This window comes from Peromyscus eremicus, chromosome 2 (assembly GCF_949786415.1).
Source record: "Peromyscus eremicus chromosome 2, PerEre_H2_v1, whole genome shotgun sequence".
In the NCBI taxonomy this organism is placed as follows: Eukaryota; Metazoa; Chordata; class Mammalia; order Rodentia; family Cricetidae; genus Peromyscus; species Peromyscus eremicus.
In genome coordinates this window covers 104,517,529-104,589,617 of record NC_081417.1, presented here as the reverse complement: position 1 = coordinate 104,589,617, position 72,089 = coordinate 104,517,529, and the positions used below count along the sequence as shown (strand labels likewise).

The 72,089-nt window shown below is 41.6% G+C and overlaps 1 protein-coding gene and 1 long non-coding RNA gene across 4 annotated transcripts; one reads left to right on the top strand and one right to left on the bottom strand.

Annotated features, from left to right (window-relative positions):
• Positions 1–36,420: 36,420 nt before the first annotated feature.
• On the bottom strand, positions 36,421–61,568 carry LOC131905020 (uncharacterized). Its single transcript, XR_009377828.1, has 4 exons — positions 61,356–61,568; positions 59,813–60,120; positions 38,034–38,176; positions 36,421–36,928 (listed from the first exon to the last, which is right to left on the bottom strand). It is a non-coding gene; the product is annotated as an uncharacterized LOC131905020 (long non-coding RNA).
• A 164-nt stretch (positions 61,569–61,732) lies between these two features.
• On the top strand, positions 61,733–67,873 carry LOC131903762 (cyclin-dependent kinase 4 inhibitor B). 3 transcript variants are annotated; one of them, XM_059254521.1, is made up of 3 exons: positions 61,733–62,868; positions 63,216–63,380; positions 66,297–66,405. In XM_059254521.1, exons 1-2 carry the CDS (start codon positions 62,380–62,382, stop codon positions 63,372–63,374), a joined length of 648 nt encoding a protein of 215 aa, XP_059110504.1. In that variant the 5' UTR covers positions 61,733–62,379; the 3' UTR covers positions 63,375–63,380; positions 66,297–66,405. The 3 variants fall into 3 exon arrangements, with proteins under 3 accessions (XP_059110504.1, XP_059110505.1, XP_059110503.1); XM_059254522.1 differs by lacking the exon at positions 66,297–66,405 and adding an exon at positions 63,676–65,130; XM_059254520.1 differs by lacking the exon at positions 63,216–63,380 and having other exon boundaries at positions 66,297–67,873.
• The last annotated feature ends 4,216 nt before the right edge of the window (positions 67,874–72,089 follow it).

The following is a 72,089-nucleotide window of genomic DNA, read 5'->3' as shown; positions in this document are numbered from 1 at the left end:
CCTACCCAATGGCCAATCAGTGATTTATTTACTGACCAATCAGCAACACACTTGACATACAGACCATCCCACAGCAGACTAAGAAAGCCTCAGCTAAGATTTTAAAGGCTCTCAGGACAGGCTTACAGAGAAGGAGAATGCACATTCACCTCACAGGAAGAAAACTGTGCAAGAAGAATTTATTACAAGAAAGAAAGTATGTGGAATACACTGAATCGGTAACTTAAAATATAGGGCAGCACAACTGAGAGAGAACCAGCCCCCAAACTGTGACCATGGGAGAGCTGTCCTTATTACCCATCTGTCTCATGGCAACATGGGTGGGGGAGAAGTGCTCCATCCCCGCCCCACTCCCCACCTCCTATCCCCACCCACCCATCAACACCTGAAGCAGGCAAAAGAGCTGGCCATGGAGTCATATAAATGGGAGAGCTGTCTCTGACCCCCACCAGCTACAACACTTGGGAGAGCATGCCCTGCACCTCAACAGAGTGGCACAGTAGAGCCAACCCTGTTAGTGCAAGTGTGGGTGAGCCAGCCCCGAAGACGTGAGCACGGGAGAGCTGTCCCCATTTTTCATCTGTCTTATGGTGGCATAGGCAGGGGCAAGAAGCCCATCCCCATTAATGACTGGGGCAGGTGAGAGAGCTGGCCTTGTGGTCTTAAGAGTGGGAGAGCTATCCCCAATCCCCACCAGCTGCCACACTCAGGAGAGCAGGCCCTGCACCCTGCCAGGGCATCACAATTGAGCCAAGACTATTAGTGCATGTGTAGGTAAGCCAGCCCCGAAATCGTGAATATGGGACAGCTGTCCCCATTAACCATCTGCCTTGTGACAGCATGGGCAGAGGAAAGTTGCCTACCCCCTGCCCCATCAACGCCTGAGGCAGATGGGAGAGCTGGCCTTGTGGTCATAAGTGTAGGAGAGCCACCCCTGACCCCCACCAGCTGCAAGAATCAGGAGAGCAGGTCCTGTACCTTGCCAGGGCAACACAATTGAGCCAACACTGTTAATGCAGGTGTGGGAGAGCCAGCCCATGGAAGAGCTGCTGTTCCCATTTCCCATCTGGAGGACCAACGCTATAGCTGCCCAGGCCCAGACCTAGGGTTATGACTGGTAGATGCCCCAACATCCACCTCATCTATGATCTGCTGGAGCACGTGAAAAGATCTGACCCACAGACCCAAAGATACAGGATCTCTACAACACAAGGCACCAGTGGGATGTCCAAGAAGAGTCCTAGTAAGGGCCCAGCATTGAACATGTAGTGGAGACCAGGGGCCTCGAACTAGACCAACGACTCTTTGCAATGAACACTTGTAAATAGGGATGTATGAACAAAGAGGTATACAACATGACTTGTTGGATCGCACTGTAGCTTCCATGATGAGATTTTTCATCCCCTCCCTGTTTTCATTTTTCTCATTTTATTTTCTTCATTTTTTCTTTTGAATATTGTTTTATTTGGGGGGGGGGTGGGATGCAGGGATGGAGGGTGGATGCGAAGGGATGGGGAATGAACGGGGAAAATATATATAATCTACTAGGGCTGGAGAGATGACTCAGCAGTCAAAAGCACTGGCTGCTCTTCTAGAGGACCTGGGTTTGATGTCCAGCCCCTCCATGACTGTTCACAGTTGTCTGTAACTCAAGTTCCAGGAGGTCCAGTGTCCTTTCCTGCCACCAGGCACAGATGTGATCTACACACAGACACATAGGCAAAACATCCATACATGTAAAAAAAAAATACAATAGTAAAATAATTTTTAAACATATATATATAATCTACAAGGACTTACTAGAAATGGAAAGCCCTGGACTTTCTTCCGAACTGACTGAGTTTTCACAAGACCTGCTATTTGCTGGATTTTGAGACACACCCCCAGATTCTTCAAACCCCTTTATCTCCCCTGCCCCAAATGAATGTGATACAGCTTTAACTGCCATACCAGCTAAGGACAGGCTTAACGGCTTCAAATAGTATCAAGTGGGGAAGAGCTTTTTGATGTTATTTTTTTTAAGTGAGGCAAAATTATGGTTTTGTTTTGGTTTTGGTTTTTTTTGTTTTTTTTTGTTTGTTTGTTTTTTGTTTTTAAGTGAGGCGAAACTACTCACACATGTCTAGGAAGAGGCGAAATGGGGATTTTCAGTTACTGATAGATTTGATATGAGTAAAATGACTGTAGTGGGTAGCCATTCCCGCTTTGATCTGGAAGTTCCAGCCCCCATTGAGGCTTCGGTAACTGTCACGACTACAAGGCAGGGCCAAGAGAGGACCCTGGAGACCCGAGATCTGGATGCATCGGCTCTCTTGGTTCCTGGACCCTGGACGCTGGAGGTAGACCAAGCAGAATTCTCCAGAGAACACCACCGAACTGCGCTACACCTTTCCCAGACCCTGTAAACTATCCCTTCACTTGTAGGTTACCCCGCAAAATAAACCTCCCTTTTAACTACATGGAGTGGCCTTAATAATTTCACCAATAAATGACTAACAGCTAATAAACACTGGGAAGAAAAAAAAGACACAAAACTTGAAAGCAAGAAAATTACCTAAGTTAGTGATGACATCAAGAGAAGCATCAGGTCAGTCAAGGGCTGTATCTAATAGCAATCTAAGATGCCACAATTAAGGGAAACGCGTACAAATAAGAACATGGCACATATAGAGGGGCCAGAATATTGATTTGTAGGCAAACATTTAAGTCTCATTGAACAAGTTGCTTGAGACCCATTCAAGGTCTAGAAATTCATTGTTTAGAGGTTCCAGTGGATCTTCTACAAGACCCAACAGGGCAAGAAACAAAACATCAGATAGCTAATTAGTAGTGGGGCATGTAATAGGTTAAACCTGCTTTATACCTATTCCCAGAGCTTCACAACCCAGCTCCCTATGAAATCCCCGCCTCATAAACATCTCAGAGGAAAAGGGCTAAGAATGATGAAAAAATGATCTTGACTCTTTTCCTCTATTTTCGTAGACAAATTCAGTTGCAATGAAGGCATCCTACTGGAACCACGGCTAAGAGAAGTGAGAAATAGAAATTTTGTTTTCATTTAACCTAATTATTTATATTAAACTGAGGTTCAGTTACTGAAAAAACTTTAGGTATGTTGAAAATAATTTGAATACATGAACCCCCTTTTTCAGGTAAAAGGGTTTTTTTTAAGTTTTTTTGTAACTTTTTGTAAAAGTTACAAAACCCTAAAAGAATTTGCTATTTCTAATAGCAATCTGATGTTTTGACATGAACTATAAGTGGACAGTGTAGTCCAGATATTAAATATGTATGTGCAAAGAATGCAAAACATTTCAACATTTTTATCTCTACTATGTGTTAAATTGGTAATTTAAAAATATTGATATAAGTGAAATATATTAAAAGTAGACTAAATTAAATCAGCCTGACAAAAAGGGGTATTACATAATTTCATTTATATGGGAAAATATAAAAATTTTATTTCGACCTCTCTCTACAAAAGTGGAAATATTTCTATAGATAGAGAAAATGGTTATAGGCAAAGTGAGAGACAGAAATGGAGCAATGTGGGTCAAAAGAAACAAATCAGTATATCTAAAAACAACAACTCTAAAGTCTAACATATAGTATGAGGGCAACTGCCATCAGTAGTGTATCATATTCAGGGTTTCTATTAAATAAGCTAATTATTGTTCTTGCCACTGGCAGAAAAAAAAGGGTAGCTGTGTGAGATGTTAACTTGTTTTACACTGTTACCCATTTTACTACATCCATGAATCTCATAATATCATGGCGTATATCTTAAATATGCACAATAACTTTTATGAACATGAGTGTTTCTGTGCATAAGGAAGCCATGGAGCAACCTTAGGTATCATCTTCAGGAACATCATCAACCTTCATTGAGACAGGGTCTCTCATTGGCCTGGAACTCATCAAGTAGGCTAGACTGCTTGGCCAGTGAACCTCAGGACCCCCCTATCTTTGCCTCCCCAGTGTGGGAACTATAAATATACACCACACATGGCTGTTATGTGGGTGATCGGACCAAACTCAGGTCACACCACTTGCAAGACAAGTATGTACCAAGTAAGCTATTCCTTCATGCCCACAATAACATTTTTTGTTGTTGTTTGTTTTTTCGAGACAGGGTTCCTTTGTGTAGCCCTGGCTGTACTGGAACTCACTTTGTAGACCAGACTGGCCTCAAACTCACAGAGATCTGCCTGCCTCTGCCTCCCAAGTGCTGGGATTAAAGGCATGTGCCACCACCACCCAGCCACAATAACATTTTTAATTAAATGAGCTTATCTATTTCTTCTTAACTTTGTAGCATGTCTATATTTTTAATTATGCAGGTGCCTTATGTTATATTTCCTTTAGACAGTCCTGCTCTGTGCTATTCTGAAAGAGTCTATTATTTTATTTCTTTGCTTATGGTAAACAAAGGAACAGAGAGTCCTTCAATGGGGGGGGGGTAACTAGTATTTAGCTTTTCTATCAAGTATACCTAGGTTAAGAAAGACACAAACTCTCAGAAAACAGCAAGACTGCTATTTCTCTCTACCTTACCCATTCCCCAGGTACTGTAAAGGTGGAGCAGAGCCCTATTCATATAAACACATAAATACCCTGCTCTTTAACACTTCCCAACTATACAATGGGAGCGTTTCAAGAACGTATTCTACGAAGAGAAATTCCCATCTCTTTCTGCTCCTTTGCTTGAGGTGAGTAGAGGTTCCTCAGCTGTTCCTTCTCCTTTGCTGCTGCTGACTGCCAGTGAAAAAGGCAGGTCATAGAAGAACTCCCTCAGCCTGTTCCTCCCTGCCTGCCTTCCAGAAGCTACATGCACTGGCAAGCCTATTTCAGTACCAACATCACAGCTGGTTCTTCTCACCCTCTCCCTACCTAATGAAGACCCAAAGCTCACAGCGTGGGTTTCTGGTTTTTGGACCATGTCAACACTGACCAGCTTCTGTTCATGCTCCCAAACACTGCTAAAAATTCCTCCTTACAGGAAACCTTCCAAAAGACCCACTGCTGACCCTCAAGATTATTTTCTCTACCCTTGTCCTATCCAGTAAATTTCCAGGAAAGCAGAATAGTCCAAAAAACTCATTCGCTTCTCCAGTGTTCTGCCAGCTTCCACTTCACCATAATGGCATCTGTAATAAAAGCATACCTACATCAATCATTAGCAGGGACAAAGATATTTAACAGGTGGTGCACACCAGTCATCCCAGCTCTGAGAAGCTAAGACAGAAATATCTCAGGTTGGAGGTTAGCCTGGGCTACACAGGGAGACCTTGAAAAGAGAGGGGTGGAAGAGAGGAGGAGGAAAAAGAGACAAAGAAAAAAGAGGGAGTGGAGGGGGGAAAGAAAGGGAGAGAAAGAAGGAGAAGCAGGCCACAGTGAACTGGAAGTCAAAGGAAACAAACTGTGCTACAATCCCAGGGTGTCCATGTGACCCTGAGATGTTCCGCTGTACATATTCCTCCTCAGGGCTTAGGTTAGGAATAGTTCTGAAATTTTCTTTGAAGTCAGTTTCTTCATATAAGACAAATCCAGCTTGGCTTTTTCTTCTAAATTTGTTTTATTTGGGACTGCCACTTAGCAGTGTGATATAGGTGCTCATTGACCATGCACACAAAATGAAACAAAACATCTTCCTTTATAAGTATGATCTTAAAATTCTAAGACTCCACTATTAAAATCCCCCCAGCTGTATGCAATGACTGTAGTCCTGTCCTACACTGCATTTTCACTTGCATGGTCTTATTTCAACCAGTTCGTAAACAGAACAGCCACATGAACATGGGTTTTCAAAACAATTTAAAGTAGACATAGACTTTTGTTTAATATATCCATTGGTGTTTATGCATCTAAGATGGTAAATAGAAAGTTTCTGGCAGTTAAATGGGCAAACGGTTTTTTCACATCAAATAAAACTAATGATGTTACAAACAGGTCATTCTGGAGGCTTTCTAAGAATTGCCAATCACTTTCAGTTAACAGAAAATTACACCAGTATATTCTTAGAATCACTATGTTCTTTCCTCACTGCACCGTGCTGGGGTGGAGGGAGCAGTGTTCTTTGAGGTGGTGCATATCAAATACACATGGCTTGCTGTGGAAATGAGAGGGGATTTTTGCTAACTACATAGTTTCCCAGAAAAGGCACACAAATTCTCACAAAAAAAGAAATATTTTTGCAGAGGTATGTAACGGGTTTACAATGTCCAGATAATTTTTGTATAAATTATTTACTTTTTGAGATTATAATAAAATTATATCATCTCTTCCTTCCTTTTCCTTCCCAAACTGTCCCGTTTGTCCTCCTTACTCTTTTCCAAATTCATGGTTTCTTTTTTCACTAGTTGTTGTTACATACATATATGTATACATATATATTTCCTAAATACGCAAGTGTAACCTGCTCAGTCTGTATAATGTTACTTAGAGTATTACTTGTATACGTGTTTTCAGGGCTGAACTGCTTCCTGAAGACTAGCTTTCATGGTATCAGAAGGCACTATGCAAGCTTCTAAAGAAGGGAAGCAACCAATCGTCTTACCCAGCTATGACACCTATGAACCACAATGTCCAACATGGCACAATAAGCCTAAGGGTGCAGTAGTGGAACTCATATGTTGGCAGTAACCAACAGCTCTCTAACAAGACTTCAGACATGCCCAACAAGAGGAAAACCATGGTTGGTACTAGAAACCTAGCCAGCTACATTAGGCTAGTGAAGTCATGGATCTTGGAGGAGAAACTACAACTACTACTTTACTAAACCAGTATAATTGCTAACTACATTCTAAATATCTGTCCTCATATTCACAGATAAGTGTGGTCCTCACCCCTCATCAAGGAAACTTCTGTTTGCAATAGACCATTACAAAAAAACACAACCAATCATAATGCAGGGTTGTGAAGCCCAGTCCCAGTGGATAAATGCATAGTACAACTCCTGTACCTAAGGCTGGAGGAATATTGTGGAAAGATTGTTCAGAGCCTGAGGAACAGGGAGTTTGCTGTAAGAGTGTGTCTCCTAGGAATGTCAAAAGTCATACCCATAAAGTCTTATATAACTTTTTTGAATTATAAGAACATTGTCTTAAAAATTAACTAAAGGGAAAGGATCATTTCCTTGGTAAGAAAAAATAACTGAAGCTGACTCTCTGTTTTTAATAGTGAAGTTATTTTTTTTCTTATTCCCTTATCTGACTATCAGACAGATACTGCTTCCTCATGTCCTGTACAAAATTTAAAGACAGGCTTAGCCTCATAAAACTTATTAAAAAGAGAAAACAGGGTTTTAAGAGAGATATTCAAAATAATTTATACTGTATATAAAAAGAATGGTCTGTGACAACACTACCTTTCAATGCCAATTATATCATATTGGCATTGATTTTTACACTTAAGTTTTTAACTCTCCTGAAGATTTTCACACTTGATATATCCTATCACTGCCTATAAACTAAGATAATGATGTTATCTCCAACTTTACCATAAGGAAATACAAGTCTAAAGAGTTAAATGATGTCTCCAATCACACAGAGTAATATATTAGTTACCCAGTGACAAAACCTGACACATCACCTTCTGTACAAGAAAGATTATAAATCCATAGTACCTCTTCATGCTGCCTATCAACTTTGCAAGTTAGAATGTCCTACAATCTGGACGCTTTGGTTCTTTGTACCTAACATGCCATGTGACCACAGTACAAAGGGAATTTTACTTTACAACAGAGCATCTGTTGTCTAATAATATTAACTTAAGTTGTGCTAGAAGTTATCCCTGAGTGGGGCAATCCTTGGATGGAGATACCACTATTCTCATGTTACTAATAGAAAAAAAAAATTAAGTTGTGGAGACCTAAAGTTGTCTGTGTTACCCTAAATAACAATGACCAGAAAGGAAGTTGAGCCTTGGCTCTCTAACTGCAGAGTTCACATCTAAACTAAACTTTCTCAGGACTTTTCAAGCAACAGAACAACTTGAAGGTCAATAGAATATGAAGCAGGCCAGAGCTGCTCTCCACACAACCAGAGAATTACCTTGTTAATGAAAATTAATTAAAAATTAAAGGCTTACAATCTCTTTCATAATCAATAACTATGAGGGACAGAATGCCTCTTAGGACAGTTACATATTCAATAGTCAATTCTGTACTCCCCTACTATGTCTCTCTTAGTTTATAAGATTACTGAGCTGTTAGATGTGATAGAGCACACATAAAACTCCAGAACCGGGGAGGTAAAAGCAGGAAGGTTGTAAGCTGAAGGCCAGCCTGACCCATATAAAGTGTTTAAGCCAAGCGTGGACTACTTAACAAGATGTTGTCTCCAAAGGAGAATAGATGAACTGTTCTGAGGAAGCCTAACACCTCCCTGTTCACCAGAGGCAAATGTTGTTACTCCGTGACTCCCATGCTGGAAGTTTGACACTAACCCAGTATCTCAGATCTGCCAGATTATAGTTCCATTATATGTTGTGTGTCGCATGTCTCTTGCCTTTGTGTAGGAGGTCTATATCCTTCCTTTCCACTTTAGAAAATGCTGGCCTATTGGCCCAAGTATCGCACCCCTTGGAAATCTCCTCGATTACAGTCTTCCTCTCTAATCAAATGATTGCTCATTTGATTTAGACCTTCCCACCTGTCTTGGCTGGATGCCCTGTCATATAATGTGGCATTAATTTGCTTATGTGCCTTCTCGCAGAGACTACTGGCATTTGCAGAGCAAGAACCTTGGGATCTTTGTGTCTCCATGGCCAAATACAGCATCTGGAATGGAAGCCATGTAATAAACTTAAATGAATCAAACAATCAGCTAGCCCATGAATTCCAGTTCCTCCTAACAAGAACATTATTCTTCTAATCTTTTAGCCTAAAGCACAACTAAAAATAATGTATCTCCTTCTTATATCCTACTCTACGTGCCTGACAAGAACAGATTTACTTTCTTATATTTCCATAGAACAGAATGATCAAGCTTTCTAAATCATTGTCAGGACAAGTCAATTCTAGTTCTCACTATTTAGATGTGAGTATACAACCTACAGTAACTACAGATACAAAGAAAATAAAAAGGGACTGTGTTGGGGGAGGGGCAGAAACTCTAGAGAAGGGTGGGAAGAAGGAACAAGGATAAACAACACAAAGGATGTTTTTTAAAGCCATATGGAATTATATTACTTTATGTGTACTGGAAATTACCTACAATTTATATGAGTGTATGTGTATACATGCATATATAAAATTTAATTGAAGTTACACCAGTTGAGATGACATTCCCCGAAAAAAACTATAGACTTCATAACAAAAATACCAGCACTAGGCATGGGAAACCTCCTTTACAGTTGTTGGTCAGGGAAGTATAAGAGCCTAACACCTCTAACTCCCAAAGCCATATAGGCTATTGCCATTTCCCTAGGGTGTATTCCAGAAAATAAAAGTAAAACCCTATTGCTGAAGAGACCACACACTTTAGACACAGGACTTGGAGAAACAGAGACAGACCTGACCTGGAAGCCTCCCCCACTAAAGACTAGCTTTCATAGGACCAGAAGGTACTATGAAAGTCCAAGGGGCAAAAAGCAATCAATAGTCCTATCCAGCTGTAACAGCTATAAACCACAACAATGGCCACAATGACAAACTATCCCAAAAGGTGCAATAGTGGCACTAAATACTGTGGGTAGCAAATAGCCACCTAATTGGACTTAAGGCCTGCTCTATAAAAGGGACCTCATGCCTCGTACTATAAACTTATCCAATTGTGTATGGCTGGTGAGGCCATGGAGCCTACAGAAAAACCTACTACTGCCACCTTCATCAACCAGAATAATTTCTAACCACATTTGAAACATTTATCCTTATACCCACAGATAAGTGTATTTCTCACCCGTCGTCAAAAGAAGCTTCTTTTTGCAGCAGGCATAAAGCAACAGCTGGTCAAAATGCAAAGAACAACTGACTGTGGGGTACCCATCCCGAACTGGTACATCTACAGCACATCCCTTACACCTAAGGTTCAGGGAACACTGGGGAAGATGGGGTGGAAAGACTGTGAGGGCCAGAATATCAGGACATCTGCTGTGAGATAGTATCTTCTATACAAGACAGAGAAGCTGCACCCATGAAATCTCAAACAACATGCCTGCCCAAACAAAACCTGAAAAATGACAATACCAGTGGTGATACAGGAAATCTCACAAGGTCCCGTTCCTAGATTAAGAGCTACAAGCAATTAATCAATGGCTGCTTAAAGGGAGAGAATTAGTTTTCCCAAGGGACAAGGCCCCCGATAGGTTATCCAGTCCCAAAGTGGTCAGCCTTAAACACATACACATACAAGCAACACTAAATGTATTCAGCTAGTTGTATTTATAAATATATACGTGTGTGTACCATTAATAAGTAATATGAGGCCATGAAGTTAAGAAGGAGCGAGGACGCAGGAGCTAGAGCAAAAAGGGGAAATAGAAATAAGGCCGATGCAGTACTCATATATGGAATTCTCAAAAAATAAAGTGTTTATTTGGTTTACAGAAAGTAAATGAGAACCCATCAGCATTGAACCTGAGGCACCAGAACATTAGAGTGGTGCCTCCCATTATCCACATAGCCACGTGCATCTCAGACAATCACTGCCCTAGGAGTTCTCTGATGAGAAAACCAGGGTGGATTATATACAGTTAATGGGGTTTTTTTGAGTGCATAATTTGTACCACTAAAAGACATTTCCCACCTGGAAGGGGCAATTTGGCCAAAAAGAAAACGGTATGTGCTTCAAGAGTTAGATATGTAATTATAGTATTCCTTCTATTCCTCCACTACCCAGAGACTTCTCAGAGGCTGTTCTGCCGGGGGGAACAGGGGGAAGAAAACAGTGCTACAGGACAAGGGCTCCGCGGGGGTTTGCCACTTTATATGTCCCACATGTCTCTTACCTCATTATCTTTTTTTTTTCATTTTTCTTTATTAAGAAATTTTCTACTCACTCCACATGCTATCCACAGACCCCCCCCCTCCTCCCTCCTCTTTAAACAAGGAAAACAGAATCTAAAAGAGCCTAAAAGGCCTAGAAAAGAAAAGTAGTGAATGACGAGGAAAGAGAACCTTGCACTGCCCTTGCTTTGGGTTCAGTGGTGTGCATCTGATGACATCTACCACCCACAAGAAAGATCTCCTAACACACTGGTTCCTGGAATGAAGTCACTGTAGCCTAACCAACTGTTCTTCTAACCTAGCTGTGGCCACTACATACCAGAGGCCATCTTACAAGCCACTCTTGCCCACCAGGTCCCTGCCAATCTTGACTGAGACCATCAATCTTAGTCGATGATACTTTCTACTGTGGTTTGGATGTGGTTTGAATGTGTCCCCAAAGGTGCATGTATTATTAAAACTTAATCACCAATGTGACATATTTAGAGGGTAGAAACTTAATTCAGCTATGATGTTTAGAGGTTTGGCCTTTGGGAACATGACAAGACTATATAAGGTCATTAGGGTAAAGCCTTCATGATTGAAACCTGATAGCTTTATAAAAGGGAGAAAGACCAGAGGAAATACTCAATCACACACATACATACACACACACACACACACACACACACACACACACACACACACACACAGACTCCCTGACTCTTAACAACGTCATGAACCACCTTAGAATTCTTGCAGCAGGAAGGCCATTGTTAAAGGAAGCCTCCTGATCTTGGACCTTCAGAATTGAGTCAAAGTAAATCTCTTTTCATTATAATACTACCTACTCATAGGTATTTTGTTATTTAAAGTAATAAAAATTCCAAGCTTGATGATATTTTATTTGATCAACTATTTATGATTTGAGAAAAAAATCAGAAACTGTGTCCTTATTTACTACAAAAGCCCATCCAGTACTGTAATCTTGTTATTGCCATTGCAAAACCACAAAGAGACCAGCGGTTATGCCTCTAGAGGAAAGCTCAGCACAGATCTCTAAAGAACAATCCCTTTACTTTCCATCTATGGAAAAAGCACGCTTTAGTGAACCATGCTCTCTGAAAACAAAGCTTTGTACATGTATTACTCAGAGTTCTCTAGAGAGAATATACATATACATGCAAAACAGGATTGAATAGCTTGGCTTCAATAGTCCGTGGCTGGATACTCCTACAATGGCCATTAGCATACCAAGGATCCAGTAGTTCATTCCAAGATGGGAGCCTTAGGAACAAGGGATAAGGGGTAAAGCCGCTGACCAAGAGAGGAGACCTGGAAATCCTTCAAAGTCATCATCATGGATCTAGGTTGAAAAGCTTAGGAGACTAGTATCAGATGTCCAGGGGGGATTAAAGCAGCATCAAAGGCCTTCTCAGGAAAAAATCAAGCCTCCACATCCGTGCTGGCTTCCTCTTCCTTTTGCTTTTGTCCTGTTCCGCCTTCCCCTCTACCCTAGCTACTGTCCCTCAGGCCAGCTGTCTCTAGAAATGCCTTTCCTGGCACATCCAGAAGTGTGCTCTCATAACCTCCTAGGCAGGCTTTTCTCAGTCCAATCAAGTTGGCAGTCAAGATTAACCATCACAGTACACATTGTCTCATCTGCCTAGGATACCATAAATAATGGTAATTATTTATGACTTGAGAAAATGGTGAATACTGCCTTGCTGATACCACAGCTGTACCTAGTCAAATGTTATTTTTCTATCAGATCACAGCTCCCCAAAGACACATCTTATGATCATTAGTTACATCCCCTTGCATCATGTCGTTTTCCATATTCTTTCAGGAGTTATTTGTTCAATGCTTCCCTTCCCTGGTCGATTACCAAGTCCATAAGGTTCAGGGTCCTTTCTGTCCTGTGTACTGTTGGAGCAGGAAGAGCAAGTATGGAATAGTCTGATTTTCTTTATTTTATGTAAGTGGAGAGAAAGGGAGAGATCTTAGGGGGAAGATGCAAGAATAAGATTCAATTAATATATTAAGTGATTCATGTGTCAGGCACTAGGCTAAGAAGATTGGCATTGAAAATCGTGGCAGGCCACAGCTCTTGTTTAAAAACTTACAGTTATTATCTTATTTGAGTCAAAATGTAAATGGTTGATAAAGCGAGAACATATCTGAATTCTGAAAACAGAAAAGAAAAAATGAAAGACAAATTGGAGACAAAAAAAAAACCCTTAAAGATTTGATATATCTCCTTGACTTTTGTTCCTTGTTCATGACCCTAATGCAAAGTCTGCTTCTAGATGTGATTTATACCTGAAGAGAGAATATAAAGACTAAGTTTTTGGAAATATTGAGATAACTGGGCCTCTTTCTATTCCTTCCAAAAGGGATGCAATCAATAGGTCCTGGTGGACCTGCTGCATTAGCTGTGAGCTGCATAAATCAGCAGAGATCATCTATGGTACTTTCACATCTCAAGCTCTCCAAAAGTCACAGACACTTAGTTGCTTGTATAAATACACCTTTTTAATTTTTCTTTTAAATCAGCCCTCAAAGTAATGACAGTAACACACTTTGGCTGAGTTTAGAGGGGGAAACCGAGGTAGTTGCTCCCATGACTCACTTTTGCTCACACTTTCTGAAGCTTTGCTGTTTGACATCCCACCCTCCTAACCACAGCATCCTGGCCATAGTACTGAGTCCTGAGATGACAATGATTAAGGCTCCTTAATAAGAAATGAAACAGTCTAGATTTGTTGTGGTTAAAAAAAAAAATGCTCGTCCCTGACTGCTAGGGTTTGTAAACTGAAAATAACACCAAGATAAAAGCATTTTTAAAACGTGTTCACTTTCGGCACTTTGTAAAATATTTTTTATTTTTTGAGATTAAAATATAATTACAACATGAACTTCCCTTTTCTTTCACTCTCTCAAACCCTTTCATATAATTCCCCATTGTCTCTTTCAAACTCATGGTCTTTTATTATTTTATTTTATTTTTTATTCTTACCACTCTTACCACTCAAAATGTTGCAGTTCATAACTCATTAATACAAAAACTAGCTTTGTAGGAGCCAGAGGGGGGTTGAGGATACCACAAGAACAGCCCACGCAATCAACTAACCAGAGATCATAGGGGCTCACGGGGACTGAAGCAGCAATCACGGAGCCTGTATGGGTCTGACCTAGGCCCTCTGCATATACCGTGTGGTTGTGCAGCTTGGTGTTCTTGTGGGACTCCTAACAGTGGGAGTGGGGAGTGTCCCTGATTCTTTTGGCTGTGCTTGGAACCCTTTTTCCTCCTACTGGGCTGCCACATCCATCTGTCCAGCCATGATAGGAGGATTTGTACCCAGTCTTATTGTATATTGTTAGGCCATGTATGCTCAGTGGATAATCCTGGAAGGCTTCCCTTTTTTTTTTTTTTAAGGGAAACAGATGAGGAGGTGATCTGAGGAAGAGGGGAAGTGGAGGGAGGTACTGGGAGGAATGAAAGGAGGGGAAACTGTAGTCGGGATATAATTTATGAAAGAAGAATAAAGGTTAAAATAAAACAAAAAATTAGCTTTATAGAGACTCCTCCCCCTCCCCCTTGGAAGCAAAAAGTAATAACTGATGCCTGGTAAGTAAGAACCAGTTCCATCTGGTTCTCCACCACTGAATAAAATGAAAGCTGTGCTTTTTCCAATCATGGTCTCAATATCTCTCGCTCATACAATCCCTCCTCTCTATCGCCGATTGGACTCCCGGAGCCGTGGATCTCTGCATCTGCTTCCATCAGACATTGGATGAGAGTTCTATCATGACAGCCAGGGTGTTTGGCCATCCGATCACCAGAGCAGGTCAGCTCAGGCACTCTCTCAACCATTGCCAGTAGTCTACAGTGGAGGTATCTTTGTGGATTTCTGGGGACCTCTCTAGCTCTGCTTCTTCCTATTCCCATGGTGCCTTCACTTATCACGGTCTCTCCTTGTTCTCCCACTCTGCTCCTGATCCAGCTGGGACCTCCCGCTCCCCTAAGCTCGCTTTCCCCCAACCCTGGCCCTCCATTACCCCCCCCACCCCCAGTTTGCTCATGTAGATCTCATCCATTTCTCCATCACTGGGCGATCCCTGTGTCTTTCTTAGGGTCGTCCTTACTAGCTAGCCTCCCTGGAGCTGTGAGTTGCAGTCTGGTTATCCTTTGCTTTACATCTAGTATTTACACAGGGACAAATAGCCAAACTAGTGGAAACACATGAACTGTGAACCAATGCCTGAGAAGCCCCCATGGAACTGGACCAGGCCCTCTGGATAAGTGGGACAGTTGATGAGCTTAAACTGTTTGGGAGGCCCATAGGCAGTGGAGCCGGGACCTGTCCTTGGTGCATGGGCTGGCTTTTTGGATCCTGGGGCCTATGCTAGGACACTTTGCTCAGCCTTGGTGTAGGGAAGAGGGGACTGGACCTGCATTGGCTGAGTCTACCAGGCTGGACTGACTCCCCAGGGGAGACCTTGCCTTGGAGGAGGTGGGAATGGGGGGTGGACTTGAGGGGGGAGGGCTGGGGGGAGGAGGAAGGACAGGGAATCCATGGTTGATACGTGAAATTAAGTTAATTATAAAATAAAATATTTTTTTAAAAAAAGAAAGAAAGCTGCTTGCCTTCTGCGATTTCTTTCCTCAATGTTCTAAAGGTTTTATTATACAAGTCTTTTACTTGCTTGGTTAGAGCTATCCTAGGATATTTTTCATGGTTATTGTGAAGCGTACTATTTCCCTGATTTCTTTCTCAGACTGTTTGTCACTTGTATGTAGGAAGGCTATTCATTTTTGTATGTTAATTTTGTATCCTGCTATTTTTCTGAAAGTGTTTATCAGTTATAAAAGTTTCCTGGTGGAGTTTTTAGGGTCATACATGTATACTACCATATCATATCGTCTGCTGATTAAGATACTTTGACTTTTTCCTTTCCTATGTGTATCCCCTTGATCTCTTTCAGTTATCTTACTCTTCTAGCTAAGACTTCAAGTACTATATTAAATAGATATAGAGTGAGTGGACATCCTTTTCTTGTTCCTGATTTTAGTGGAAATGCTTTGAGTTTCTCTCTGTTTAGGTCGGCGTTGACCGTGGGCTTGCTGTAAATTGTTGAGGTATGTACCTGTTTCCCTGGTCTCTCCAGGACTTTTATCATGAAGGGAGGTTGGATTTTTGTCAAAGGCCTTTTCTACACCAAGTGTGTGTGTGTGTGTGTGTGTGTGTGTGTGTGTGTGTTCCTAAATATATAAACAGTCTGCTCAGTCTGTATAGTGTAGATTGTATGTATATATATGTGTGTGTGTATATATATATATATATACACACGTTTTCAGGGCTGACCATTTAACATGATAACATGGAAAGAGGAATGCTCACAAGGCCTCATTTCTAGATAAAAAACTACAGGCACCTAAGTAAGGTAGAAAATGGAAAAATAGTCTTTCCTTGGCAAAAATCACATAAATTAGCTATCCAATACCAAACGGTCATTTCTCTGTTTTTGATACAGGGTCTTACTATATAGCCACAAACTCTCTAAAACTCATGCTCTAAAACTCAAAATCCTGCCTCAACCTATCAAGTGTTAAGATTACAGGTGTGTGCCACGTACTAGATTTAAGAGGGGTTCTTCCAACAGAAGCTGGTCCTGGAGGGGGAGCATAATGGAGTCTCTCCCTTCCACATCTCTATGTTTTCATAAAGATGCCTTGTGGAGTCTAGAGTGACATGATAAAGGATAAGCAGGCAGTTTGGGAAATTCTCGGGAGGCTGCAGAAGTAGCATTACTAAGAGAAGTAAATGTAAGTAGAACATGAATTCTAAACCAGCTAATGTTTCCATGGTATGTGTCAGCTCTTCCTCTCCACATGGTAATAACTCTAGGTGTGTGAAGGAACTTGAAGGGTATCCAAACGGAAGAAGTCAAAGAGCTGCACTAAATTTAGATGACTTGCTGGAGAAAGATGGTAGCGGGGACAATCAGTCTTCCAGGGTGAAGTTTAGAGCCTCCAAACAAAGTCAATGATAGGTCAAAGAACTTCTATGCCCATGGCATACTCCTGAGGCAGTTTCTACCTGGCCAAAAAGTGTTCCTTATGACCAGAATAAAGACACAGGGAGTAAAAACCCTGAGTAGAAGGTGTATGCATCATGGAGTGTTATAAATCAAGTGAGTGAAGAGAGCATGCCACATAGGTTTTTAACTCCCCATTAAATAAAAATGTTCTTGCCTTAACAGTGGATGAGGTGTATTGTACTAAACAATTCATATGGTATATACCCAATGACTCCAACGAGTATGTTTTCTGCAGAACAGACTCTAGGTCCCAAGCCTTGAAAGGAAAACACAAGCAACTGACAACAGCAGAGAAAGTGATGAAGCTTGTGAAACTGCTTGAGAAGTGCAAAGGAGGAAGAGGAGTCACCATTTACACCCCTCTGAAGCTTTTCTCTTTCTAAGAAAATTTAACAGCTAACAATCAAGCATGGTATGCTAAACTTCAAAGGGGCTACCACTAAAGGAATACTGCTTGGATAGGGTTGTATTTGCCTCTCTTCAGGACAATCTAAAAATACCATAGGCAATGTAGAATTGCAATTCCCAGAGTCCAGTGGATGCATCCCTGTTAACTCACCAGGGAAATCTAGAAAACTAGACCACACTGGTGAACTGCTTAGGGCTGTCACTCAGCTCAGTTATTCTAGAAAGTAATCAGCAGGTAAATGTGTCCTTGGGGCTGGAGAGTGGAACCTGGTGGGTGGCCTGGATGGGAGTGTGGAATCTGTAGCAGACAAAGACATGAAGTTTTGGCCGTGAGAAGCTTCTAAAGGAGGTGCCCAAACTCCAGGGAAAAATGCCAGTCCACATCAAGACTTCAAAATCAACAGAGCATCTACCCAGGTGCCAGTCTTGGCTTTGTTAAAAGGAAGCCCTAACTGCTTTAGGGAACATGTTATGATACCCTGAAAAACACAAAGAGAAATGCTTCAAAGGTGTGAGTAACAATAAAACCTGTATATGTAGTGAGTTAAGTTTGTTAAAAGTATTTTAGCACAAATGATTGTGTTGGATCTTCATAGCTCCAAAGGTAGAAGAAAAGTAGATATCCTATTATTACTGCTGTGCCCAACTGTCAGGCCTATTATGAGGCTAGAAATGAGATATTAATGAAAATATCCTTCCACATCAGAGAGAACTGACCTAGCCCCTCGGCTCTGCACACAGAGGTCCATATCCACAAGGAGCCCATCCAGACATCATGGGAAGGTTCCTGCCTCAGACCCTCAGACATCTTTGTCACTAAATGACTCATTCCATCCCTGTAATATTTGTGGTCACCTAATCCAGTTAAAGCTCGCATTTCTGGAATGCTCACTCACCAGAAGAAAGCCAATTCACTTCCCCTGTCCTTAGCTCGATCCTTCCTCTTTGATTGCTCTCTTGAAACAGCCACACCTTAGCCCAGCAGCTCGATCCTTTGGTGTTCATGTGCCCTCACACTGTCAAGGAGAGAGCTCAGGGTTTTTCATTACCAAGAATGGCTTCACACTATCCCAACTGACACATCTCCAACTACTATACCTAAAGCTCAGAGGATGATTTCAAAAGATGGAGCAGAAATGTTGTAAGAACCAGAGGAATAGGAAGTTTGCTGTAAGATTTTTGTCTTATAAAAATGTCAAAAGCTATATCCATGATGTCTCACCAATATGGTTGCCTAACAACAATTAAAAAACAAAAACAAAAAAAAACAAGAGGCCATTAATTTCAAAGAAAGCAAGGCAGCAAGTGTGGGAAGATTGGGAGGGAGAAAGGGGAGAGAGAAACGATGTAATTGTACTTAGAATCTCAAAAAAGATTATTGAAAAAATTACAAAGATGGCTGGCTCTACACCCAAAATCACAAGTACAAATTATCCACCTTCTGACCCTTTTGTCCAGTGCTCTCTTGACTGCCAATGGCCACAACCACTCTCCAAACGCATTGAGTCCTTCAACTTCCTGTTTGCATTTCCTGAGTCTATCAGCCTTTCCTATACAAGGCAACAAGCCATTGGATAGCTGATCTAGTCACTCCCCAGCACCCTCAAATCCACTAGTGTTTCTCAATGTGGCATTTACACAACAAACTCTCACCATAAAATCAATGCTATTTTGGAATCTAGAAGGGTGAGTGCAGAGTCAGTGTTAACCATTCAGATTATTGTCAGAACAAACATACAGTGTCTGATCTCGGGACCTCACGAACTCCCCTTCAGTCTTTTTACTTGACTAACTCTGTTCCCTACTCCCCTAGGTAAGTGTTGGTTTCAATAGGCTAAAAATGCATTTCTGTATCTACTGAGGTTTGTCCCCTTGTTTTACATAGACAACATAATTTCTTCTTCATTTCAAAAGCTGATGTTTCAAGAAGAGGAAAATCAGAAGCTTATGATAACATAAAGTGATTTTTTTTTTTCAGATTTCCCCATTCCCCTGAGACCAGTAAATAAAGATGTTCCCAAGGCTCATCCAATGTTCTCTTAGTTGCAGAGGTTCACTTTATTTGTATTACTCTATTTATACAAGGACTTTGAAAGCTCAGGTACCAATCCAGATCTCTCGTGAAAATATCAAGTCATCATTTCCACATTGTCCAAAAAGTACCTCAAAATCACATAGCTGGCTAAGAAGAGCGCTTGGTACACAACCATGAAGACCTGAGTTCAAATACCCAGAAGCCATGAAAACTCTGGCATGATAAAGGGCATCTGTAATCTCAATGTTCCCACAGTGAGATGGAAGGCAAATACATAAAAATCCCTGAAAGCTCACAAGCCAGAAAGCCTGGTCTACACAACAGTGAAAACCGAGGCTCTGTCTCAAGTAAGGTAGAAGGCAAGGACCAGTATTCAAGGTTGTTCTCTGGCTACATACATGCCATGACTCACTCGTACCCATATGAAAATAAAAAACACACACATGTATATACATACAATATTTTTTAAACCCAAGCCACAATTAGTCTTGCCCTTACTATCTCTGCCTCTCTGTATCTTCCATACACACACACACACACACACACACACACACACACACACACACACACCTTCTTTTATCTCCCCTGCACTAAAACACCACCCAAGTTCAAGTCCTTGAGACAGAAACCTGGTAGTCATCCTTGCCCCCTCCCTCTGCCTCACCCAATCCATCAACAATATCTACCTACATTATCTCCTAATCTTCTCTAAAGTCCAATCCCTTTTCCCTGTTCAAATAATGAACAACAACCTGTTCAAATAAGGAAATTAAAGCTGAGAGAGGCCAAGAGATTGCATAATATCATACAACTAGCAAGCAGCCAAACAAATTTAGACTCTCATCTGCCTCCAAAACCTATACTTAAAATTAAAGAATTTTGCTCATTGGGGGAAGATTCTTTTAGGTCAAAGATACTACTAAGAAACACAAATGAAACTATGGCAGCTGAAGAATGGGCAGGAAGGTTCCCTACAGCCAAGTAAGGAAATGTCGTCCTCATCTATTGCCAAGTCACACGTGATACAACCCATAGCCCAGGAGTTTAAAAAAAAACAAAGCAGAAGAGGATGGCATCACATCCAGACCCAAGCGTGATGCCAGCCTAAATTTCCATCAAATAGATCACTAACTAGCTTCCACATGAACTGTGAGCAGCAGAAATGAGGTGTTGGGATCTGGCACCTACCTGCTGATAGCAGAGAACATGTTCAAGAATGTCATTTCTTCAATGGCATCCTAAGTAGCCTTCTTTTTAATCACCAGAAACAAAGAGAAACTCACCCTCTATGATAATAAAGATCCAGTGTCTTTATTGTCTGAGAATGATAGAGACAGTGACTTGACTGGCTTTAGCAGTCAAGAGAGTGGAGACAAAACCACTCCAGAGACATTCCTTCATAGGCCTGCTTAACTCAGTACCTATGGGGCAAGTGTCTGAAAACTCCCAAAAGGGCTGGCGAGAGTGTTTAATGGGGAAAGGTGCTCATTCCCAAGACTGACTGCCTGAGTTTAACTCCTGCAGCCTCATGGTGGAGGGAGAAAATGGACTCCTGGAAACTGTCCTCTGACCTTCACGAATGTGTACCCACATGCATGCACCGTGCACACACACAAAATCAATCAATATGATTATAAATTTATAAAGATCCCAAAGACCTCCCCTGAAATTCATTCCCTAGTAAAGAGTTGATCTTCATTTATTTCAAAGTCTTTTTTGTAGGGTATGTTAATTACTTTTTAGTTATCACTGTGACAAAAAAAAAAAAAAAAAAAAAAAAACCTAACAGAAGCAATTCAAGAGAGGAGTAGTTATCGTGGAATACAGTCCATCCTGGCAGGGAAGGCACAGTGAACAACTTGGCCTGTGGCAATGGGGACTTACATTGGTCACTTCTCACAACTTAGCATATCAGGGAGCATAAGTAGTTATCCACAAAGTGCTACCACCTCCCAAAACAGCACTGTTGGCTGAGCCCAAGTGTTCAAATTCATGAGTCTGTGGGGGGCATTTCACATTCAAATCATAACAAAGAGCTTTGCTGGAAATGCTGAGTCTATCTCAGGGATCAGAATAATGAGGATGATGCAATAAGAATAGCTAACATTTTTGAACAGTTGCTAAAGATCTACACAGGACTAAATGTTTTTCATACTTGAACAAATTTAGTCTTTACAGCAGTGAAAGTGGGTGTCACTATTTCCCATTTTTACAGAGAAAACTAAGACATGAGAGGGAATGACCATAGTAATACATCTTGTGCACATTTAAATGGATAGGCATACCTAACCTAAAAAAAAAAAAAGCCAACAAAAATGTCATTATACAATTTTTGATTCCAAATAAAGTACCCTTTTAATGCAGGACTGCTCTTTACCCAGTGACAGAATGATGCAAACAGATGAATCTTTGTAACTGACAGGCTTGGTTAAGCATTATAAATGTAATTCCAGATGTGTCTAAAAAATAATCCAAGTTTGTGGCCAAAACATCTACAAACTTTTTAAAGATCTTCATTTTTTAAATGTATTTTTTTTTCAGCCTGGACAATGTAAGACTCTGTCTCAATTTTGGTTTTTTCTTTTTATTTATTCTTTGTGTCTTTCACATCAAGCATCTCCATCCCATTCATCCCATTCATTTCTGGACCCTTCACATCCACCCTCTGCCCTTGCAAACTCTGCCCCACCCCCAAACAAAATAAAAAAAAAAAATTTAAGAGAAAAAAAAAAAGAGAGAGAAGGAAAAAAGTTACTCTCATCATGGAAGCTGTAGTGTGACACAGTGAGTCACTCAGGGAACCCTTTTATCCATTTATCTTCATTTGCAAGTGTTCATTATAAGGAGTCATTGGTTTGGGTCGAGGCCTCTGGTTTCTACTACACTATCGAAGCTGGGCCCTCACTGGGACTCCTCTTGGTTATCCTGCGGTTGTCCTGTGGCACGGAAATCCTGCAGCTTTGGGTCTGTAGGGCCAGTTCCTTCACATGCTCACAGATGGGGTATATGTTGGGATGCACCAACACATAACCCTGGTTCTGGGCCTGGGTAGTTGCAGAGTTGGTCGGCCCACCTGTTCTCCCTTGTCCTCACCACCAGGGTGAGGTCTCCTGCTTTGTCCTGGCTAGTTCACCTCTTGCAGGAGTGAGCAAGGGGCAGGGCCAGTTCTCCTGCTTTCATGTCCTCAGGGTCAAATCTCCTACACTTACACATTGGGCGTCAGCCGTACTGTGCTGCCCAGGAGTGGTGTAGGGGCCACTCTCCTGAGTGCTGCAGCTGGTGGGAGGCAAAGGCAGCTCTCTTGCTCTTGTGACCTCAGAGCCAGCTCTCCAACCTGTCTCAGGTATTGATGAGCAGGGTGGAGGACATCTCTCCCCTACCCATGCCACCACATAAGAGATGGCTAATAGGGACAGCTCTCCCATGCTCACAACTTCAGGGCTGGCTCACCCACACCTCCGCCAATGGCGTTGGCTCTATTGTCCTGCCCATGTGAGACGCAGGGCCTGCTCTCCTGAGTGTTACAGCTGGTGGGGGACAGGGACAGTTCTCCCACCCTTATGACCTCAAGGCCAGCTCTCCCCTGCCCATATGCATTTATTTTATTATATGTGTATGAGAAATGTTTTGCCTGCATGTATGTATGTACACCATGTGCATGCCTGGTGCCTGTGTCAGAAGAAAGTGTCAGATCCCTGGAATTAGAGTTATAGATGGTTGTGAGCTGCCATGTGGATGCTGGGAACAAAACCTGGATCCTCTGCAAGAGTAGAAAGTGCTCTTAATTATGGAGCCATCTCTCCAGTCCTAAGATCTTTATTTTTTGTACTCACAGTGATGAGCCTTCACTTCCTTGTACACAGAATTGTTTTTCAAACTTAAAGCATAAAATGAAAGAAAACTGAATTCAATTCTTTATTTTCCTTGTGGCCAGTAAAGGACAGAATCCCTTTTGATAAGTGTGTTGTTTTTGCCAGAGTTCCAGAAATAGGGAGCCTGGGAGGGAATGCCAGACTCAGAGCCTGAATCTCTCTCTGGTCATCATTAGTGCTGATTGCCAAGTATTTCTGTTTTACTCACCCTTGTTTGGGGCGATGTGTCTAGTTCTGACTAACCAGTTATATGAAAACTTGTTTCAAGGGCTAGAGAGATTACTCTGCAGTTAAAAAACACTTACTGAACTTCTATAGGACTTGGGTTCAGTTCTCAGCACCCACAAGTCTCTGGCCTCTACAAGCACTGCACATATGCGGTGTACAGATATAAATGCAGGCAAAACACCCATACACATAAAATAAGATAAAAATATAATGTGTTTCGCTTCTGTTTTAGGATTTCTATTGCTATGAAGAGACATCACAATCACGGCAACTTTTTTTTTAATTTTATAATTAACTTGATTTCACATATCAGCTACGGATTCCCCCATCCTCCCTCCTCCCACCACCCCAGCCCTCCCCCCCAATTCAACCCCCCACTCCCACCTCCTCCAAGGCAAGGTCTCCCCTGGGGCGTCAGTCCAGCCTGGTAGACTCAGCTGACGCAGGTCCAGTCCCCTCTTCCCTACACCAAGGCTGAGCAAAGTGTCCTAGCATAGGCCCCAGGATCCAAAAAGCCAGTCCATGCACCAAGGACCGGTCCTGGCTCCACTGCCTGGGGGCCTCCCAAACAGTTCAAGCTAATCAACTGTCCCACTTATCCAGAGGGCCTGGTCCAGTTCCATGGGGGCTCCTCAGCCATTGGTTCACAGTTCATGTGTTTCCACTAGTTTGGCTATTTGTCCCTGTGCTTTTTCCAATCATGGTCTCAATATCTCTCGCTCATACAATCCCTCCTCTCTCTTGCCGATTGGGCTCCCAGAGCTCCACCTGGGGCTCCGCTGTGGATCTCTGCATCCGCTTCCATCAGACACTGAATAAGAGTCCTATCATGACAGGCAGGGTGTTCGGCCATCTGATCACCAGAGCAGGTCAGCTCAGGCACTCTCTTGACCATTGCCAGTAGTCTACAATGGAGGTATCTTTGTGGATTTCTGGGGACCTCTCTAGCTCTGCTTCTTCCTATTCCCCCAGGGTCTTCATTCATCATGGTATCTCCCTCTCCATTCTCCCACTCTGCTCCTGATCCAGCTGGGACCTCCCGCTCCCCTAAGCTCTCTTTCCCCCGACCCTTGCCCTCCATTACCCTCCCACCCGCAGTTTGCTCATGTAGATCTCATCATCTATTTCTCTGTCTTTGGGCGATCCCTGTGTCTTTCTCAGGGTTCTCTTTACTAGGTAGCCTCCCTGGAGTTGTGAGTTGCAGTCTGGTTATCCTTTGCTTTACATCTAGTATCCACTTATGAGTGAGTACATGCCATATTTGTCTGCAACTCTTATAAATGAAAAACATTTAATTGGGTGGCTTACATTTTCAGAAGCTTAGTCCATGGTCATCATGGTGTGTTAAGATGGCATGCAGACAGACATGGTGCTGGAGAAGGAGCTAGGAGTCCTACATCTTGACCCACAGGTAACAGGAAGTGGTCTGAAACACTGGGCATGGCTTGAGCATATATGAGACCTCAAAGAGTGTTTTTTCAAGTCCCCTCTTATTTTACAACTACGGGGGGGGGGGGGATGAAGAAAAAGAAAAATCAGGAAGATATGAGCAACTTTGCCATCACATGCCTTAGCTGAACATGTACTAATAACTATTTAAAGACTCATTAAATTAATCTTTTCTCAAGATCTTGGGTATGAAAAAGACAAGTTTCAAGAGGCTTGTGAGTGGAGCAACAACAGTGATAATGAAACAACTTTAAATAATAAATCTGTAATACAGAAACTGCACCAGTCTGAACCTTAGATCCCAGGAGTCGATTAGCAGAACTAGAGAAGACTGAAGAGAGTGGATTGGGAAGGTTCTTATGACAAAAAAAAATTGATATGTAAGGTGATGATGGACTGTTAGTTACCCTGATTTAACCATTCATGGTGTTATACATGTATCAAAACATGATACTGGGAATGATAAGCATTTAGAATTTTTGTCAACTATGGCTCAATAAAAATAAGTCAATATTTTTAAAGTAAAATGGCAGAAATATCTGATAAATAACAAATCTGAGTTTAATCACAACAAGAAGTCAAGGAGCAGGAAGAGTGTGTGCTTTCAGCAAGGTCCAACCTGGATTTCATCCTCAGCTGCGTCGGGTGCTACTTATACCACCCTAAACCAATATCTCAGCCTTTTTAACTTTGGTTTTTCATATAAAACAAAGGCAAGAATACCTCTTTTAGAACAACTCAATGAGTTATCGTAAAAAGAAATTTCCAGCATCAAGTAGGTTTATGATCAGAAGCAGCCATTAGTACGAGCAGCCAAAATTCTACGAGACTGTCTGTGGCCTGTTTAGCACTGCCTATTGATCATTTACAGTCTCACTTAGTACTCAGTAAGCCTCTCCTGGATGCCACATGTGCTCTAAATTCACAAAGAAGCTCCTGCTACCTATGTGGTGGAGGGCACGTACTCTGCAGGCCCACCATGTAGCAGCTGTGTGACCTGGGAGAATGTATTTCCTTGAGTCCAGTCTCTTCATCTGTGAAAAAAAAAAAAAAGAACAGTAATACCTATCACACAGAACCATTGTGAGGATGACGAAAGAAACCAGTGCACATCAGTTGTTTGTCATAAGCACAAACACAGGCCAATGCAACGGTTATTGTTTCCACGGTATTGCTCTGGACTGAATAAACAGATGAGGGATTTGCAGGCTGACTACTGTCCAAAGACAAAGCAGGAAGTTGGCCAGATTCTAGGGGATCTGACGAAAAGACAGCAAGCTCACACCCACAGCCTTCTTTATACAGTTCGCACCATGGGAATACTAATGTCTAGGCTGCCTGGGCCTTCAGCTTGCCGGCAAAATTCAGCTCTATCACCCACAGCAGTGGGAGGTAGGGGTGGGGGTCCTCAATACTTCTGTAATTGAAAATCTAGAAAATGTGAAGAAGTGTTAAATATGTTTTTAAGGGTTTAAAAAAAATAGCGAAGGTCATACACTGTAGTCTAGGCTGCTCAGGAATTCATTATGTAGCCAAGACTGGTCTTAAACTCCCACAGTCCTCCTGCCTCAGCCTCCCAGATATACCACTAGTTTTTGTTCATCCTTATATTGCCATGAAAATGCAACTTTCTCTAATTCCGTTCCTTCACTTCATTCACTAAATGGATATTCTGCTCCAGGGAACATGGAGGGCTCTGAAGATAAAACAGGAAGTGACTCAGCAAGTAAGACATGGTCTGTGCCTTCAAGAAGCCACAGTGTAGCCTTAGTAATTTCAAGAGTGCTAGAAGAGGTAACTCTGAAGTTTTTTTTGTGGGGGAGAAACCGTTAAAATCTTCAAGTTTCAGTGAAAGAAGCAGTAAGTCTATGAAGGTCACAAGTACAAATTTATTAGAAAGTCAGAGGTAAGAGTAAGGGGATTCTCTTTACCCGGCTACGAAGGCCTGCCTTGCTTTGAGACCATAGTCATCCCTTAACCCAGACTCAAGTAGACCTTATTTCAAAACACAGCTAGTGAAATGTCAGCGGCTATCCGTAGGATCTTAACTCAAGACAAGGTTCCTGATAGTGACTGATGCACTCTAATATGTAAGGCTGGTGATGACAGATGGCATGTATGAACTAAAAATAAAATCCCTGGGAGGTTTCAATGTGAGTATAATCATAAACTGTCCTAGATGGGATAAGTTCACTATGGTCACTGACAGCAATGGAGCATTTTAAGGCTCTCCACTAAAATCTCCTAAAATATTAAAAATCTCCTAAAACACATATTTCCAATGGTCTTAGGATCCCCCAACCATAAATCTATCTTTGGTGCTACTTCATAACTGTAATTTTGCTACTTAGCGTTGTTTCAGTTCCTAAGACCATCAGAAATATGTGTTTTCCATTGTCGTGACCCACCAGTTGAGAACTGCTGCCCTAAAACTTCCTTGAAATGTATGTGGTGATGGGGTTTGGGAGGTGTTGTTTGCTTGTGCTGGGGAATCAAACATATGCTCTCACGAATTAGGGGTCCCTTAAATAATATACACCTAGGCTTGCTATAAGAAGACCTAATCTCCAGGATTTAGGAGCCTTCCAGAGCCTTAGTAGGAAGCTGCCAATTGCAAATTCAGAGCTTTAGTTTTAAGAGGCTTTGTACATAATTGTCTTTAGAGAGAGTTCAGACAAATTAATAGATTGTGAAGAAAGTTCACAACTACACAGTGGAATTATCTGGGGTTTACAAAAGTCACCAACTCAATCCCACGTTTAAAATATTTATGTTCATTTTATAAGCATAACTCTTTGGGAATGGAAACATTACAAGCTCAAGTTTGGAAAAGGATCCAACTCTCATTTCATTTGATGAGTGAAAAGAGGGAGCTATAGAAAAACTGGAGAAGAGTCCCCCTCAGGTTTCAAAAACAGGCGAAGAAAACCTGCCCCTGCTGCTGGAGCTGCCGCTGCATACGGAGCAGAGAAGCACATGGTCCCTCTCCCCCTCAGTTCAGCCTGCCTCTCAAAGGAGGAAGAAGAAGAAGCAATTGCACAACCCACAAACCAGAGGAAGGAGAGCGCGCACAGGAAGGGGGTGGGGGTGAAACTCGGTGCTATAGACTCCGAAACAGGATGAGGCCGGTCTATGTGAGGTTCAAGAAGCCCAATTAGACAGAATGAACGAACTTCCAAGTGTTTCCTGGAGTCACTCACTCAGGACCACATCCTGATTTCAGACACCGTGGAAACGCAGAGAGGAAAGCTGCACAATGCAGACAACTTTCAAGGCTCTCTCTGATTTTCACTTGTCTGAGCCGCTCTGACCTCCCTCCTTGAACACCTGCAGGGCAGACCCTGGATCCAGCGGTTGTGAAGCACTCGGCAGGCAGTACCAGGTTCCCCAGCAAAATTAGACAAGCAGATCGACTTGACAAGCTGCATGAAGCAGACAGTGCCAGGCAGTTAGGTGCCAACAGCCCGGAGTGGTTATTAGAAGATGGTTACCTCCTCCGATTGTCTGACGACAGACTCTGTACTGCCAGAAAAACCGCTGTGGCAACAGAATTCAGCCAGAGCAATCACTGCTCCCTAAGGAAACATCCAGGAGGCTCTCGCTGACAGCCTGCCATTCGCTAAGTGGCTACACCAGGGACTGAGGGCAACACCTGTTGTCAGCTAAGGAGGAATTTCCCAACAGGGTTTTCACTTTTAACTGGATTTGAGCCACGCTGCATCTCTTCTTTGGTTATCCACCAATCAGAATGTCTTTGGTAGCCAAGTTCTAGTGTGCATCACTCTCCTTCCTATCAGAGAATTGTAGAAAGGAGGAAAACCGGAACAGGGTCAGACTGCCCCAGCTCTGTCTCTAATGGACGGCACAGGCCTTTAGCTAACCAGGTTGCTTCTCTGTTTTCCCTTTGAACCGTAAGATGGGATGCTCTAAAATGTAACAAGGTTGTAGAAGGAATCATAGGAGAAGAGCTAGGCAAAATGCTATAGAAGGCTTATAGATACATACATCCTTAAATGTGTATGTGTGTGCATTGTAAGTGCGTTTATACGTGCAATTTTAGATACATTCTTGAATGGCATAAAAGTAAGACACAGACTTGGCAATCATCCAGTTAAGTGCTTCGTACAATCTATTGTATCATTTAAAAAATTGCTTTTATGTGTGTGGTTGTATGTCTCTGTCTGTCTCTCCCTGCCTCGTCTGTCTCTGTCTGTCTCTGTCTCTGTCTCTCTCTCTCTCTCGTGTGTATATTACATGCATGTGGGTGCCCACAGAGGCCAGAAGAGGAACACTGAACCCCCGTGAGCCACCTGGGTATTTGGGACTATGGGTGTTTAGAAGCAAACTCAGGTCTCTGCAAGAGCAGCAAACACCCTTAACCACTGGGCCATCTCTCCAGAACCAATCTGAGTATTTTAAAGCAAAAAAAAAAAGTTTGAGGAGGCAGATGGTATCTGAGTTATTCAGATTTTTCTTCCCCAAGTCCTAGCTGTGGAATCTATATAAGACTGACTTTTGAATTTCTGTGAGGTCAAAAGAAAGTATTTTGAGGAAAAATTAGTAACTAGTTACATGATATCACACTGCTAGTTGTTAGTGTTCCATGTATACTGTGCAATCTATAAAGCACTCTCAGGCATTATCTCCCTTTCCTCACAACCATATGAGTATGTATTCTTTAACAGATAAGGGTTCCTGCTTCTCTTCTGCCCCTACTCCAGGCTGTAGCATGCCTTTATCAGCAACAGTTGGCCCATGGCTCTGGCTGTTGTGAGAGCTGGTCTCTGTGTGGCCTCTTGTGTAAGAGCAGATGGTGACCGGAGGGTGGCCTACAGGAGGAGGTATGAGGGAAGACTCCTAATTGCAGAGGACAATCGAAGCATCGTGCTGAAAGCACCTTTGGGCCATACATTGAGTTGGAAGGGCTCTGTTTCTTTGGTTAATGCCACAGGGAGGTTTGTATTTACACGGAATAGAAAGGAACTTTCCCTGAAGTCTCCAGACATTCCACTGAGAATGCAAGTACATTTCATATGTGGCAATAAACTGTGTGAGAACTAGCATTCAGTCAAGGTTGTAGTTTCCTGTCTCCCCAAGCTACCACATGTGATTTCCAAGAAGTCAAACAGTAATCCCAATTGTGCCTAAGGAAGAAGCTGTGACTCAGGAAAAGCCCTCTAATCTATTTAACCACAGTGCTTGAGACTGAAAAGAAGCACAAAGCACATTAGCCTAGACATTAGAAATCATATAGAAATGCCATTGGGAGAGATTTAAAGAACAGAATGGGAGTACTAAGACTTTAATAATAGTAGATGGATAGACAACATTTGTTGAGCCATTACAGAATAGCAAGCATACTGCTATACCTCTTGCCAGAATTACTTCACTAGAACCTTATAGCATCTTTATGAAGCAAGGACTGTTAACATTCCCATTTTCAACTCAGGTCACTGTCAAAATAGCCAGCAAAATGACAACAGAGGGTACACTTGAGGTTAGAGTAATGGAACATTCTTACATGCCCATGCCTCCCCAACCTCCTCTCTTCTGAATGCTCTGCCACATATCCTAATTCTACAACTCAAGGCATTTACAAACTCCATTCATTTGTTCCATGGCTGCCTAACAGGGGTTGATGACTGGTGAAATCCCAAGAAATCACTGAGAAAAAAAGGACGATCTAAAAAAGAAGCAGTGAATGAGATTTAACTCAAAGGACTTGAAAATTACCTATGACTCTAAGAAAAACACATATTCAAATGATGAAACTGAATGCAAACTCTAGACATCCCAATGAGGAGCTTTAACTGCTAGACCAGCCTCATAAACAGACACTGTAACTAAGAAGAGATTATTGCACTGGACAGGAGGGGGAATTTGTGGAGAAATGCAGGGTCAAGAGAGGTAGCAAACGTGAGCAGGAGCTTTGGCAGGTGTGAGCACCTCTCTCTCTCTCTCTCTCTCTCTCTCTCTCTCTCTCTCTCTCTCTCTCTCTCTCTTTCTCTCTCTCTCTCTCTCTGTGTGTGTGTATTAAAAATTAAAAGATAATTTTTTTTTAAGAGGAAGAGCTCTGAAATGACATTGTGAGACAAGGAACCTCCAAAGATGCCTTTGAGTTTGTTTCCTGTTGAGCATCTACTGCTAGGCATGTAGTCTACACTTAAGAGTAGTTTGTTTCCCAACAAGACTCCCTTGGGGAAAACCAATTTACATTTGCAAGTGACTATCAATTAGAGATTGCTTCTGGGTTAGGGATGGGAGCATGTGTCCACTTTCCCTTTCAGCTCTGCTGCAGACCCATGGTGCTGTAGAAGCAGCTGAGATTACTGCATCTTGCAGGCAACAGGAAGTTGACTGAGACACTGAGTGGTATCCTGAGCATAAGAAACCTCAAAGCTGCCCCCACAAATGACACACTTCCTCTAACAAGGCCATACCCACTCCAAAAAAGCCATACCTCCTATTAGTGCCACTCCCTGTGAGCTTATAGGGGCCAATTACATTGAAACTACCATACTAGCTAATGTTTCACAATTACTGAGGATAGTTATCACTATGTCCTGTAACTCCTACCATTTATGCAATTATGCATAGATGCAAATTGTGCAAATTATGCAAAAATTAAAATATTTAATCAACCTAGTCAATACAACTCTAGATTTTTTCATCTTCCCTTTTTTTAAAGAATTGTTTTATTTTTAATTATATGGGTGGGGGCCAGAGGTGTCAGATCCTCTGGAGCCAGAGTTACAGGTGGTTGAGCACAGACATGCATGCATCAATCATTGTTCTTTGCTCTGCTGTGGATGTAATGTGATTACCCACTTCAAGTCCCTGCCATTTTGACTTCCCCTGCTATGATGGACTGATTGTACCTGGAGTCAAAAGCTAAACACACCCAGCTTCCCTTAAGTTACTCTTGCCAGAGTACTCCATCACAGCAACAGGAAAATAAACAAGGCATATATCTGGAATCTCATGGCAAAGAACAATGAAAAACAGGGTTTGGGGATCCAGATATGGATATGGTGGTGCACGCTGGTAATCCCAGCACTTGGGGGATGAATTAGGGGATCTGGAGCTTAAGACTATCTTCAATTACACAGTAAATTCATTGACAGCTTGTGTGACTTTGTCTTTATTAAAAAAAAAAAAGATTAAACAAGTTTATGGGGTCTGTTATATCATTTAGCAAGTAAAAAGCAATCAGGCCCCATCAGCCACATGTAAGACACACTGCTAAGAAAGAATGCAAAGCAGAAAACATCTAAGGCATGAGTTACACTTACAATTCACCGTACACTGGAAGAAAAACTGATACATATCTAAAAACAAACCCACCGGACAACTATCTAGATGGCCTTAGCCAAATGGCCCAGAAGCGATTTGGTGCAAGTCTTCAAACGGCAACATCAACCACAGAACCAGAGGGAAGTTGCCACCATGTATTTTCTTGAGTTTTCCTTTGTAACATGAGGAAGTTTAATGTTAATTACTCTATGTCTTACGACAATGTTCATTAAAGTATTTATTTTTATATTCTCTAAAAAGCCTGGAGGATTCTACCAAGGCAGGTAGCCGCTGGGCTTGGTGACTCACACCTGCAATCCTTAGGAAGCTGAGATGGGAAGATCGCCTCACATTCAAAGTCAGTCTGCACGCCATAGCGAATTCCAGGTAAGCCTGGGCCATGAGTAAGACCACTAAAAGAACAGCAAAAATAACAATAATAAATTGGCATTACTGCCTCTGACTGCAAAGACTTCCGAGCAATGCCATCAGGGTTCAGCATGAAAAAATATTCTTGCTGGCTAGCATCAAGGAAGACAAAAAAAAAAAACAAAAAACAACAACAAAAATAAACACAGCTGAAAGTGGGGAAGAAAACATGTTTTATGCTATCGGTCCAGTATCACTGGCACCAATATCTTCATTCTGGGATCATTACTTTGCTTCACAAACAGCAAGTGTTGAGAACCCTTATTCTTCCATCATCAGGTACAATTTACATGTGCTAATCAGGTGTGAAATATCAACTGACTAAAGAGAATTAACCGGAAAACATCACAGCATATGTGGCTTCCAGCTACCCAGTCCTCTCTCCCCTACCCTCTGCTTCATGCCTCTGAAACGAATGTGCCCATGAAAGGAGTTGTAAGAATGAGATAAAGTAAAATGGCAAGTGTAAATGCACTCCATAAGCATCAGCTCTTGTCCCCACTGCTATGGCTCCCACTGTTCTACATTTCTCTTCTGCCAGACTCATTCCCAGAAGGGATGTTACAGGTAGAGTCTCCCTGTGGTGTGTGAATGACTGGTGGCAGGGCGGGGGGGGGGGGGGGGGGGGGGGCTGGACATAGATATGAACAGCAGTACTTACTGAGCAGTCAAATATTTATATTAAAGTCTTTTTTACTTGAAAGTATTGTCAACCTAGAGATTCAACAATATTGCTTCTATTACCAAACAGACTCAGCTAAGTTTAAAATAATAGCACATTTCCAGAAGCATAACAATATAGGCAGCTGCAAATGGTACAGAGGTCCTGAGTATGAGACATGAATCACTGAGGTTTGGGAAACAATGAAATAAAGCATAAACAACAGTGTTTACAGTCCAAGGGGAGGGGAAGTAGGATCATGTTTTAAAATGGGCAAATCTCTCACTGACTGGACTATAGATTTTTGGAGGCAAATGCAGGCTTAATTTGGATCAGTACCTTAATTAATATGTGCCCAACATCTGAACACTGATAGATTTATAGACAATCAAGTACTACACTACAATCAAGTAGACATAATTCTCCAATCAGTTCCCTTATTCAGACAGTTCTTGATAGAGAAAAATATATAAAGACAGCAAATGTGGGAAAGCCTTAAAGTAATTCATACTTCATTCATCAATATCAGTGCTTCTTTATTGTTTGGAGGGTGTGGGTTCTAAGAATAAGAGACAGCCTGTCCTGGTGCTTAAAATTCACGGAGAATAGAAAATTCTCAATTGAAAAAAAAAAAGTTAACAAAGTTTAGCCAATCACCCTGCACAATATAAATAAAGCTATAAATGCTAAAAAAAAAAGTAATCTAAAGTTTCAAAATCAAAATATGAGCTTTTATAGTCCCTTATAACTATAATGAAGAAAAAGAAAGGCCTTAATTAAAGAAACAGAATTACAATTCCTATATAAAAAGTATTGCAATTGCACCAAAACGACAGCATAGTATGAGGAGTATCCTAAAACGCACTGTAAACAGATGCCCAAGGTATGTGCACATAGCTGTGGCAATGTGTTACCAAATCGTGTATTTTATGGACAGAATTGAGTAGGAGAGTTTAAACATTATCATTCTGGTATGCTTATGTAAAAGAAGTCAAAATTCAGGTCACTCTTGCAGAAACATCACAACTTTGGGGGAGAGGATTCAAAGACGTCTGCGAAACTTTCTCCAATGGAACAAGGCCAAGGTTAACATCATGGCCACCTTACCACTGAGTCTGTTGTGGATTGGGACCTGCTGGACTCACGCTCCGGGAGCCCTGCATTGGTGGCCAGGGGAGTAACAGGGAGCCTGGGTACAGGGGGGAGATGAATTCCCAGTGAGGTGTGGACCAGATGTCATGTGTTCATTAATGTGATATGCTGGCAGATCTAAGGCCATTCTCTGCCAGCCCCTTCCAAGACTTTCTGCTTTTTAAAGACAGGAAGTAATGATGTGAACTGCTGATATCTGTGAATTATAACATTTTCGTGAATATTATAAATATTGGTTATATGCCCATCAAGGCAGAAAGGTGTATCGTTCACTCTTCTACATCTAGCGTCAGGTCAGTTCCTGAAGCATTACCAGTATCCAGCAAATATTTGGTCAACAAATCAATATACAGTTAATGAAGGCTTCATCCCCCAGAGAGATGGCAGATGGAATTTGGAAGAGAAAATCGGAAAAATAACTTTAGATACTCAAAGTCAGACCATTTATTTCTTGGCCTCTCCCAGCCAAGCCCAATAAAGCTGAGCTGGCAGTGATCTCACCACAGAACCTGCTCAACAAGTCTTTTCTCAAGTCAGACAGGTCTGACAACTTCTGTCCAACACAGCAAACTAGGCTCACAGAGCAGGTCTGCCCTGCTAAGGTAGAGCTGATTACCCACCGTGGAGTCTGGCCAGCTGTACTGAGATCATGGCATACTGAGAAAGTTGAACTTCAGCCACCCATAAATTAAAGTGCAGGAGCAAGGCTACTCCTACTGCTTCTGGGTGACGTTTTTTGTTGTTGTTGTTTTTCCCTCTTAAAATGAAAAAGTTGCTTTTGAATCTGTGAATTTTCTTAAATAGAGAAAAACATAAGTCAAATGGATTCAGCTTTCTTTTTTTTTTTTTTTTTTTTTTTTTGGTTTTTCGAGACAGGGTTTCTCTGTGTAGCTTTGCGCCTCTCCTGGAACTCACTTGGTAGCCCAGGGTGGCCTCGAACTGGATTCAGCTTTCTTACAGCAAGCAGTCATTAAATGTCATTCTTTGAAATGTTTTGATCTTCTTGGAGTGAGAATATAGACAACTTCCTGACCAAGGTGCTTTTATATTCATCTCTCAACAAAATCCTGATTCAGAACTTGGGAGAATTTTCTACAGCCAGTGGCCTCTTTTACCCAGCCCCTCTCCTTATTAAAAGGTGGGCATCTTTCTGCATGTTAGCCCTGAGACTTGGAAGACAACTTTTCCTCTGCACCTTCCCAGCCCAAACACAGAGAGAAACCCCAGGGGTGCAGTTGTCCTGCTGACTCCCAAAGAAAAAAGAGGGCTGGCAGGGATTTCTGCTTCAGTTTCCTTGATGACAGTGAAGTCATTTTTAGGTGAAGGATGACGTTGGATTTGAGACAGTTACTTGGGTTGCAGCATTTACCAATTATTTTGCTCTGTTATAAATGAGAATAACTAACTAGCAAGATTAAACGACTTGGGGGCTCCTCCCCTCCCCCAATGTCTTCCTTCTCAGCCACTATTAAGGTAGGCACAGTTGAAACTAAAACAGTAAACTCCAAACATTTGTTACCATTTTACATGAAGAGATGTTAAGATGTCACCACTGTTGAAGATCGGACTCACCCTCTGACACAGATTCACTGCTGAGAACAAAGTTCCAGTTTTTCAGTTAAACCTTTGATGTGACACAGGAGCACAAAAACAATGTATGTAGTGTGTTGATTTCACACATGAGCAAACCATCACAGTTCCCTATGTGCTTTTACATATATAAATCCACACTTTGGTGATTAAAAAATAGGGATATTCTCTTGTAGGGGGAAGCTGTTGCTTTTTTTTTTTTTTTTACAAGTCTTTAGACATTTGACATTTGTTTTATTTTTAGCTTAGCAAACAAAGTAATGGGTTTCATCGTGGTATTTTTTTTTTTAGTGTTTTTTCATTTTTCCAAGCAAAGAGCAGATTGTGTAGCAGCTTACTCTGTGAACACATTCTTCCATGTGGTTCAAAGGACAGCCGAAAAAGACCACACATCTGAGTCCAGCCCTGAAGGCCCGTGCTCCTCCCAGTGATGGCAGGCTGCTGTGCTGAATCACAGTATGCCACACAGGAGACTTCGTGTCTAAGGCTGGAAGAAGAGGGGTACAAGTATGCCTGCCACACAGGAGACTTCGTGTCTAAGGCTGGAAGAAGAGGGGTACAAGTATGCCACACAGGAGACTTCGTGTCTAAGGCTGGAAGAAGAGGGGTACAAGTATGCCACACAGGAGACTTCGTGTCTAAGGCTGGAAGAAGAGGGGTACAAGCGCTTTTTCTGTTACCATGGGATAGGCCTAGTAGTATAACCTGCCTTTAATTTTGTGCATAGAAGAATGGAGGGGGGTGGGAAGAGATGAAAAACCATTCCGTATAGCGGCCTTCTCCTAAAAGAAAAGAAGCAAAAAATGTCTTTGGTGGCCCCATGTGACATTTTGGTGTTTACATTATAATTCTACTTCTCATAAAAACATAAAAACCTTTTTTCCCTTCCAAAGAAAAAATAAAGTGCACTGAATAATGGAATCTAAATCAAGTACCATCTGTTAATCTCTCTCTCTCTCTCTCTCTCTCTCTCTCTCTCTCTCTCTCTCTCTCTCTCTCTCTGTCTCTCTCTCTCTCTCTCTCTCTCTCTCACACACACACACACACACACACACACACACACACGTTATGGGTAGAAAACATGCAACATAAATAAGATTGGGATCTGGTATCTTTTTACAGTCATTTTTCTACTGAAGATATTCAAAGTTCAGAGAAAGCATTATCTGTCATCCTTCAGCAGCAGAATCAGAAAGATTTTCCCTGTGCATTATCACAGGCCCTGCAGTAGAACCAAGCACAAATTTTTGTCCCTTTCAAAGCAATGTTTCCCTGTACAGAGAAAGTGTCCTGGGCTACAATGCCTGTGCGATGTTGTCAAGAAGTTTTCTGAAAACAGTGTGACAAAGACTTCTCCGCAAATACACAAAAGGACGATCTGTATTCTATCCTGTCTACCACCATCCTCTCTGGTCCATTTGTTTTCTGTTTTCACCTTGGGTTCTTCCTTAGTAGACAATCATGTCCTGGAGACACACAGAAGTGGCCAAGAGAAGGCAGAGGAAGCTAAGCAGCCACTACTGGCACTAACAAGATTTAAAACTGGAAATTCTGGGGAATCCCTACTGGCACCCAGGACTACTGTGTGGGCAGGGAGGTCAGAGAACCTCTTGACCATTCCAGCCTTAAAGTGTTAATATTATTCCTGGCCGTCTGACAAAAACATCATCAAAATCAAGCCAGATGACAGGAGAGCTTTGTGTCATAATAATTTATAGTTTACATCTCTACATTCAGGTGAATGTGGATTTGCAGATATTAAATACCCAGGTCCAAGGAAGCATACAGACACGCCACCATCTCCAACCACCTGCTTTCTCTTGCATAATGAGGCTAAATGGATTAACAGGCAAAGTTAGGAATCATGGGTACAGAGAATCCACGTACATGAGCAATGGTACTCCATTTAGTGTACCCTGTGTGGTTGCTTGGCTTCGTACGGTTTATCTTGCCCTACTCCTTTGACAGTCTGATTTTGCTCAGGAGCTCCTTCTCAACACATAGGTACCACCCACACCTCCAATTGTAGTCTGGAATGGGAAGATGGACAGTTTGGAGTCACTTGGCATCATCATGAAACAGCGGCAATACCTTAAACTTGTCATTTGATTATTCTAAGATTCAGTTTACTAATTTGTAGAGATATGGCATTATTATCTACACTGAAAGATTCTCATAGGAATTAAAATATGATTACATGGTTATACAATTCCACCTTGGTCACCACAGTTAAAATAACATAATTTTTCTAGTGTTACAGTAACAAAGGGCAACGAACTGGGTGGCTTAGGAAAGAGAGATTCATTGTATCACAGCTCTGAAAGCTAAACATCAGAGTCAAGGAGCCAGCAGCCCAAACTCCCTCTCTAGGTTCTCGGGCAGGCTCTCCTCCAGACCACCCTCCTAGTTTGTGGTAATGTCTTGGCTTGAGACATAACTTCAATCTTCAAGTAGTATTTTCTACTTGTGTGTCTCTATGGCCCAAACTCCCCCTCTTGCAGGACACTGGTCATATTGAATTAGGGCTTATGCTACTGCAGTATAACCTCATCTTAAGTAATTACATCTGTACTGACTGAGGACCTAGAGATTCAAAATGCCAATAGGGGAAATAAGAATCACAGTTCAGCTCCACAATTAGAGTGAGAAAACTTTGAGGGCCTAAAATTTTGATGAAATTCGTTTAAGTGCCAAGGCCTCAAAGAAACCATACAGCAGGCCATGCTTCAATTGCTCAGCCACATTTCTAAGCTGATTTTTTAAGAGAGTATAAGAGTTCTCCAAATATCTATTGTATTCTACCATTCTGCTTTAATTTCAGTTACCTGTACTTCCTTATTCCAAAAGTGCAGGAAACAATGCTGGCCTCCGTCTCTCAGATCCTTACACTCAACAGTTCATAACAACACTGCTACCCATACAAATGTTAGGGTTCAGACAAAAAAAAAAAAAGATTTTCTACAGTTGAAACACAGCTAAAACAGTGACAGGTTGCTGCTTGTAAGTGGAGAGGTGAATCTTATTCCCACATAAAGGTGAGTAGGGTAAAGACAGAGAGAAAAAAATCTAAATGGATACAAACAGAGAGTTGTACTAAAGGGGACTGAGCAGGTCCTTGCAGACAGAGAGACAGAGAACAGGCAGACAGACAGCTGGGAGGGTGTGTTCAGGTAACCTGCTAAGACAAAATGCTCTGTTCTAGGCAAGTTGTTAGTGATCAGCAAGAAGGTCTAGTCTTTGAATCTACTTTTGAATCCTTATTATTGGCCTCTACAATTTAGATGTGATTTTAAGTTTTTGTTATTTAAAATATTTTAATATGTTGTTTCCTAGAATTATTAAGCTAAGGAATTATAAATTATACTGACAATAAATATTGACAAGGAAGATATTCATGCTCTTCCTATAAATTTTCTCAGATAAATCAATATCTATATCTCTTCCAAATCAAGTTCTATTCCAAAATAACGAAGTTAGCAATGAGATCAGTATTTCTTGAGTACTTCACATGCATTCACTATGCCAAACAGTGCTTGTGTACCAAGGGAGGAAAAGAATCTTTTATTAACTCTAGAAGTGCTTAAAATACAATAAATGGCATAAGCATACATATATACTAACTTTACCAAACGATGAATTTATTCTAAACACCCTGTCATTTCAAACATATTAGAATTGAGCTTTAGATGTAGGCCACCTTAGAATGCTTACTTGGCCTGCGCAAGACCCTGGGGTTACCCCCTAACAAATAATAAATATATAAATAAAATATACCATCATAAAACCACCCTTGAATCAATATAACATGAAACTAGAAGGGAGGCTAGGAGAATGCTAAAGACTCGTAGGAGGCAGGAAAGAGGAAGAGAGAGGGAGGATAAGAGAACATGAATATGGTTAAAATATATATGCAAAAAAATTGTCCCTGTGAACCTCTATGTACAATGAATATAGCGTGGTAAAGAAAATAAAAATAAAGTATATCAGAATTATTGGCCTTTATCACTAGGCTACTCTCGTCATTTTGTTGTTGTTGTTTATTTTGTTTTTGTTTTTGTTTTTGTTTTGAGACAGGATCTTTCTGCTTAGCCCTGGCTATCCTGGAACTCACTCTATAGACCAGGCTGGCCTGGAACTCACCGAGGTCCACCTGCCTCTACCTCCTGAGTGCTGTGATTAAAGGCATGCACCACCACTGCCCCGTGTTCTTCTGATTTCTTTAAAGGAGAAATTACATCTCATCCATATCAAACAAGAAGCCATTATATTTGTCTGTCTGTATCATACTTGTTAAAGACTTAAAAGGAAGAAGCAGTATTATCAAAAATATATATAGTTTCACTATAGCCCCTAAACTGAAGGTGACATTCATCCCCAACAGAGATGCTTAGACATGTCTAAGGGTTAGGCTACACGGTCTTCCAAATAAGATTTTAAAGACAATGTAAAACACACGTCACAGAGTTCTACCTTGAATAAATTTATCAAGTTTATCCTGGCAAAAATATTGTTATTAAGTCTCATAGATACTTTATGTTTTGAATAATTATATGAGTAAGTGAGTAAATGAAGAAACATTAGGGAATTGAGTGGAAATTTGAGGGCTTGATTTAAAGTAGCATTAGGGAATTGATGGGAAACCTTGAATTTCATATCTCTCCTCTAGGTGGCAAACTCAGCCCTCCTACACAGCACCGCGTTTCCTGTGCCCTCCAGAAGTGACATGGAAGCCAGACTGGAAAGACAGTGTCAAAGCAAGCAACAGTAGAAGTGTTCCCAGACATGATCTTATTGTTTACATCTTTAAGCTACCTGTCAAGACGAATCACTGTTAATAGAAAACCGTTAAGAAATATGATTGTGTTAGCAGCATAAAGGAGAAAATTGGGAAGGGACTTTTTAAAGCACTTTCTTTTTAGTGCTTTCAATTTTCAGGCCCTGCTCTGAGAACATTGCCCCAAGTTCATTATTATCACCCTACCTATTCATTTCTTCCTGGCTGTAGAAAAAATTAGTTTTACTAAGCCTGCACTTTAAATCAAGCCCCAAATACGTATTGTTTTCTTTTTTCCAGACCCACTCTGAAATCAAAGAGCAAAGCTGAATAAGAGCTTAATGTGCTATCCTGTAAGTTCAATATAGAGTAATCAGTGAGATAAAAATTCATTCAATACTTTGTTTTTATTTCCTTCCAAACCAGGATATGATTCTCTGCATGATTTAAATACTATCCCCCAATCTCCGCTTCCCTTTGTGGTAAAACAGTCTCTATTTTCTTATACAGGAAGGAAAGCTGAAAAATATCTTGAATGTCATGAAAGCTAAAGAGCGAGCAAGTTAAAATTAATCTAGAAGCACATGGAACAGAACAGCATGAATTAAAGATGCCCATCCTGTTTCTAAAAGTGGGGGCAATACGTAAAAAGAACGGTGACATATTCTAGTCCGACAGTTAAATTAAGTGTGTATAAATAGCTCTTGTTGGAACTAGAAGCCAATGTAGATGATACAAAGCAGGTAAAGAGTCCTGCCCAAACATGCCAGGCCAAGAGTCACCTAGCATGGGAAAGGACTGGTGGGGTAAGTGCTGAACCTGCACTGCAGTCTTACCAGCTAGTCCACCTTATAGAATGTATCTAAGCCCTTTCTTTCTTCATGATCCCACCCAATAAGCTGCGAGTGGATTGTTCAGGTACAGGAATCTAATTAAAACTTCTAGCGCATTTATAATGATTTCTCTAATACACGTTGAGCTCACTCGGGGCCAGCCCTTGTACTAAAAGCCATGAAGAAGCCAAATATGTACACAGATAATTGTATGAGAATAGCAGAGAGAGAGAGAGAGAGAGAGAGAGAGAGAGAGAGAGAGAGAGAGAGTGCCAAACTGCTGCACTGAATTTTTAGTTTGTTTAAGGGTTGCCGGCCTTCAAGTCCCTCACATGTGGATTAATGATAACTTGGCCAAGCAGAATCCAGACATGGTATTGCCTTCTTCTGAAATTTCAATTTAACCTGCTTTATCAGGTCTCTAAGCAACTAGGCCATGGAAACTGACCCCAGGTATATATGAACATCTATGATGAAGCCAGAAGAAACACCATCTATCAAATGAATGTATGACTACTGTTATGAAGAATCAACTACAAGCCATTTTAAATAAACTAAGATAGCACCTAAATAATCATTAACAAATGAATGTAAACAAATTAGAGAAGAACTATAATTTTGAAAGAATGGAATATCTACACACATATAGCAGCAGTAGCCAAAACAAAACCATTTAGGATACAGACTAACTCTGCCATCTGTTGCAACTGAAATACTATCTCATTATACTGTCAGAATTATATTGACCCAAACTAAATTTTTTATAATTTTTTCTTTTGTTGATATTTGGATTATTTATTTTAGCTACTAATTTTCTTCTTATGACATACAAATGTACAATGTGTAAAGATTTTTAATTTTGGCCCTACGTGCTATTGGTGGTTTGAGATCCTTTCTCAGTATCCACTTTTACAAGCACTACCTTCATATTGAAAGTTTTTCATTTGATTAGCATATGCACAGTATACTTTAAACTGAAAAACAGAAAAGCTAATTTGGAGCCAACTTATGAGATTAAATGGGCTGCCTGCCTGCTATCAGCCCACAGTAGATCTGCTCTCCTTTGTCGTTAAGTCTTCATCATGAGAGAAAGAAGAGAAAGTAGAGCTAGGAAGGGGTTTTAAAGAGATGGGGAAAGAACTGAGCACCTCTTCCACTGGCAGGAATTAAAGTTGTATATAAAACGAAGCATTTACAATTGTTGCTAAATCAATATATCCAAAAGATGATCAATCATACCACAAGGACACTCATTCAACAATGTTCATAGCAGCATTATTCGTAATAGCCAGAACCTGGAAACAACTTAGATGCCCCTCAACTGAAGAATGAATAAAGAAAATGTGGTACATTTACACAGTGGAGTATTGCTCTGCTGTAAAAAACAATGACATTATGAAATTTGCAGGCAAATGGATGGAACTAGAAAAAAGCATTCTGAGTGAGGTGACCCAGACCCAGAAAGACAAACATGGTATGTATTCACTCATATGTGGGTATTAGGAGTAAAGTATAGGATTAACCAACCTACAATCCATGGCCCCAGAGAGGCTAGATAACAAGGAGGGCCCAAAGAGGGATGCATGGGTTTCCCTGAGAAGAGGAAATACAAGAGATCTCTTGGGTAAAGTGGGGGCAGGAGCAGGAAGTGAGATGGTGGGATGGGCAGGGAAGTTGGGTTGGAGGCAGGATGGAGGGGGAGAGTAACGAAATAGATGTCATGAGGTGGGAGCATTCAGGGATTAGGGAGAAACCTGGTGCCAAGCAAATTCCCAGGAATCCACAAGGACAACCCCAGATTAAGACTACTAATGGTAGTGGAGAGGGTGCCTGAACTGGCCTACCCCAGTAATCAGATTGGTGAATACCCTAACTTTCATCATAGAGCCTTCATCCAGTAACTGATGGAAGCAGGTACAGAGATTCACAGCCAAGCACTGGGCTGAGCTCCAGGAGTCCTGCTGAAAAAAGGGAAGAAGGATTGTAGGAGCCAAGAGGGTCAAAGTCATGACAGCGGAACCCACAGAAACAGCTGACCGGAGCTCATGGGAGCTCATGGACTCTGAACCACGAGTTAGGGAGGCTCCATGGGAACGACCTAGGCCCTCTATATGTGTGTGACAGTTGTGTAGCTTGTTTTGTTTGTGAGGCTCCTGGCAGTGAGATCATGACCTGTCCCTAGCCCCCACCCACCCCCATCCCCTGCTTAGCTGACTTTTGGGAACCTGTTACCTTGTCTGGCTTTAATGCAGGGGGAGGAGCTTGGTCCTGCCTCAACTTGATATGCCATGCTTTGTTCAGGCCCATGGGAGATCTGCCCCTTTCTGAATGGAGAAGGAGTGGATGGAGAGGAGGGCAGATGGGAAGGGGGAGGAAATAAGAGGAGAAGAGGGAGGGGAAACTTTGGTCAGTATATAAAATAAATTTTAAAAAATTTAATTAAAAATATACAAAAAAATCAATAGCCCAGACCTTGTTCTGTGGCTTCTTTGTTGGAGTGATTGGTATAGTTTTCCTTTTTGACCAAAAGTGTCTGTTTGAGTAAGTTCATGTCTATAAGGGTCATGACCTACAGGAAAATTTATTAATAAAATAAATAATTTATTCTATTTTATTTTATTATTCTAGGAAAATTTATTAATAAAATTTGTCTTAATAGTCTTTTGCTTGTTTATTCTGATTTTAGTTTTCATGGTTTTTGGGGGGTGGTTCTTGGAAGAGAAAGAATATAAATTGGATGGATAGAGGGATGGGGAATTATTGGAGGAAGGGAAAAACATAATCAAAATACATTGTATGAAAAAAATGTTTAAAAAAAATCACTCTTAGGAGTCAAACTCACTTCTAGAAATGAGGTGGAATGATACAGCAGAAAGGCAGTGTGACCTATGCAAGATGTGGGGCTCCTCCCAACAGCACAATAAGTTGGTGGCCTTTCGCAAGAAAAACAGAAACACAGACAGAGAAACAGCCACTATGCTCGTGCCAGCATACTACCAGGGACAGGCACCCCCAACCTGTGGCACCACAGACCCCGCTTGACGCTCTCAGACTTTCCCACTCACACTGCAAACATGCCTCTACAGTTCTTTTGACAAGATCTTGAAGGAGAGAACACAGAAGTGAGAGATGACGGAATTCAGTCATATGGAATTCACTTCACATTATCTGTAGTATTTTTCCTGGTGCAGATGAAAGAACTTCAATTATGAACCAGCAAAACAGTTCCAAGTGCCCTCAATAGCATTTGTTAGCTGCATGTAAATGTAAGTGACTTATTTAGGCAACAACTATCCAAAATTCTTAGAGAAATTAGGATAATAAAGTAAGGGTGATAGCTACTATAGTGACCATTAATTATGCACCTACTAAGTACCATTCAGTTCAGTAGGGTTACAGAGGTCACTCTTAGGCAGGCTTTATTATTCTCTTTGTACAAATAAGAATACGTGGTCAACTTTCAAAACAAAAGAAACAGGTCTAAGGGACTGGGATCTGGCTCAGATGGTAGTTGCCACTTCCTACTTGAATGATTGGGAAATTGCAGAAACCACTTTAAGCCTCAATATAAACAAAACAAAAAAAGATTGTTCAATGGATATAAAAAGGATGTGCTGATACAGCACTTCACTACCTAACAAAGCACCTGGCACATAATATGCTGTCTTCATACCCAGTGAACAAGATAGGCACTACTGTACCACTTCAGGCTCCTGTTAGACTGATCAGCTGGTACTGATTACTGGAGCAAGAAGCTGGTATGGATTACTCTCCATAAATATACATGGTAACCCGATGATTGCCTATTGTGGAGATAAAACATTCTTACCTGGGAAAGCTTGCTTCTAAGTTTCTAATCAAGTCTCATACCAGTTGCAAATAATTGTTCTAATATGGGGTGCTTTGTGGACAGACTTGTTTTGAACTCTGAGGTTTTTATTGGGGAGGCAGGTTTCAGGGTAAGTCTGCCCTCTGACTTGTCAGCACTTGTCCAAAGCTTCTGTAGTGTGTCTCGTTTGCATGTGTGCATTTAGAAGTGCTGTTATGAAATTCCGCTGTCATGCCATCTTACGTTTGTGGTCCAGTTTGTTCTGACACACGTTTCCCCCACAGCCTGCTCTATCCTTCCGTTGATCAAAGCTTTGTGCAGGTGAAAAGTGAACATACTGCAAAAGTAAAATATGTTTAGGGAGTGTAGTGGTTAGAAAAACTCGGGTGAGGGGACATGACACAAAGCACAGAAGACATTCCCCCACAGCCACTCTTAAGTATCTTTGTAAGGGGAATACCTGCAAGAAAAACTGAATTCACATCCAAGTCAGCATGTGCTGCAGAGGAAAAGAGAGAGAATATAAGGACATGGGCTCTTTAAAGAACAAAGCCACTCCCGTGGGAAAATGAAAACTCAAGGTGGCAGGGACAGTGATGAAGCAACTTCAGGATGATTCAACAGCCCAACCCCCGCTAGCACTGCCTATATATGCGAACTGCAGATGACATGTATCAGTGCAGGAATCTACTCTGGGTCAGTTCCCCTTCAGGTTCTGACTGTCCTATTAATTAAAGGTACAGGAAAGAACAGAGCACTTAACAAGAAAGAGGGAAGGAGAAAAAAGAGAAGAGAAGAGGAGAGGAGAGGAGAGGAGAGGAGAGGAGAGGAGAGGAGAGAAGAGAAGAGAAGAGAAGAGAAGAGAAGAGAAGAGAAGAGAAGAGAAGAGAAGAGAAGAGAAGAGAAGAGAAGAGAAGCAGAGATGTCCAGTGTCAGCTGTACTTACTAGAACTGTATGTGCCTGGGGCCTGGGGCCTGGGGCCTGGGGCTGCTCACTTCCCACTTCCACTGGAACACTTCTGACAAGGGTGGGTTAGTATTATATTGCCAAATAAAAAATTGCCCCTTCCACAAGAATAAAAAACAAAAAACAAAACCACTACTGTCATTAAACATGTGTGAGTTGTTGAAAGGGTTCTGAGAATATCTCCACTGGGGCCACTGTGTCATGGTTGATCTCTCACAAGGCTATATAGTCAAGGTGTCTCACCTGAGGACTGTCTTAGGGATGAACCACTGGCAGGATTTGTTTCCTTGAGGGATGTCGGGCTGAAGGCCTGTGTGCTGCTGTCTGCTGTCCAGACACGCCCTCCTGTTGCTGTCCAGAGACGGCCCTCCTGTTCATGTCAGGTAAGCCTCTCGCATGGTAGCTTCCTTCATCAAAGCCTGAAAGAGAGAGTCTTTATAAGGTGGAAACTACAACATTTTTGTAAACTCATCAGGGAAGTGGCATGTTCTCAAGGCTGTCATGTTCCATTCATGGAACCAAAGTTACTCAAGTGAGGGTGATCACAGGAGGCCAAGAGTTGGGGAGGCTGACAAGCGGGACAGCTACAGTGTGGAAGTCTACTCAGGGCGTCACGGCTTGCTCATGTCTTTATGTCTGGTCTATCTTTAAATTACTATAAAACTCCAAAATTCTCAGGTCTAACTATATGAAATTTTACTTTAGTTCTGACTTTTCTTTCCTTAATGGAGCTGGTGGCACAGGAGGAGCATTGGGTCCTTATAGAGAAAGCATGATGACATGGGCAATTCTGGTCATTTCTTGACCATAATATTTCACCCATGAGCCTGATTTTCTCATTTGTGAAGTTAGGTAGTGACGTAGTGCCTGCTGACCTCCGAGAGGCAAACAAGGAAAGTAAGGTAAGTCAGTATTTTCCAAATCATAGCAGAGCCCTGGAGGTTCCTGAGCCAGTCCTGAATGATGCATGGACTACAGGCAGAACGTTGGGGGTGGGGGAGTGCGGGGCAGGGGCGGGGGGGGGGGCAACTTCTCACCCAGGTTGCCTTTGAACTCGCAGTATTTCTGCCTCAGCCTGCCAAGTGCTTGGTTACAGTTATCCACCATCACACCCATCTTACAAGTTGCTTAAGGTATGTGTTGTGGAGCACACTAGGAAAATGACATGCATAGCAAACCCATGATCTTACAGATAATGTTGCTTAAAGTGAGATAAGAGAGGTTTAAGAAGGTGAGTCACTATGAAGAAAAGTACTTAGAAAATAACACGAAGTTCAGTATTTGAGATCACAGGTTGGTCTTGCAGAGGACCCAAGTTCAGTTCCAAGCACCCATGTCAGGCAGCTCTGTATTTCCAAGGGGATTTTATGCTTCTGGCCTACAGTCATCTGCATTCACATGCATGCCCACATGTGCGTGTGTGTGTGTGTGTGTGTGTGCGCGCGCGCGCGCATGCGCGCGCGCGCACACACACACACAATTTTAAAATAATTTAATAATTTTTTAAAAGTAATGAGAAGAAAATGGTCTGAGAATTTGACAAACACGGTGGAGCAATGCACAATGACTTGTAAGATATAAATACACTCTATAAATACACTGATTACTTATTGCTTGTGCTTCATAATGGTGGTTTAAGAAAGTATCTGGACATGTTTTGTTACTAATAGAGCAAGCCTAACTGCACTTGCTTGCTTAAAAAGTGATTATTTGATGAACTGAACAGATAACACTCAAAAGAAGATAAATGAATGGCCAATAAGTACATTTAAAAAAAATATTATATTCTTAGCCGGAAAAGAAATGCAGTAAAAACTCCACTGGTTCCTTCTCACCCAAGTCATAATAAGGATCGAGAAACAAACAACAACAAGTGCCGGCAAACGTGCTAAGCAAAATGAACACTTCCGCATTGTAGGGGGAAGAGAAATTAGTCCAGCCGCTTCTGAAACCTGTACAAAGGTTCCTCCGAAACTTAAAAACAAAGCCATCCATGTGATCTCGCTACATACCATTCCTGGTATACACCCAAAGGAATCAAAGTCAGTTGACCACAAAGATACCTGCACACCCACATCTTCTGTAAACAAGCTGTGAAATCAGCCTACATGCTCTCCAATGAATGAATAAATGATTACTTGCTTTGCTTAGCTCACAAAGAAATGAGTTCATTGTGACCTCTTCAGACATATATATCATTACACTTTGTTCTTATTCACCCACCCACCTGCCCTTCCACACTACACACCCCCATTTTGCTGTTCACTTACCCCACCAACAGTCCCCCATTCTTCTGTTTTCATGCTGCATATCATCCATTATCATTTGTTGTTCCCAACTACCACAATCTCAGGCCTCTTCCTCCTGTCTCATAGTGTTCTTTCTGCCTCATATCACACACACACACACACACACACACACACACACACACACACACACCACACACACACTTAAATCTAGATTCCACATGTGACTTATTTCATACAACATAATGATCTTCAGTTGCATCTAATTAACTGTAAAGGTCATAGCTTGGTTCTTCTTTACAGCTGAATAAAATTCCATCATATATAAGTACCACACTGTCTTTACTTAACAACTGATGGGCCCCTAGGATGGTTCCATCATCTTGGCTATTGAAAATACTACAGCAGAGCACACATGTGCAATCATCTCTGTGGCTGACTGACATAGAATCCTTCAGAACTTTACCCAAGAGTGGCAGAGCTGGATCATATGGTTGTCTTATTTTTAGGTTTTTTGAGGAACCTTCATACTGACTTCCACAGTGGCTGCACTGCTCCACACTCTTACAGGCATAGGGTAAGAGTTCAGTTTCTCTACATCCTCATTTACTGACTGTTTTCTTGATGACAACCATTCTCACTGTAGTGAGATAGAATTCCATTCTCACTGTAGTGACATAGAATCCCAAAGCAGTTCTAATGGACAAGTCCCAACACTGAGGCCTTAAAAACAGGTCAAAAAAATGAATCATTTTGCTGCAAATGCTCAGAAATGATATGTAAACCAAGAAGACTGAGGAAATCAATTGTTTCATAGCTCCACTCTTCCACCTCATTCCTCACAAGTAACTGAAAGATGAAGTTACATGTTGGCTACATTTCTCACTGTTGCCACTGTGTGACCTCCCTACCGGCAAGGTGCTGCACTGTGGTCCCCAAACACTTGATGACCTCTTGGACTACAAAGTCTCACCTCAAAAACAGATTGCACCTCCCTCCTTTTCTGTATGAATGTAGTTTTGACCGAAAGCAGGTACACTACATGGCAGAAATAACTAAAATTCACTAATCCCCTTCATGAAGAACTTCGAGTTAATGTCTTTGAATATAGAATTTTAAAGGGTTTATGAGTGGAATGGTCCTACATAGAAATTAGTACTTTCTATATTCAGATTAACCATAATCCATTTTATAAAAGAATATGCTGCAATTTGAATTACGAATCACAATTTGAATTTGAACAGTATGATATTAATACTACAACATTCAAACCTTGGGGATAGAAATTGAACTAAACTAATACAGTAACACAATAGAATGGAAATTTGAAAGTACTTGAAAGCAGGTCCCTGAACTATTTCCTGACAGGGTATAGACTAAAATAAAAGGGTTATTTTTCTATTGTTCTTCTGTTTTCACCCAGCCTAGAAGAAGATCAGCTTCCAAACGGCACAGGCAACAACAGGTGTGTGTCTAAGTGGCATGTTCACAGTGACTTCTACAAAGAGAGTCATGTGGGGGTCTGGAGATCAGAGACCAGAGGGGAAGTCACACTGTGGCCACCAAATATTCTCTTACATCCTTTGAAGCATCACAATATTGCAGAGAATCCAGACCTCTGAATTTCAGACCAGTTCCTTTCTGGCTAGATTGGATCAGTCCATTAAGAATCTGATACAGATGGACTTCAAATTATAAGGTCAGGATTTCCTCTGTACTGTGTGGTCTATTCATTCATAGACTCCTTCCCTGCTCTTCTCTCTCTCTCTTTCTCTCTCTCTCTCTCTCTCTCTCTCTCTCTCTCTCTCTCTCTCTCTCTCTCTCTCTCTGTCTCTCTCTTTCTCTGTCTCTCTCTGTCTCTCTCTGTCTCTCTCTGTCTCTGTCTCTGTCTCTGTCTCTCTCTCCTGTCTCTCTCTCTCTGTCTCTCTCTCTCTCTCTCTCTCTCTCTCTCTCTCTCTCTCTCTCTCTCTCTATTTCTATCTCTTCCTCCTCTTTCCCCTTCCATCTTTCTGGGGAGATCATGAGAATATTCTTCTCCATAACTACAGTCTATTAGTGGTTTTGCCACTCCAATAGGGAATTGAGGGAACAAAATCTGGTGATTTTCTAATTCTAGGATTCACTCTATACTAGGTCCCACACTTTTAAAAGATCCCCCACCCCAGATCTTTTCTCAAATTCAATGTAACTTAAATTGTGTCATCATTTTTATGCTAAAATTGTCCCAAATTAAGCCAGTTGAGAAGTTCATCACAATCAGCAAGACAGTTTCCTAAGCATACTTAATACATGTTTTTGAGACGAGGCCTCACTGTGAAGCCTAGGCTGGCCTGAAATTTACCATGTAACCCAAGGGAGGCCTTAAATCAAAGCAATCCTCCTGCCTCAGCCCCCTGAGTTCTGGGATTTTAAGTATGCATTGTGGCTGACTAATATTTTTTGATAATTTTCTTTCTTTCTTTTTTTTTTCTGAGACCAGGTTTTTCTGTGGAGCCTTGGCTGTCCTGGAACTTGCTCTATAGACCAGGCTGGCCTCGAACTCACAGAGATATGCCTGCCTCTGCCTCCTGAGTGCTAGGATTAAAGGTGCGTGCCACCACCACCCCCTGGACTGCTAATTTTCAAGTACTAATTAAAAAACAGTCTGCCACTGGGTGGTGGTCGTGGTGGCACACACCTTTAATTCCAGCACTCGGGAGGCAGAACCAGGCAGATCTCTATGAGTTTGAGGCCAGCCTGGTCTACAGAGCGAGATTCAGGACAGGCACCAAAACTACACAGAGAAACCCTGCCTTTAAAAAAAAAAAAAAAAAAAAAGAGTCTGGCAAATGAAAAATCCTAAATTTGTTTCTTTAGTTAACTCTTTTGTTAACTCTTGATTTTAGTTAGTTTGACACTTTCACTTTAGCATTGTCTAGGTGACGACCACATCAAAGACTGAGAAGAAAGTGTCGGGGTTAAAATCCTAAAACTGCTGTCATCATAATGATACTAAACTCTGGCTTAGGGTGCTCTGAAGCTTTCATTTCAACTATGTCTTGGTTTGTGATGACATCTAGATTTCTCACCACTAAGTGCTTGAGTATTCGTCTAATCTACAAACGACAAAATCAAAAGAATGGAATGCTGCCTTTATTTTGATACCAAGTTCTGCCTGTTGAAAGCTTTAACCCTGCCAAGGTTTTCTCAGATGAGCTATCATTTAGCAGTCAACTTAATAAAGTATTAAGATAGTGGTTCTATTACTTATTTACTTATATAATACAAATACTTTAATGGCTTTATGTGATTGGATGCTCATTTCTTACAAGCCAGTCTTAGCCTGTTTTATTGTAAGTATAAAACATGGAGAGTGTTAAATAATAAATAAACTTTTTTTTTTAATTTTCACATTTATTAATTTTGGAGCGAGTGAGGTATGTGCCACAGCACACCTGTAGTGATTAAAAGACAACTTGCAGGAGTTAGTTCTCTCAACCCATCATGTGGATCCAGAGATCTAACTCAGGTCCATGAGGTTTGACAGTAATCCCCTTACCCACTGAGCCATCTCATAGGCCAAATAATCTTTTTTCTTCAAGGGTGACTTTACATTTCTGTGTTGTGATTAATTATACAACAGAAATTTGTGGTGACATTTTATTTGTTCACCCCAATAGAGTTTATCTGAAGATCAGAGGAAAAAGCCAGCCACTCTACTAAACATAGAAGTCAGGCAAGAGTAGCACATGCCTTTAATCCTATCACTTGGGAGGCAGGGATCTGTCTGGATCTCTGTGAGTTCAAGGCCACACTGGGGACAGAGCCAGGCATGGTAGTATATACTTTTAATCCCAGCACTAACCATGAAGGTCTGGAGATATGTACAGACAGACAGGAAGTGACAAAGCTTGGCAGGAAGAGGAAGTGATGTAGCTGGGTGGAGAGAGAAAATGTGATGGCAGAACAGAAAGGCAAATAGGCGTAGGTATACAGGAAGTAGGTCTCTTTGGAGACTAAGGTGTTGGTAAGGTGAGGTTGTCTGTGGCTTGTCCTATTCCTCTGATCTTTCAGTTTTTCACCCCAATATCTGGATCCAAGTTTTTATTAATAAGACCATTTAGCAATTTTTCTTACATCTGGCACCCTAACATTTGCGACAAGAAATCACCAAAAAGCTGCTTGTGGCCTTACAGGCCCCTGGCTCAGGCCAGAGCTGCACGTGGGCAGAGTCTCCACCCCACGTGGGCCGGAGTCTGTTTGGTTTTTTTCTCTCCAGGCGGGTGGTGGGCTCTCTCTGGATTCTCATCTTGAACTGCTACCCCACTAGGTAGCTACTTGGAAATTCCTTCAGACTTCTACTGTTCTACACAGTCAGCAGACTTGTTGAGTCAATTAAAATATCTTAAAGGGAAGAGTTAGTTAAAAGAGATTTTTCCCACATTAAAAAATGGGAAACACTTTTACAATGAAGGAAATTTGGTCTCTGTTTGATAACACATTAGGCAGTCTGAAAATGGAACAGTTAAATGAGAGGATAATTAATGTTGATAGGATGGACATAACATCAATTATGAATTATTATTTGTTGATCATTTTTATTTTAGCATTAAAAACGTTGGTTAATTTGAGTGCCCAGATAAAAGCTTTAGAAAAACTTGTTAAAATGAATTATAGAGAAATTCAGACCTAGACAGAAGAATTTAAAGATGAACCTAACTCAGCATGGAATTATACAGTTACAGAGAAACAGTCTAAGGTTACCAGACAGCAAACATTAATCTACCTGGTAACCTTATAGGAACTGCCAAATGCTCAAGGGTGTGTATGAGATAAATTGACTCCAGTGGAAATGTTAGATTTAAGGAGATTTGAAGAAGCTATAGCATCATATGGCATGCATTTTCCATTTATAAAGTAGATGTTACACTCATGGTCAACTTGTAATAGAATTATCCCTCAGGACTGGAAAGATTTGGTTAAAGCAGTCTTACAGGATGGGCCACAGTTACAGTGGAGAACCTGATGGAAAAAGGAGGCTAAAACTATAGAACAAAGATGTAAGGCTAGAGATGTGGACATTTCCCAAGATCAACTTCCTGGAGAAAGCGATTACGCTGATATACAAAGACAATGTTTATATGATAACCAAACCCTAATTCTATGCTGCATGGCAGCCATGAATGTGTGGGACAGAATTGAAGAAGCAGGGAAGAAAATTGAGTCATTTACGAAACTTATACAAGGCCCGAAAGAATCCTTCATGGATTTCTTACAAAGGCTGTCTTCAGCAGTAAAAAGAATGATACCAAATTCAGAAGCTAGACAGATAATAATTGAATCTTTGGTTTTTGAGAATGCTAATGCAGCATGCAAAAGGATAATTAGGCCATTAAAGGCAAGATCAGCACCCTTGAAGGATTGGATCTGGGATACAATCAATACTGAATCTCATGACCATGATGATATGAGGATAGGAAAGGTGATTTCAAGAGCTTTGAAGAAAAGTAATGTCAGATGCTTTAATTGAGGTAAACAAGGCTACCTAAAAATGGATTGTAAACAGGGCATTCCTAGAAACAATGTTTCTTCAAGTAACAATGGCAAAAGAATGCCCCTCCCTTCAGAATTATGCAGAAGGTGTGATAAAGGTAAACATTAGACCAACGTAGATCAATAAGGGACAGACAAGGTAATACTTTGCCTTTGCCATTGGGAAACTCCTTGAGGGGCCTCTCGCAGGCCCCTATGGCAAATTCAGTTCAGTCCTTTCCTGACATTGTAGAAGAAACCCCTTCTCAGAGCAATTAAATAACCAAATGCCTATTGGAATAAACCAGGCTGCTCCAGATGATAGAACACCTATAGCAGAAAGAACAGAATATTCAGGAGAAACCATAAAGCTAATTTTTTGGCAAACTTCTATAAATGAACAAAGACCAAAATTAAAACTATGAATAAATGACATTCTCTTGGAGGGTCTTGTAGACACAAGTCCGAATGTCACAATAATTGCACCAAAATCTTGGCATCCAAATTGGCCTCTTCAGGATGTATATGTTCAGCTGTTATGGATTGGAACATTATCTCAAATGAAACAGAGTGCAAGATGGGTTGAATGTATAGGGCTAGAAAGACAGAGAGGAAAATTAAAGCCATATGTGGCTAATAGAGCTATGAATTTATGAGGCCATGATTTATTACAACAGTGGAATACCAAGATTAACATTCCTCCAACCTCAGAAACAAACCATAAACTAACCCATGTTTCTGGGAGAAATATTAAGAGGTATTATAAAGAACAGTCAACGGCCATCCAGATTGTATAAGAACAGGGCACAACAACTGCTGATCTTTCAAAGATACCAACAGCTCTACCTTTAAAATGGTTAACACACAAGCCTGTATGTGTTTAGCAATGGCCTTTAACAACAGAGAAACTGTAGGCCTTACAAGAGCTGGTTTGAGCAGTTAAATGCTCAACATATTGAAGAATCAACCAGCCCTTGGCATTCTCCTGTATTTGTTATTAAAAAGAAATCTGGTAAATGGAGAATGATAACAGACCTAAGAGCAATTAGCAAGGTAATTCAGCCAACGGGTTCTCTACAATCTGGAATTCCTTTGCCTACTCTGTTACCTGAAGGATGGCCTCTTATAGTTATTGATTTAAAAGACTGATTCTTCTCAATACCCTTACAAAAAAGGTATAGAGAAAGATTTACCTTCATGGTGCCAACTTATAACAGTTCTCAGCCAGTTAAGACACAGCAATGGAGGGTTCTCCCACAGGGAATGTTAAATATCCCAACCCTGTGCCAATATTTTGTATTACAGCCATTGGAAGTAATATGTAAACAATTTCCTAAATCTATAATTTATCATTACATGGATGATATTTTACTAGTTGATCCAAATGTAGATACTTTAGAAAGAATGTTTGAAGAAGTAAAGAATATTTTGCCTTGTTGGGGATTACAAATTGCTCCTGAAAAGATACAAAGAGGAGACTCTATTAATTATTTACATTATCAAATAGGTTTACAAAAAATTAGATCCCAAAAGGTGGAAACTAGCAAAGATCAATTATGGACTCTTAATGACTTTCAAAGATTATTCGGAGACATTTCCCATCTATGGACTATTGTTGGGGTAAAAAATGATGAACTGAGGAATTTGTTCAAAACCTTAGAGGGTGACAAGGACTTAAATAGTCCAAGGGAATTATCAGTTGAAGCTGAGAGAGAATTGCCCTTGGTGGAAAAGAAAGTACAGTATGGACATGTGGGTCATGTGGATCCAAAGCTTGATTGCATTTTGGTTATTTTACCCTCTAAGCATTCTCCTACAGGAATTTTAATGCAGAGGAAAGATATTATATTGGAGTGGATATTTCTACCAAATACACAGTAAAAAATTAAAAACTTATGTGGAAAAGATCTGAGTTGATGTAAGGAAAGTTGAGACCTTTTCAATTAGCAGGAATACACTCAGCAGAAATTGCACCTTTAACTAAGGATGACATTGACAAATTATGGACAGAAAGAGAACCTTGGCAAAGAGCTTGCAGTAATTTTTTTGGAGAGATTAACAGCAAATATTCCAAAAGCAATAGAATTCAACTTATAAACAGGACTGGTTGGATCCTGCCTCACATTCTACAGGAAACACCAATATCTGGAGCCTCTACATTTTATACACATGCAAACAAACAAGGAAAGGCAGATTACAAATCAGAAAATTTAAGTAAAGTGGTTCAAAGTCCTTATAATTCAGTTCAAAAATCAGAATTATATTCTATTCTGATGTTATTAATGGATTTTTTGGAACCTCTCAACATAGTTATTGACTCTCAGTATGCTGAAAGAGTAGTCTTACATATTGAGACTGCAGAATTTATCCCTGATGTGTCAGAATTAACTTTGTTATTTATCCAGTTACAAGATATAATCAGGAATAGAAAGCATCCCTTATATATAATGCACATCTGATCCCATATGGTTCTGCCAGGCCCTCTAGTACAAGGTAATGATGAGATTGACAAACTATTGATAGAATATGTGCTGGAGGCCTCAGAATTTCATAAAAAACATCATGTCAATAGTAAGGGTTTAAAAAAGGATTTTTTCCATAATCTGACAACAAGCCAAGGAAATTATAAGGAAATGCCCTACTTGTTCTTTTTACAATCAGACTCCACTACCAGAAGGATATAACCCAAAGGGTACTCAGAGGAATGAAATCTGGCAGAAGGATGTGTTTCATTTTGCAGAATTTTAAAAATTGAAATATGTACACCACACCATTGATACCTATTCAGGATTTCAATGGGCAACTGCTCTGAGTTCTGTAAAGGCTGATTCTGTAATCACATATTTGCCAGAAGTTATGCTCATCATGAGCATACCTGCACAAATTAAAACTGACAATGCTCCAGCATATGTCTCTGTTAAAATGAAACAGTTTTTTGGTTATTACAATGTAAAGCATATTACAGGTATACCACATAATCCTACAGGCCAAGCAGTCATAGAAAGATCAAATTGAACTCTAAGGAATATGCTAAATAAACAGAAAGGGATAACAAAAAAAAACAGAAATAGATTACATAATGTTCTATTAACTTTGAATTTTCTCAATGCTAATGAGAAAGGAACAACAGCTACAAGAAACATTGGATAATAATAAAAAAAAAACTACAGAGTTAAATCAGCCTATATACTTTAAGGATCTGCTGACCTCAGAATGGAAACCAGGATATGTATTATATTGGGGACAAGGTTTTGCTTTTGTTTCTACAAGAAAAGATAAGCTATGGATACCATCAAAATTGATAAAGGTTCAATTTGAACAAGAGAAACCTCTTAACTGAAAGAGGTGACAGTTCATCAACCTGCATGACCATTAAATTTAAATTAACTTATACTACTAACAAATGCTTTTCATTTAATCAGATATAACTTGCCAAAAGGGAATCTCCCCAAAGTTAGGCTTGGGGAAGGGTTTTTGGTTTTGTCTTTCAGGATAATGAAGTCTAAGGAACCTGAAGAACATTGGACAAATGAGACATCTGTGAGTTCAAAGCCAGCCTGGTCTACAGAGTAAGTTCCAGGATAGCCAGGACTACACAGAGAAACACTGTCTTAGAAAAAAAAAAAAAGAACCAATTAAGTTTTGTATATAAAGACAAGGCCCAAGACATATAGTGACCAACCTGCAGGCAAAAATGCTCCATCAACACCCAGATTGTGTTTTTTAAGTATTATTTCCTACTAAAAAGACTCAGCGCTCTTCAGAAAAATTGTTGGTAATATGTATACAATGGGAAGTGTGCAAGATAACACTAGAAAATACCATCACACCATCAAATCAAAGATTATGAGCAATACCACCGGGGTCATGTCAAAAAGAATTCAGGAACCAACTTATAAAGGCCACCAATCAAAGATAGAGCTTTACACATCAACAAGAATTCTACAGGACTGAAGCACACAAATTAAATCTATAACAATAATCTTCAAATCATTAATCATTTTTAGAATATGCTAGAGATAACTCATCATCTTGAAAACTTACAAGTGAATTTGAAAATACCTCAGTGCTTGTCTTGACTTTCTTGTCAAGACAAGTATGATGATGAGCAAATAGCAGTAGAGAGCACATCCTCTTTAGAGATAGTCCCCCTGGAAAATGAAGACAGTAAAGTCAAAATACCACTGCTCCTCAACCCCCTAAAGATATGACAGAAACCAGTGATGGGTACATGCCTTTAATTGCAGCACTTAGGAGACTGAGACAAAGTCAAAGGAGGTCAAAGTTTAAGGCCAGACTGAGCAACTCTGTAAGACCCTGTCTCAAAAGCCCAGGACAGGAAGGGGAGAGGAAGAGGGAAGAAGAACATGATGACGTAAGATACAAAATGAGATATACAATGGTCCCTGTAATAATTATGACCAACTAATGCAATAGAGAAAACCAAGCCTCCTGAAGAAGAGGTGGGCTGTATATAATTTGAAAAGTTCCAGAAATGATTGTGTACTTTCGTCTCTCCTCACTTGTGCTATACTAGAATACACAAACGACACTGTCATGTCACTTCTTCTCTTGGTCACTTACCGAATTCTATTCACATTTTTATAGTGAGTTAGTACCTAGTGTCACTAACTGTAACATAAATATCCCCAGTGATCTGCATGATTTACAATACTGGAACTAATTTTATTCATTCCCTCCTATCAATCTCCAAACTTAAAGCCAGTTTATCATCTGGTTTGTCTTTCTCTTCACTTATGAGTACTCCACTTGGCCAAGATATGGCTGAAATACTTCTGTTGAAGCTGTGTGCCAACCCTGCATTATATCTCATTGTGTCTGAGTCACAAACATCAGGTTGTCCTTCATTCTGAAGGCAACTGGGCTCCAGGGACAGATAAAATGCTTAATTATCTCACTCTGTTGTCCATGACAAGCGTATTACCATATCAGTATTACATATGAAATACCATCGTTCAAGTCTATTAAGGGTGTGCTACGGTGTGAGCTATCTGAAAAATATAGTATAGAAAATAATTGTTTGCCATTTTATTGCTTCTTTCCTGTTGAGCCTATCATAGCCTGCTGCTATACACTAGTTTAAAGGGCAGAGGCTCTGAAGCCATACAGGTTAGAGCCCACCACCAATGATTAGGTAACACACAAGTTACTTATTTCTCTGATTAGTTTGTCTTACCTGTAAAATTACCATATCAGTATATGTTACATGTGAGCTTTATGGAAGTAGAATGCAATAATACATTGAAAGCACTTGGAACAGGAAACAACAAGTGTTTGTTTGTTTGTTTTTCTTCTTTAAAATCAGTGAATATTATTCTTCATAGAGATAGTAGTAGATAGCACAACAATATCTGGAAAACAAGTTGAGCAGCGTGGTTTTTAGGGGGAAAGCCCATTGAGTTTCCTTATGAGGTGTTTCCTTTTATTTTGTCTGTGCTTTTAAAACAAGGTCTTGCCCTGTAGTCCAGACTGGCGTCAAACTTACCACAATCCTCCTGCCACAGCCTCTCGGATGCTGAGATTCCAGGTTGCAGGGGGTGCGGGGGGGGGGCAATAAACCATCAAGATTCGTGTCCCAAGAATTGTATTTGCTGCGGGTAAGGACCACCCAGACGGCGGGAAAAGTTGTCGCTGTCCTTGGTGCTGGTAACTGCAATAGCGCGCTCGGCAAGCACTGCCCCTACCCCAAATGCTTTCCTGTCAGCTTGAGGAGTAAAGCTCCCACTTCTTCCTCATGGGAAATTCTCAGTCATTCTGCTTTTTCTCTGTATTACTGTGATTTTCTTGTGTTCCCTTCAAAGGAAAACAATTACTTTTTATTTTCTTATTTATAAATGTTTTAATCCCCCAGAAACATGAACTATACAGAAGGTAGGTAGAAATGTAGAAATTGGTGCAAAGTCCCTTTTACTTTGCAAGTTTCAACAAGTCCAAAGCTCATAGATTACATAAAGCAATGTGATTGTGGTGAATATTTTAACAGCTTCAGCACATGCTGGAGATGCAGCCTAGTACGCACAAGGCCCTGGGTTCAGTCACCAGCACTAAAATAATTAAACAGATAAAGACTCTCTTCAATAAAACTCCTCTAAAAACGTTTTCTGAACCTTCATCCAGAGTTAAGCTCCACTCTTCCTTAATCCCACAATACCCAGTAAATATATCTCAGTAAAAGTAGCCTATTAAAATGCATTTCCATTTTAAAAGTTAGAATAAAGAACATAGTCAATAGTCAGTAAAGGTATATTGGACTAAATTTAATTACTGTATCCATTAGGAAAATATGGTCCCTAAAACATTCTTAAAAGACAGACTTCTGGGGCTAGAAAGATGATTCCGTGAGTAAAAGAGCTTGTTACATAAACATGAGACTCTGAGCTCAGATCACAGCATCCACACAAAAAAGGTCACACAGCTGTGACCACAGTGTTGGGAGAAGGAGAGAGACAGAATCAGAGGATCTTCTGGGCTTGCTGGTCACCAGACTAGCTCAAGGCTCAAAGCAATAAGACATGACGCTCAGTGTTCTCATTTGGCCTCCACGTGGGCACACACACACACACACACACACACACACACACACACACAGCCTTCTGTGTTCCTCTTAACTGTGGGTTAAATTGCAGAGTAGCCAAGTTTTACTGGTAAAAATATCCTAGACTGAGTCTGTTTGCTTCGCATCCATTCCATTCATATCAACCTGCTGGTTTAGTATTTCCCACTTGCTAGCAAACACCAGTGTCATTCACTCTGGAAGCTCAGAACCCATCATTCTTCCTCTCTCCCATTCTACCTGTGCACACCTGTGACAGCAAATACATTTGGGACTGGTTCCCAAGATGAAAACATAGACAGTTTATGCACATCTCACCCAGAAGGACACCTCTATTCCTCCGCTAAAGACTAAGAGTGAAGCAGCCATCAACAAGTGGTTAGAAGTGGGGAACCTGACTAGCGGGTGCCAGAAGACGTGCTCTGAAGTCTTTGGTTTGTAAGAAATAAAACACTTGGCCTCCCGTTAGAGTTACCTTCCTCCACACTCTGAACATTTTGTAAATAAGATCTGCCCAGCCATTCTCATGCAGCATCTCCCCAGAGTTGTTTGACAACAGACATACAACTTGGGGCTCTCTTCCTACTTCACTGTAGTGACAGTTGTAACATTTTAAATTTGTAAAACCATATTTTCATTCAAACTCCCCTAGGAAGATTAGGAAGAAATGCAGCTCTTGGTCTTTCCATCTTCAGAGAAGGGCTTAATGACAGGTTCAGCCTGTTTAATGACAGGCCCAGCACCACGCCCGAGTTTTATTGTTTCATTATTCCTGCATAAATGCCCTTTATTACACATGATAACTAAAAATCAAATACTTGCTGGGGTGGGTTTAAACAGGTAAGAGGGCAAACTAAGCTATACAGTGCACACGTGGAACCGTCGGGGTTTTGGAAGGAGGCCTGGCTAGTTACACACTGCTTGGCTTTGAACTTCTAGACTCCAGGGACCCTCCTGTCTCAGCTTCCCAAGTAGCTAAGTACAACCACACGTCCAGGGATCTTAAATTCTTAAGATCTGCGTTTGAGTGTGTGATGTTATCTCTGTCTCTAAAACATTATTTTTTAACTTCAGAATTACAACCACAGCTCAAGGGGGAGAAAAAAAACTTTTAACACACGCAAAACAGGATTCTTGGAACGTTTTACTATTTTATCATGGCTGACTAAATAGGAAGACATAGCCAAAAGAAAATAGCTGTATCTGATGCAAGGTGCAAAACTCGTTAAATTCAATACCATCTAGGTAGAGATAACTAGCCTCGCATGACAGATGTTGTCACTTTCAGACATATTCAAAAAGTCGGAATTTTTTTCCCCTACTGGCTTTCTTTCGACTACTCGATTGCAAGGGAGCGATTAACGTCTCCAGAGCGAAACCCGCAGGCCTGGACTAAATAAAGGCCTCTGCTCCGCCTGCTGGGTGCAGAGGCTCAACTTTTTCAAAAATAGCCAACCGGCCGCGTTGCGTCCCGGACTCCAGAGCTCGACCTTCTGCGCATGCCTCTCAGATCTTCCGATGCTGGGTCACCGCCCCCACATTCGTCTCGCTACGTCACAAGTGGTGGGCGGTGCTATCTGGGGGCGTGGTCTGAGGGGGCGGGGGCCGGCGGCGGTGCCGAACGCCAGCCGCTGCTTATTGCCCGCGGGCTCCCCACCGCGCCCAAGTCGGCTGTGCGAGCGGTGCGATTCCCAGGCGCTAGCGCTCGAGCCGGTGCGCTCCCAGGGCAAGCACCGAAGCTGCTGGATCCCCGGGGAGCGCAGGAGCCGCTCATAGACCAGGCTGCTGCAATCTCACGGCCAGCGGAGGACCATCCCTGCCGCTCCGCGTCGGGGCTGCGAGAGGAGGACAAGGACATGCTGGGCGGCGGCAGTGACTCGGGCCTGGCCACCGCCGCGGCGCGGGGGCAGGTGGAGACGGTGCGGCAGCTCCTGGAAGCCGGCGCAGATCCCAACGCCATCAACCGCTTCGGAAGGCGCCCGATCCAGGTAGCGGGGGACCCCGGGGCCTCACCGGCAGGGGGCGCAAGAGCGCGGTGCCCTCCGCGGCTGCAAGTTGTGTCCCGGCACACCTGGGCCGCCGCGGGCTTGTGCCTCCCGTGTGCAGCCCAACGAGAGGCAGGTTTTGAAAGATCAAAAATAATTCTGGGGGGGAAAAAAAGTGAAAAGACCCACTACACTTGCTTGGCTTTTTCTTTGTTCTGAGATGCTGAGTCAGGAACCTACGGCCCTCTACGTGCTGGGCCAGTGCGATACCCTTGAGCAACATCCCCGCCTCCGGATCTTTGTAATGGTGGGAAAATACCAATATTTATTCTGCTATCTTACAATCATAGATACAAGGCCGACATTCGGGGAGCGAAGTGGGGAAGGAAGGGTCAGATAGAGAGGACGACATGATAAAGAGGAGTGGATTACCAGTTACACGGCCTGGATTCAAGGAATTTCACAAACTTGTAGCGTGTGAAGGGAGAGCGTTCACTGTGAACTTGTGAACAATGGTATGAATCTTTTCTATTTTTTCCCCCTCATAAACCAAATCGCATTCACATGACTAAGGATTTCTCAAACCCAGCACTTAATTCTTTGTATGCGGGCAGTAACTGTGTAGTTTTTCACTGTTTAATGCAAACAGGCAAGCACTCCCTACAGAACTGTTGGGTCCTTTCAGAATGACGAGGAGGTTCCCTAAACGTTCTCTTAATTTGTTCAGTGTTTTCTAATCCTGCTTTAATTAGTACTGACTTTATTTCTTGAAGATCTAACAATGGTTTTGTGTTCTGTTGATTATTACAGTCGCCTTTGCTGTTCACCTCACCGTCCCTCTCTGGGACTAAGGAAACGAGGGCTCTTGTTAATAATGTGGATTTTTAAGAAAATAAATATTCATCCCTCTTGAATTTTCAGAAAAAGGAGATGTTTAACAAAAGAATATTTTTTCAAGCAACAAAAATATTGTCAAGTGATTATAAAGACCTTATAAAAAACAGATTTTCTTATTTACTATCTTATTTTCTTTACTGAGAACTTTTAAATCTTCCTTTTGCAGCTGCAAAAATAACCTTTACTCCACTAAAAGAAATAACAAGATTGTTATATTTCTTGAAGGAAGGAAGGAATGTTTCTAATGTTCATGTGATAAGAATTGGCACATGAACACTGCCTCTCACTTGATAAAAAACTGACACTTGACCACTGCCTCTCACTCCATGTAAATTTCAAAGCCATAGGCCCACAAGAACCGGTGACTGCTCAGGACAATTAGACACCAAAAGCTGTTTTATTACTAATTTAATATTTGCATAGTGTAAAAAATAACTGCTATGGGATTACATCTCCAAAACATCAGGGTTTGTTTTCCTGAATTATGCATCTTTATGATTTAACAGCTACCAGCCAAGCTTTTTATAGACTTTTGATATAGAAAAATACTACTTACCATTAAGTTTCTTATACAGTGTAAATGACTGTTAATTTCATATTACAATGTATTGCTCTAAACTTTCCACTGTATACCACACTAGGTTGAAATGTTAGAAGATGCTAAACATTTACAAGTAATTTGTTTCCATAATGTATAAGAAGCTTAGAATATGAACTTCCCTCTGATCTCCACTTGTAACGCAAATGATCAGAGTATATTCAGTTTGTGAGCACAGACATACATGACATTGAAAGAACAAAACTTTTTTTAAATCTGACTTGCTTTTTGTTTTCTCCTCTAAAGCACTCCACTAACTTCTTAAAAAAAAAAAAAAAGCAACAGTAGAGTACCTAGTTTATAGGGTGTCTTAGTTTTGCTTTCTATAGCCATGATAAACACCATGACCTAAAGAAACTTGGAGAGAAGGGGGGTTATTTGGCTGACACTTAAATGCTACAGTGAGTGCATCACTGACGGAAGTCAAGGCTGGAACCTGGAGGCTGGAACCGAAGCAGAGATCATGGAGGAACTCACTGGCTTGCTTCTCAGACTCAAGTTTAGCCACCTTTCCCACACCTTCCAGGACCACCTGTGGGATGGCACACCTAGAGTGGACTGAGCCCTCCACATCTATCAGTAATCAAGAAAATGTCCCACAGACTTGCCTACACAGGCCAATCTGATGGAGGCTTTTCTCAGTTGGGGTTCCTCTTCCCAAATGACTAGTTTGTGTGTGTCGTTGACAAACCAATCAGCATATATGGTTAGACCTAGAGGGATAAAGGAAGCAGCCTAAAAAACAATATAAAACTTTGTAAAGCCTGGCTCTGGTGTCCTGCCTTCAAGATAGGGCAGTGTTGGCACAAAGCTTGTGAGTGTAACCATCCAATACCTGATTTGACTAAAGGCCACTCCACAAGATGGAACCCATACCCAACACAGCTTTGGTGACCAAGAACCAGAACTAAATAGCCCAGGGTCCTAGGGGAACACCAAATAGTACTGTGGGGGTGGGAGTGGGGGGATAAAATGACTCATACTGACATCTACTATACTCATAAATCAGTGCTCATCCATCATCAGAGAAACTTCCTCCTGCAGCAGACATACAGAGCACATACAGAGACAGACATTATGCAGAGTGAGAGACCTTGAAACACAAAGTGTTTCCATCAAATCCCTCCCCTCAGGGCTCAGGGAACCCTGCAGAAGAAGAGGCAGAAAGAGTGTAAGAGCCAGAGGAGATGGAGGACACCGAGAAATCAGTGACCTCTAAATCAACATGAGCAAAGCTCATATGAACTCACAGAGACTGAGGCAGCATGCTCAGGGCCTGCATGGGTCTGCACCAGGTCCTCTGTGGATATATTATGGCTTCCAGCTTAGTGTTTTTAAGGGATTCCTGTGTGAACGAGTAGGTCTCTGAGTCTTGTGTCTTCTCTTGGGCTCTTTCCCTTCTGTTTATTTTGTCCAATTCCAATGTATTAGGTTTTATTTTATTTTGTTATTAATATCCCTTAGAAGCCTGGATATTTGTTTTCTAAGGAGACAGAAAGGGAGTCAGTCTGGATGAGGGGAGGTTGGGGGAGCTGGGAGGAGCAAAGGCAAGGGAAACCATAATCAGGATAAATTATGTGAGGAAAAAAGTCTATTTTCAATAAAAGGGGGAAAATAAAAATTAAATAAAAAGCCCGGTTCAAACTGCGCTAAGAAATCACTTAAAATAAATCCCTGATGTCCAATATTACAAATAAGCAATCTGTCTGCCCTTTTCTGTCGCCTCACCTATGGAGAATAAAATAGAATCTATTTTGAGTTCAGGTCGGGACTGGATTTACGCAGGCAAACGAGAAACCAGACACCCGAGGCTTGTCAGCTCCTTGGGGAGGGGGCGGGATGGAAACTGCGTTCTAGGAAATGGCACTGCCGCGTCCCACCGACTCCACTTTCCAGACTCACCCTGAGCGCGCTCTCTCTCTCCCTTCCCCCGCAGGTCATGATGATGGGCAGCGCCCAGGTGGCAGAGCTGCTGCTGCTCCACGGAGCCGAACCCAACTGCGCTGACCCGGCCACTCTCACCAGACCCGTGCACGATGCGGCTCGGGAGGGCTTCCTGGACACGCTGGTGGCGCTGCACAGGGCGGGGGCGCGGCTGGATGTGTGTGACGCCTGGGGCCGCCTGCCGGTGGACCTGGCTGAAGAACAGGGCCACCGTGATATTGCGAGGTATCTGCATGCTGCCACTGGAGACTGATGGCAGGTTCGCTCGGCCTCCCTCCCGCAAGGACTTTCTTCACCCCACCACCATCTAGGCAGACTGCAAGTGTGAAGGAGATACACTCGGCAGAACTGGCAAGCCTTCCAAAACTCAAAGCCTATCCAGGAAGGCAAAGCCAATCAGAAATAACTTCCCAAGTGTTTTCCTGCATCTGGATCTAGCCCTCTGTTCTCACCCTGAAGCCAAAGGGATCAGCAATTTGATTTAGTATTGTGTGAAGTTCCCTGGGCCCTTTACCTTTCAGGACATGGTGTAAAATAAGAAGAGAAGTTCTTGAATCTCCACAATATGATGTGGAAGTGGGAAGTGGAGAGTGTGGTGATAGACATTTGGGAGGTAACAGTCAGTACCTTCCCCTGTGAACTCCCAATGTAGATGATCCCCAGGCTAGAGGGAAACCCTGAAGACCAGATGAGCAGCACTGAAGTGCACCTGGGGCTTTAAGCACTGTGTCACGTCATGCCTGGTGATTCACCTGCAAAATGGCATTCTGCTGAAAGTGAAGACTCCTCCCAGCTCCACCTGGAAGATGACAGCAGATGTCTGCTAAACTCTGTGAACCACGGTTGCTTGATGGTCTGGTTCCTGACAGACTCAACCTACACAAGTCCAATGGTGAATCGTAGTATGTAGCAATTTGCTCTATGTAAAATAGTTTAGGAACCCCTCTAGGAACTTCCTACTTTTGAGTTCTTTAGAAACAGTGTATTTAATGAGTTACACTTTTAACAGTGTTAACTTTTGTGGTCCTCAGCAGAGGTAAACTGAAGTGCAGCTTGTTTTTGTTTGTTTGGTTTTCCTTTCTTCCTTCCTTTTTAAGGCAGCGCTTTCCACTGTAGCTCAAGCTAACCTCAAGTCAAGGTACCCCTGCCTTAGCCTCCTAAGTACTGGGCTGGTAGCAGGCACCCCTTCTTTAGTACAGATTCCTAGGGAAACTGTGACATGTGGCACACTCCGAGTGGCAGTGCACGCCCTGCTTTCATCCTCTTTGTTTCTCTGTTCACTGTTTCCTGTATAGTGAGTGTCTCAGGAGAACTATGCTGGTGTCCTTTTAAATGACAGACACACTTATCCTAGTCAGTTACCTTGGGCTACTTCCTAAAGGGTAGGAAAAAGAGGTTAAGTATGAACTTACTGAAATTAAATGACAACTTGGGGGCTGCCTTGCTTGTCTACTGAACAAATTGTGGGTACACTCTGTGGGGCTTCCATTGTGACTTAGTTCATTACAGCATTGAAACGATTGATACATCCTTGTTTTAATAAAGAATAAACAGCATAGATAGACTCCATGATGTGAATAATCTGGTGTTATTTCCAAGGCTGGAGAGATGGCTCAGATTCTGAGCACTCATCAGGTGGCTCACAACCACCTGTAACTCCAGCTCCAAGGAAGGTCAATATCTCTGCCTCCACAGGCACCTTCATTCATGTTCATACACACACACACACACACACACACACACACACACACACACACACAATTTAAAAAAAAAAAAAGCTCAAATAAATGTGGGGCCTGGAGAGAGGTCTCAGTGATTAAGAGCCTTTGCTGTTCTTCTAGAGGAACTATTCAGTTCCCAGCAACCATATCAGGTCCAGGATATTATGACCTCCACAGGGACCCATACATGGCATACACTTGAATATTCACACAATTTTTTAGAAAATTAATGTATTTCCATGGGCTTACCACTAACTCCCAAATATTAAAAGATTCAAAAGTGGGTTGGGGATTTAGCTCAGTGGTAGAGCACTTACCTAGCATGCGCAAGGCCCTGGGTTTGGGCCTCAGCAACAGAAAAAAAAAAAAAAAGATTCAAAAGTGTTCACTACTTCTGTCCTTTATACTAAACTTTGATAAGTGATTTTAATAACATTTTTTAAATATGCTTACTTACAGTAAAACGTAAAGTTTACATTTTATGCTTCTGGGTGTCAAATATAGTGAATATTCATCTAAATAGAGAAGAGGAACTAGAAAGGCAATTTGAGAGTAGAGACATAAGAAGGAGTGACTTTTAACTAAAATTTCCCTATCAATTCCTTACTTCCCAAATTAATATATTACCAAAGAAGATGAGAACTAGACCATATCTTCTTGGGGAAGGGAAACATGTTTATTGATACAGTTTACACTGGGCATGCTTTAAAATACATCTGTTCCTTCAACATGTAAACCTTCCATGATGTGCAAAAGTCAGTCAATTTGGCCCCAAATGGGGTCTTTTAAAGTTCACACACAATAGGACTAATTTGGCTTGTGGAACAGGAGACTGGCAAGTCTGGTATCCAGGGGCCACACCTACTGTGGGTTTCTTGCTACAGCATAATGTGGCAAAAAGCATCCTGTGGGAGACCCCGGGAGAGGGCAGAGTCTCAAGTAGTTCAGCAACCCCCATTCGTGAACTCATGGGGGGGGGCGCCCACTTGGGCTGAGCATCATTCTGGTCTCATTCTGTTGCTGTGATCAACACTGACCAAAAGCAACTTAGGGAAGTTCAGGGTTTATTTGACTTACAGCTGTGGTCCATCAAGGGAAGCTAAGCCAGGAACTCAAGGCAGGAAGTACAGCAGAGACCACAGAGAACTTACTGGCTTGCTCCTCTGCACTTGTTCATGGTGCTTTCTCATATAAACCAGGCCCGCCATACCTGGAGGAGCACCACCCACAGCGGGCTGGGCCTTCCCCATGAACCAACAATCAAGACAGTAGTCCACGGATCTGCACAGAGGTCTACCTGATGGAGGCATTCCCTAGTGGAGGTTTCCTCTTCTCCAGTGACTCTAATTTGTGTTAGGCTCACAAAAGCTACCCAGCGCAGTACTTCCCCTTCATGTCCACCACCACTCAGCACAGACCATTGGGGGTTACGCTGTCAATACATACTTGAGGAGACACATTTCAAGGACAGCAGAGGCCCTTTTTACATAAATCACCTCATCCCTGCTGTGTTCATTTAGATTAACAGGTCATATCCCCCATGGCTTTGCATGTGGCTTTCTCTCAATCTCTTTGTGGTGGATCCAGTCATCCTATTTATGTGAGCTGCTCAGCTCTCCATAAAGAACAAATCCTCAAGGAACTCTCTCAATAGCTGATAACTTACTGTTGAATAGATAAAGCCCCGCTTCAACCCTTACTTTGCCAATAAACTGATGAACAAGTAACTGAAGAACCTCCATTTCATCTTGACCTGAGTCACTACTCTATGATGACCTACATGATCCTCTAGCCTAGAATTAAACCACATAATAGTGGCTGATTTTCCACCTCCTGTGGTACTGAGTTCACCCTGATGGCAAAACTGGATCTTACTGTTTTGTTTTGTTTTTTACCCCTATGCATCGTGCAGCATCTGAGATGTAGATGGCCCAATAAATAGAAAAATAATTGTAAATAATTATTATTCAAGGGAGGGGGGAGTAAAACTCATGACTGCAAATATCAATGCCTACTCATAGAAAAACAAGTTTAAAGGAATAACAAAGTCCTACATGTATGCAAAAGGTATTCTACCTTTCCCTCTACAGTTTGTATTGTAAGTTAATAACTCATGATCATATGCATTTGTAGAGTACAAAACGTTAGAATTCCTGAACACAGTGGGGAATGGCTGAATCAAGCTAGTTAACACAGCACTTCAAGCAACATTATGCTAAGTGAAATCCAAACACCACAAGTCCCCCCCCTCCCCCGTATATGAAGACTCTGAAATGCACTGAAGCAGATATTTAAACAGTACTCACAGAGGGACAAGGATGGGAGGCATGTCACAAAAGCTCAGACCAGGGAAAGATGTTTGACTTTGTCTTTAATGCTAGTAAGTGTTGTGAGAAACACAGTCGAGTGTGCAGATTTTAATGTTACTACAACAGAAAACTCCAGATGTTCCTACCACACTGACGACACTTTTGCTTCCACTATACCATCCTGTCTTCAAAATCATAAGCGATACAAGGGGAAACAGGCATTTTTTCAAAGCGCAGAAACAATCTCTCTTTTACCTTCCTAGGGTGGCTCTTATATAAAATCTCAGAAACAAAAACATTGTGTTAAACATGATTTTAACTAGGTTTTAGAGAATAACTACCCCCCCCCAAAAAAAAAAAAAACCTCAAAATTATCAGCGTAAAGCTTCCATCTGTCTATACAGACTTACTCTAAGTCCTCCAGCAGCCTGCTGTATGAGACTCTCCCCCCACCCTACCTCCACTCCCTGAGGATTCCACCTCTTGGTGAGGCTCCAGAGTTCCCTTAACTCTTTCCTGCCTGGCCTCTCAGCCTTCCCTTCTCGCCCACTCCCCCATACTTTTGTGTCAGCCACCGACCTGCAGATACACTCTCTTCCAGGGACCCCCAGTGGCTACACTGAGCCGAGTAGATGATTTTCACTACCTTCCCGGGCCTCCATCCTCTTCTCCACAATCGCTCTTCCTCCTGCAGCAGCCTGCCTGCAGGAGCTCCTCCCATCCCAACTCCGCTCCCTGAAGCCTCCATCTTTGGTGCTGTCTGCTGCTTCTAGCTCTTTGCCACTGCCCCTCTCAGCCTTTCCTCCTCGCCTATCACTATTCATTTGTGTCACTCACCAACCCAGACACACTCTACTGGGAAACCCCAGGGTCACCACACTGGCCTAAGACCCAGACAAGAGCAGGCAAAGAAGGGAGCAGCCACCCAAGGAAGACACCAGATAGCTATACCACAGAACACCGCAGACATCTGACATCGGAACTATACCACAGAACACCGCAGACATCTGACATCGGAACTCCAGATGTCTAGGTCCAAGCACCAAAGCACAAACGTGAACACCCAAGACAATATGCCTCCTCCAGGAGCCAGTAACCATACTGCAATAGGCCCTGAGAAATTCAATTTAGCTGAAGCACATAAAGGACCTCAACATGGCAATTATGAGTATGTTCTCCAATACCTTAAAGAGGGCATGAATAAATGCCATAATGAAACAGTTGAATGAGTAAAAATCATTTTAAGACATGAAAATAGAAATGGAATCACTAAAGAGAATCCAAATTGAAATGGAAAACTTAGGGTGTGAAACAAAAGCCTCATAGATATTCCTTCTAAGGTGAAGAGTAAGTTATTGCTCTCTCCATGAACCCATACCTGACACTGTAACATGGACAAGAACCTAAACTGAGAATAAGTCATGGCCAAGGGGAAAACCTACTATTATTCTGCTAATAATAGTAGCAAGAAGGAACATAGCAAGCAATAAAATGACCCCTAATGACACACTGTTATACCACAGACCAGTGCAGTGCCTCACTCAACACATATCGGTGAAGGCTCTTCTTGCAATGGATGGCAGCTAACAGAGACCCACGACTGAACAAGGTGCAGAGTGAGGGATTTTGAAGCACCCAGTCCTAAATGGGGTGTCTTTATCAAACCCCTCCCTCCCCACAGAGCTCAGAGGGCTACATGGAAAACCAAAAGATTTGAAGAGCCAAGCGGAGATGGATGACTTCAAGGAAACGGTG

Coding starts and splice junctions, on each gene's coding strand:
- LOC131903762 (XM_059254520.1), top strand. CDS start 62,380: ATGCCTCTCAGATCTTCCGATGCTGGGTCACCGCCCCCACATTCGTCT. Junction 62,869..66,296: donor TCGGAAGGCGCCCGATCCAG/GTAGCGGGGGAC, acceptor CTTCCCCCGCAG/GTCATGATGATGGGCAGCGC.